General features: G+C 39.1%; 2 protein-coding genes across 6 annotated transcripts; both read left to right on the top strand.

The window, feature by feature from the left end:
* Positions 1–26,699: 26,699 nt before the first annotated feature.
* LOC109196106 (uncharacterized) lies at positions 26,700–28,112 on the top strand. The gene is made up of 3 exons (XM_019349336.2): positions 26,700–26,748; positions 26,834–27,116; positions 27,208–28,112. The coding sequence occupies exons 2-3, from the start codon at positions 26,871–26,873 to the stop codon at positions 27,853–27,855; spliced, it is 894 nt and encodes a 297-aa protein (XP_019204881.1). The 5' UTR covers positions 26,700–26,748; positions 26,834–26,870; the 3' UTR covers positions 27,856–28,112.
* Positions 28,113–37,213: 9,101 nt separating this feature from the next.
* slco4a1 (solute carrier organic anion transporter family, member 4A1) lies at positions 37,214–70,117 on the top strand. Of its 5 annotated transcripts, XM_005475536.4 has the most exons (14): positions 37,214–37,366; positions 51,144–51,191; positions 52,575–53,640; positions 55,260–55,350; positions 56,114–56,235; positions 56,393–56,504; positions 58,758–58,912; positions 61,082–61,162; positions 61,262–61,352; positions 63,051–63,201; positions 64,566–64,741; positions 65,128–65,192; positions 65,295–65,443; positions 66,302–70,117. In XM_005475536.4, exons 3-14 carry the CDS (start codon positions 52,809–52,811, stop codon positions 66,470–66,472), a joined length of 2,196 nt encoding a protein of 731 aa, XP_005475593.1. In that variant the 5' UTR covers positions 37,214–37,366; positions 51,144–51,191; positions 52,575–52,808; the 3' UTR covers positions 66,473–70,117. The 5 variants fall into 5 exon arrangements, with proteins under 5 accessions (XP_005475593.1, XP_005475591.1, XP_019205700.1 ...); XM_005475534.4 differs by having other exon boundaries at positions 61,082–61,352; XM_019350155.2 differs by lacking the exon at positions 37,214–37,366 and adding an exon at positions 43,145–43,241 and having other exon boundaries at positions 61,082–61,352.
* Positions 70,118–72,089: the final 1,972 nt, after the last annotated feature.

Below are 72,089 nucleotides of genomic sequence, written 5' to 3'. Positions count from 1 at the left end.
AACTTCATAGTCATAGTATGGAAACTAGCCAGCAAAGGCTGAATGCAGGCACAAAGGCTGACACAGACTTTCCATGTCTTACCAACTTCTTCCTCTTGATGCTACAACTGAGATTCAGTTCTTTTCTTTCTGTCAAGTATGTTGTAGCAGATGGACCAGGACACCACCAAAGTGAAGACAAGAGAAATCGATAGGGAGTTAAATTGAAGAATCTGTGCCCATTACTTTTCCTGTTTCCTCTCTTATTCTTCGTGTGTCAGTGACAACACTACTGCAGTAGTGGGCTGCACATCTGTCCCATTCACATCTATTATTTTACAGAACAACTCAGTGTGTTTGCACAAGAAACACACATTTGCACCTTCAAGGCGGAAGGTGGAGAACTTTCTGTGACATTACTGCAGCATCCCACATATAAAGATATTTATGCTTCTGGGCAAACATTATCTAATTTAACCTTTTGTGTGGAGCACCAAGGAATTTCCAAACATCGTTGGGTAAAACTGATTTGTAAAAAACACGTCCTAGACTCTAATTTATAGCACATATTCAATGCACCAGTCTGTCTATGTGCTAAGACTCTGTGGCTTTACACTTCTGGTCAGTCTGTCCTGCCTCCTCTACCCTCTGTCCACCCTGTGGCTCATACTCATTTCACACCATGCAATGGAGCACAACAATCGAAGATCACATCTATTTCAATCTGAAATAATCACCATCGTGAAATCTAATAAATTATGCAGCACTCAATAGCTCAGCACCGACCCACTCTGTTTTAATGCCACGCTAAAGACGCCAGAACATTATTCTTTAAGTCAATGTGGACCAGCTCTATGTACTTCCTGTTCACACATGATTTGGAAAAGTCTGGTGCATTTACAGACAGAAAAAGATGCTTTAAATCATTATTTTTCCCTGCTGACAACATCACTCTGAGAATGGAAAAATAACTTTTCCATTCTTAATAGGTGAATAGACTTAAAGGGCTTTGCCTTTTACTATACTATAGACACTGATCAGGCATAACATTATGCCACTGATAAATGAACTGAATAACACTGATTATCTCTTCATCATGACATCTGTTAGTGGATGGGATATATTAAGGAGTAAGGTAACATTTTGTCCTCAAAGTTAAAGAGTTAGAAGCATGAAAAATGGACAAGCATTAGGACTTGAGCAAGTTTGACAAGGGCCAAAATGACAAAATGACAGTCAACACAAGAGGTTTCACACATTTTTCATAATGGATAGGTATATTTTTTTTTATTAAAAACAATGATATTTCACACAATTTAGTGAGCAAAGTACTGAACTTAGATGACAGAAACAAAGAATCAGTCATATCGCACTAGGATTGATCCAATACTAGCACCAGCACTGGTATCCTATGAATATTTGGATTGACTGATCCACCTCTAACATGAGTATCAAAACTGGACCAGAGAACAATGTGAGATCATGTCCTGGTCTGATAAATCACTTTTTCTTTTACATCACATGAATGTGCAGGTTCTCCACTTATCTGGGGAACACTTGGCACCCTGCATACATTATTGGAAGCGTTCAAAGCGCTTTGAGTACTCAAGGAGAGTAGAAAAGCACTATATAGGAATCAGTCCATTTACCATTATGGGGAGAAGCCAAACCAATGCAAATGCTTTAGACAATGTCCGCTGAGAAACCTTGGGTCCTGCCATCCACATGAATATTACTTTGACACATAAGATCATTGTTGCAGTCCATGTTGGGGTGGCTGTAGCTCAGGAGGTAGAGAAGTCATCTACTGATTGGAAGGTTGGTGGTTCGACAATCTGCATGCCAAATGGTGAATGGCAGTGAATGTTTGAGTGCTATATATAAAGCACTATATAAGAATCAGTCCATTTACCAGATGCATCATCATGCATCATGCCACAAAGCTGAAATGATTCAGAAATGGTTTGAAGAGAGCAACAATAAGTTCTATTTGTTCATATTTCTACAGTAGAATCACTGTGGAGATCGATGGTCTCCTTCCCACATAGCAAAATTGGTATGATCCGGATCTGGCCCACACAATGTGCTTACACATGGCCCACATACCGCAAAGAATGACGGCCCTTTGGGGGCCCAGATCTGGTTTGCCAAAGGTGGCCCACACATGGGCCAGCACAAGGCCAGTTGCAGACACACTGGTGGCCCTTTGCTGGCTCATGTGTGGATTACCTCTGGCAAACCTGGTCTGGGCCGCCAAAGGGCCGTCATTCTTTGTGGTATGTGGGCCATGTGTAAGTTGTGTGCAGCCACGGGCCAGTTGCAGACACACTGCTGGCCCTGTACTGGCCCAGAACAGTTTCAGCTCTGGCCCCAAATGTCAGCCTAATGTGTACCTTAATTAAGCCATATAATAACAACATGTGCATAATAGTGCAAAAGTAACACGACAAAACTCTGTTCAGACAGTGAATGGACTGATTCTTATATAGCATTTTTCAACTCTCCCAGATTACTCAAAGTGCTCTATACAACATGCCACATTCACCCAACCACACACTTTCTCTTAACTGAGTGCTTCCTAACTACATTCATACACATTCACACTCACGACATGCAGACAGGAAGAGCCAGGGATCGAACCACTAACTTTCCGATTAATAGGTGACCTGCTCTACAACCTGAGCTACAGCCACCCACTGGCAAAGATGAGTAAATCCTCATTAGGTTTTGGATAAAGTGTAAACTCACAAACCTGTCAAACCTGCATTTGAAACGTTGGCTACCATGGCAGTATAGTATTGCAACATGGCATTTGGGTCTTCTAACTAAAATAGGAAAATAGGAACATAAATAGTGCATCATTGCCAGACCTGGCCCACATCTGGTTGACATACACTCTGCCATAACACCGGTCAGTCAGAAGTGCCAGCTTGATGCCGGATCCCGGCCAGAGCTGTTTTCTATGAGCCTGGGCCACATAAACCAAACCATAATCGGGCCAGATATGGCATGCCATCGCATAAACAGTGGTGTCATTGCCAGACCTGGCGCACATCTGGTTGACATACACTCTGCCATGGCACCAGTCAGTCAGAAGTGCCAGCTTGATGCCAGATCCGGGCCAGGCCTGTTTTTTACAACAAAAGTCGCCTCAAGGTGCTTCATAGGTACAGAGAAAACCCCAACAATCATGTGACCCCCTATGAGCAAGCACTTTGGCGAAAGAGGGAAGGAAAAACTCCCTTTTAACAGGAAGAAACCTCCGGCAGAACCAGGCTCAGGGAGGGGCGGCCATCTGCTGCTGGTTGGGGTGAGAGAAGGAAAACAGGATGAAAGACATGCTGTGGAAGAGAGACAGAGGTTAATAACAGATATGATTCAATGCAGAGGTCTATTAACACATACTAAGTGAGAAAGGTGACTGGAAAGGAAAAACTCAATGCATCATGGGAATCCCCGGCAGCCTACGTCTATTGCAGCATAACTAAGGGAGGATTCAGGGTCACCTGATCCAGCCCTAACGATATGCTTTAGCAAAAAGGAAAGTTTTAAGCCTACTCTTGAAAGTAGAGATAGTGTCTGTCTCCCGAATCCAAACTGGAAGCTGGTTCCATAGAAGAGGGGCCTGAAAACTGAAGGCTCTCCCTCCCATTCTACTTTTAAATACTCCAGGAACAACAAGTAAGCCTGCAGTGCGAGAGCGAAGTGCTCTAATAGGGTGATATGGTACTACAAGGTTATTAAGATAAGATGGGGCCTGATTATTTATTCAAAAATGACTCCAAGGTTCCTCACAGCATTACTAGAGGCCAAGGTAATCCCTTCCAGAGTAAGAATCTGGTTAGATACCATATTTCTAAGTTTTTCAGGGCCGAGTACAATAACCTCAGTTTTATCTGAATTAAGAAGCAGAAAGTTAGCGGCCATCCAGGTCTTTATGTCTTTAAGACATTCCTGCAGTTTAACTAATTGGTGTGTGTTACCTGGCTTCATGGATAGATAGAGCTGGGTGTCATCTGCATCGCAGTGAAAATTTATGCTATGTCTTCTAATGATGCTGCCTGGGGGAAGCATGTACATTGTAAACAGAATTGGTCCTAGCACCGAACCCTGTGGAACACCATAATTGACCTTAGTGTGTGAAGAGGACTCTCCATTTACATGCACAAATTGGAGTCTATTAGATAGATATGATACAAACCACTGCAGCACAGTACTTGTAATACCTACAGCGTGCTCTAATCGCTCTAATAGGATATTATGGTCAACAGTATCGAACGCTGCACTAAGGTCTAGCAGGACAAGCACAGAGATGAGTCCACTGTCAGAGGCCATAAGAAGATCATTTGTAACCTTCACTAAAGCTGTTTCTGTGCTGTGATGAGCTCTGAAACCTGACTGAAACTCTTCAAATAAGCCATTCCTCTGCAGATGATCTGTTAGATGTTTGACAACTACTCTTTCAAGGATTTTTGATATGAAAGGAAGGTTGGAGATTGGCCTATAATTAGCTAAGACTGCTGGGTCTAGAGATGGCTTTTTGAGTAAAGGTTTAACTACAGCCACCTTGAAGGCCTGTGGTACATAGCCGATTAGGTAGAGATAGAGATAGGTTGATCATATTTAAGATTGAAGCATTAATTAATGGCAGGACTTCTATGAGCAGTTTTGTAGGAATGGGGTCTAAAAGACACGTTGATGGTTTGGAGGAAGTAATTATTGAAGTTAACTCAGAAAGATCAATTTGAGAAAAAGAGTCTAACTTAACATCAATGGTACTAAAGGTAGCTGTCAATGATATTACATCTGTGGGATGATTATTGGTAATTTTTTCTCTAATGATAAGAATTTTATTTGTGAAGAAGTTCATGAAGTCATTACTAGTTAGCGTTAAAGGGATGGTTGGCTCAAAAGAGCTCTGACTTTTTGTCAGCCTGGCTACAGTGCTGAAGAGAAACCTGGGGTTGTTCTTATTTTCTTCAATCAGTGACGAATAGTAAGATGTTCTGGCTTTGCGGAGGGCTTTCTTATAAAGCAGCAAACTATTTCTCCAGGCTAAATGATGATCCTCTAAATTTGTCACACACCATTTCCTCTCCAGCTTACGAGTTATCTGCTTTAGGCTACGTGTTTGAGAATTATACCACGGAGTCAGGGACTTCTGATTTGAGACCTTAGTTTTCACCAGAGCTACAGTATCCAGAGTCATACGTAGTGAGGAGGTAAAATTATTAATTATTATTAATTTGGGGTAGCGTTCAGATAGCTGCTCTGCTCTATGTTGGTACAGGCCATTGAAGATGATAACAGTGGGTGGATTATATTCTTAAACTTAGTTACAGCACTTTTCAGAAAGACATCTACTGTGATAAAGTCTACTCCCCACTGCTGTGTAATCAATTATTGTAAATGTAAATGTTATCAGGAAATGATCAGACAGCAGAGGGTTTTCAGGAAACACTGTTAAATGTTCAGTTTCTATGCCATATGTTAAAATGAGATCTAGAGCGTGATTAAAGTGGTGGGTGGGTTCTTTTACATTTTGAGAGAAGCCAATTGAGTCTAATAACAGATTAAATGCGATGTTGAGGCTGTCATTTTTAGCATCTACATGGATGTTAAAATCACCCACAATAATTATTTTATCTGAGCTGAGCACTAAATCAGATAAAAAGTCTGAGAAATCAGAGAGAAACTCTGTGTAAGGCCCAGGTGGACGATAGATGATAACAAGTAAGACTGGTTTCTGAGTTTTACAGCTGGGGTGGACAAGGTTAAGCATCAGGCTTTCAAATGAGTTAAAAGTCTGTCTTGGTCTTTCGTTAATTAATAGGCTGGTGTGAAAAATTGCTGCCACACCACCCCCTCGGCCTGTGCTTCGAGATTTCTGGTAGTTAGAATGACTCGGGGGTGTTGATTCATTTAAACTAACATAATCATCCTGCTGCAACCAGGTTTCTGTAAGGCAGAGTAAATCGATTTGTTGATCAATTATTAAGTCATGTACCTACAGAGACTTGGAGGAGAGAGACCTAATATTTAATAATCCACATTTCACTGTTTTACTCTTTGGTTCAGATGTGGATACTGTATTGTTCTTTCTTTGTGATTTTTTATGTTTAAGTTGTTTGTTGCTGGTTTTTAGTTTGTTTTTTGTCTGTTTGGGAACTGACACAGTCTCTATGGAGATGGGTTTTTGGGGGGGTAGCAGGAGGAGAGAAGCTGCAGAGAGGCGTGTAAGACTGCAACTCTGCTTCCTGGTCCCAACTCTGGATAGTCATATTTTGGGGGGTTTAATAAATTTGTCCATATTTCTAGAAATGAGAGCTGCTCCATCCAAAGTGGGATGGATGCCGTCTCTCCTAACAAGACCAGGTTTCCTCCAGAAGGTTTGCCAATTATCTATGAAGCCCACATCGTTTCTGGGACACCACTCAGACAGCCAGCAATTTAAGGAGAACATGCGGCTAAACATGTCACTCCTGGTCAGATTGGGGAGGGGACCAGAGAAAACTACAGAGTCCGACATTGTTTTGGCAAAGTTACACACCGATTCAATATTGATTTTAGTGACCGCCGATTGGCGTAACCGGGTGTCATTACTGCCGACATGAATTATGATTTTACTGTATTTACGTTTACCCTTAGCCAGCAGTTTTAAATTTCCCTCAGTGTCGCCTGCTCTGACCCCTGGAAGACAATTGACTATGTCTCTAGCTTCACATGTCTGAGAACAGAATCACCACTTACCAGAGTTTTACCCCCGGCGGGTGTGTCGCCGAGTGGGGAAAAACGGTTAGACACATGAAGAGGTTGGTGACAGTGGGAAGGAAAAACTCCCTTTTAACAGAACAACGGTTCAGAGTACCCAGCCTTCTTGAAGTCCCTGGATGGGGTGCTTGAGGGTGCTCCACCTGGGGACTCTGTTGTCCTACTGTTAGACTTCAACACTCATGTGGGCAACAACAGTGAGACCTGGAGGGGCGTGATTGGAGCAGCAAGCCTCCCAGGTCTAACCCCCAAGCAGTGTTTTGTTATTGGACTTCTGTGCAAACCATAGTTGAACACCATGTTCATACATAAGGCTGGACCATGTTCAGCACCTCCATTGGCGAATATGCCGCACTGAGCTGCGGTTGCAAGATGGTTGGTGCTTGTCGTGGTGGTCAGGGCCGGCCCGTGGCATAGGCCGTATAGGCAAATGCTAAGGGCGCCGTCCATCAGGGGGCACCACGCCAGTGCCACAAATGTTGAAAAAAAAAAAAAAGTTGGTACTATTATTTCTAAATACAAAAAATAATCCCACGTTAATTAAAATGCAAAGTAAAGCTTATTTAATAGAAATATTATTTGTTACAACATTACGACCCCCCCCCCCCCCCCCGCACGGTGCGCCCCCTCCCTTCCCGTATCATGGTTCCTTTTGGACGTCACCACATCAAAAAATCAACACAAGATGTCAAAACGGACAAAACTGTCAGGTGCCCAGGGAAGAAAAAAGAGAAAAGAAGAGGAGGAGAAACGAGAAAAAGACAGAGGTAGGTAACGTTAGCCTACATGAAATTATTTGTCTGAATGTGATAGTAACCTAAATTTTTAGCATTAAGCTAATGTTACATGATTCGCTAATTGCTAATCAATAAATAGCTAGTTAACTGTTTTAACGTCAGTTAATATTGTGGAGGGGGCTAAATTGTTATGGAAAATAATAATGTAACGTTAGGTAATTACAGTACTCCCACCTTTCCCACCATTCCTCATTTGTATTCATCTTTTAAGCAGGTGTTTTTTGTTTACATTGTTATTGCCTTCTGGTTAGCTAACGTTTACCCTGCAGGTAATAGTCACTTTTCCACCCCTGTATATATTATAGTTGTAAGCCTAGTTGTTAAAGTGCACATCATTAATGTTAATTAAGCAATATCACATGAGAGGGAATGCTGTTTTTTAATATGAGCACTGCTGTGATTCGGTCAAAGATAATCATAACATAACATTCTCATATGATATTATACTGTTACTTTGCATTCAGCATTTCACTGTAATGATGACAATAAATTGAATCTAATCTAATTTGCATATCAGTTAACATCATACATATATCTCTTTGGTTTTTCATTTATATTATATCATTTCATTTTATTCCTGGAATCATATGTTTTTATTATTAGACTTTAATACTCAGTGGTGTCACATACTCCTCTCTTCAGATGCACTGTTGAAGTTTCTAGTTTGGAGTACTCCTCAATTTCCACAACTTACAAAAAGAAGAGCTGCTACAGCAGTGCCAAACACTGAGTACTACTCTGACCCATGACAGCCAGCCGGACATTAATGGCACAGAACTTGCAATGGAAATGCAGAATTTCCCACCATTGCCATCAAAGAACATGACAAACATGGAACTCTTGACCTTCCTGCATGAGAAGAAGCTGGCAGAAATTTACCCCAACATGTGGGTTGCTCTGAGAATCTTTGCCACTCTTCCTGTTACAGTGGCTGCTGCTGAAAGAAGCTTCTCTAAGCTCAAACTCATTAAAACCTACCTGAGATCTACTATGATGCAAGAACGTCTCAGTGGACTTTCCATCATAAGCATAAATCATGTGGTCTCAAATCAGTTGTCATATGATGATGTTGTAGATGACTTTGCTGCAAGAAAGACTAGGAGAGTAAGGCTGTAGCAGGTGATGTGAGGTTGATGAGGGGGTGGTGTACAGTAATTTGTAAGTCATTCTAGTTAATGCAGTATTAAAAAGCACAACTAGAGAACTCTGTAGGATCCCCTTTTTTGTAATATAGTTGTTAAAGTCATACTGGTTTATTTAATATCTTGTTTTGTGCAGTGCCTTATTTATATTGTATTTCTAATTTATTTTATCCAACTTGTTGACACGTTTTATTGTGTTTATGTATGTAAAATTTATTGTATTTCATATATTCATTTTTTATTTTTTGTATTCATTTATTTATTCATATATTTTTTTTATCTTGTTAATTATTCTGATTGTGAATTTGCTTTCTTTAAGTAAAAAAAAAAAAAGGTCAAAGACAAAGCTATTCGGTTTCTTGTGAGTACATACACTACACTGCTGATGTAGGGGGGCGCCTAGGGCGCCAGATTGGTTAGGGCCGGGCCTGGTGGTGGTAACCCCCAAACCGAATAGTGGACACCATAGGTGAAGGGAGCCACCAGGTTGAAGGAGGAGCCCTATTGGGCTTGATTAGCCTGCGGGACTTCCGAGGCAGCTGATGGGTACCAAAAGGTCAAGTGGAATGCGGTCCAGGCAGTGGCTGAAGCAAAAACTTGTGTGTGGGAGGAGTTCGGCGAGGCTATGGAAAAAGATTTTCGGACTGCCTCAAAGAGCTTCTGGTAAATTATCAAGCAACTCAGGAGGGGATAGGGGTGCTTTATCTGCACTGTGTATAGTGTGGGTGAAGCCCTGCTGGCTTTGACTGAGAACATTATCGGGTAGTGGAATTAATACTTCAAGGACCTCCACTGGCACGTCTTTAACCTCCTAGGACCTGGCGTCCACATATGTGGACATCACATTTTGGGTCGTCTAGAACAAAATACTAAATTGTGCTCTACAAAAAACATGAATATCCTCATATGTGGCTCTCATTTTTCTTAGAAACAAAATTCAGGTAAAAAAAAAAGAAATCTGGTGATTCCTTGTTTTTACATTCATCAGGTCCTAATATGCCCAAATATCACAGAGAAATTAAAAATGCATACCATGGACGAGTTCGGGTCTTAGGAGGTTAATGGAGGGACCAGAGTCTGGGGACGAGGGGGACGACTCATCTATCTTCAGGGGTGAGGACACTGAGGCAGTTAAACAAGTCCTTGGTGGCAGGGCACCTGGGGTGGATGAGGTTTGCCCTGAGTTCAATTCAATTCAGTTCCATTCTACTTTTAAATACTCTAGTAACAACAAGTAAGCCTGCAGTGCAAGAGCGAAGTGCTATATTGGGGTGATATGGTACTAAAAAGTCATTAAGATAAGATGGGGCCTGATTATTCTAGACCTTGTATGTGAGAAGCATTCACTTCTGGATTTAACCGGGAGCCAATGATGAGAAGCCAGTATAGGAGAATATCCTTTCTCTTTCTAGTCCCTGTCAGTAATCTTGCTGCAGCATTTTGGATTAACTGAAGTCTTTTCAGTTTTTAGGACATCCTGATAAGAATGAAATACAATAGTCCAGCCTAGAAGTAATAAATGCATGAACTAGTTTTTCAATGTCACTCTGAGACAAGATATTTCTAATTTTAGAGGCTCTGGATGCTGTGAGGCTGTCTTGGTTGACATGCATCTACAATGTTATGTGGAGATCAGGGGTGGTACCTCTGGATTGGCAGACCGGGGTGGCGGTTCCCGTCTTTAAGAAGGGGGACTGGAAGGTGTGTTCCAACTATAGGGGTATCACACTCCTCAGCCTCCCTGGGAAAGTCCATCATGCTGGAGAGGAGAGTCCATCCATTAGTTGAAACTCAAACAGTTTTTGTCCTGGTCAAGGAACAACTCTTTACAATCTCAAGGATAAGGGGGAAAGGGAGTTTACCCAACCAGTCTACATGTGTTTTGTGGACTTGGAGAAGGTATTTGACTGTGTCCCTCCAAGTGTGGGAGGTGCTTCGGGAGTATGAGGTGTTTGGCCCATTGCTACAGGCCATTCAATCCTTATGCTGCAAGAGCTTAGTCCGCATAGCCGGCAATAAGTCAGACTCTTTTCCTGTGGATGATGGACAATTTACGGGTCGATCTACACCTCTACTCTCACCTATGGTAACAAGCTGTGGTTAGCGACCGAAAGGACGAGATCATGGATTAAGCGGCGGAAATGAGCTTCCTCCGAAGGGTGGCTGGCCCTTATAGGTAGGGTGAGGAGTTCGGCCATCCAGGAGGGGCTCACACCAACACAAATCCCCAATGAGGACACACATGTCTAAGATCTTAGAATGCAAAGCTGACCGCACATAGCAAAGATGAAAACCAAACGATCGCCACAATGATTCTGCTTTAGAAAAGTGAACAGGTAGAAAGGGAAGCTGCAGAGTGATTGCTTATCTATTTATTACTGTTGAAGTTAAGGGTGTGGCTGCAGGGGTCAGCATTCACTCAGCTTTCACTCTGGGTTCTTGGCTAGCTTAGTGTTAGCATGTTGCCTTGGCAGATGCTTGCAAACAACCAAAGAAGAAAGAAGAAAGTGTTCACAGCATAATGCGTTTTTTTCTTTCCTGGATGCAGTTTTCCACTTTACCATTTATCTCGTCCTTTTGAGCAGTGCGTTGCTCTTTTCCTGCTCTGCCACTCAAACTAAACTGAACTGATTGTAGAGTGAGTGCAATAACCGATAAGTGGGATCAATAGCAGGCAGATGAACAATTAAAAAAAATTGGACTACTGGAAGCAAGTTTTCTTCAAGAACCAGTTTTCGATACCTATCTCTAGTCTTGTCAGTTTTGTGTTCAGAAATAAAGATTGTATATGTGTACTCAGTAGGGTAGATAGTTGTGTCAGTGTGCAGAGCTGTAGTCTCAGGCTTATATTGAGTAATAACCCCAACATTGAATATTAGGCAGGAGTTGCTGCGATGTTTTAGCTCAGCACTGTATATGATATCATAAACATTTAAACATGTCTTAACATGTTAACTATTCGACCACAATTATAAATAAACTATGGCTACACACTGTTAATACTTAACATGGTATATACCCAGGAGCGTAATTTCCTGGGGGTTAGGGGGTTATGACCCCCCAATAATCAGACCCAGCCAATATAACCCCCCAATAGAATTATGAATTATCTTGCATAAATAGGCTGTTGATTTTCTTTGCTCATTTCAGTTATTACAAGCAAAATAGTTGCATGTTTAATCATCTGGGAATTTACCCAGATTTATTTATTTATAAATAAATTTATTTATTTATAAATAAATCTGGGAGATCTTGACCCCCCCAATGTTCAGCACAAAGTTACGCCCATGTATATACCCTAAATGTTAGCCATTGAACCCTTGACTCTTTATACTTTATATCTTCCTCTAGTGACAATTTGGTAACATAAATGTATTAATTAAATAGGAAGCAATAAACAATAAATTATTATTGTCTTTCTTTTTTTTTTTTTTCAAAACATGCTATCTGTCTTTGTCTTTGTCTAAATATTACCTCTAGGGACAGAAATAGATATCTCTTCCATTCCTATTTTTGAGATAGTATACCTATGTCATTATCAAAACAATCTGTACGCTTGTTATACTGAAAAAAATGTTGAAAAAAAATTGGCTTCATTGGTTATCTTTTGCTGTGTATCACTTCTGTTCTACTTAAAAGCCTGTCTCTGTGACACCCAGCTATGAGTGACTAATCTGCTTCATTCTCATTCTTATCTGACCTGATGATCTAATAAAATAAAAATTCATAGCAGGATAATGTACTGAATACTGTAATAATAGCTAGTCAAGTATCTCGTTAAACTTAATTCCTGAAACTTTACATCAAGAACCAAAACAGGTCATAGGCCTACAGTGGGCGGTGGATCCCTCGATGTCATGAAAACCAATATATTTTAATGAGCCTGAGACCTGGGGCTAGACAATAATTTTCTTATTTGGGTCACGGAATGAAAAGTTGAATAACCTCTGCTATAAAATACATGGTATTTAATGGTATATTCACAGCCGACAGTCTCCACTTATCACCTTGTGGACAAAAAACGGGGATGGGGTTGAATTTTACAGACTAAGGGTCACACTGTGTAAAGACGCCAGTGGAGATACTGTTGGTGATGAGTATGGTCTATTTAAAGGTCCTCAGGGTTGGACACTATCTTTAATTCCTCAACTACCAGTTGGGCTGTTATCTGCTTTTCCACCACTGGGTGACTTTAGGTCACATAGACAAAGACAGAGTCAAGAAGCCATATAAGAACATGGTATTGGTGAATTACTCTGTGAGTTCATTTCTTTAAGTGTTTGTCAGACTGTAAGGCTGTGTACCTCACTTTGATCTTACCTTCTGTGGTCACTTATCCTTTAAACTTCTACCATGTCACTCATGATGTTTTTAGGGCTGGTTTTAGGTAAATTCCATATCACGGAGTAAGGGTGAATCTATTTCATGTACCCTATTTTTACCTATTTGATGCACTGTGAGACCAAATTGTTTTTAAAAGACTTTATTTAAAAGGTACCATATTATACTTCCTGAAACTATATTTGTTTTGTAACCTAAGATGCAACATAACCTTACCCTAAGTAGCTGGTCATTCATTGGATGTTAAGAGGTGAACAATAAACAACTAAGAAGAGGAAAACGGCTGTCTTTAGATGAACAGATGTCTGTCTATAGTTTCCTGCCCTTTGTCTTCAAGTGTTTAACAAGTGTGTTTTGGCATAGGGAAATGTTGCAAATAATTCAGGGAGGCAAAATGAGTCATTCCAAGGCCTTTCTGAAACATTATTTACAGTGCCTCCCTGTTTGGTACTATAGATCACAATGCAAAACAACCATTTTGTTTTGCAACATTCCACATGATTTGCTAAGCATGCTGCAAAGCAATCGCAATAAAATCATCTGCATGTCTTTGAGGGACGATGAAGTCTTAACTTAATTTTTGTGCATAGTCTAATGTGTGCAAATCACAGCCAAGAAAGTGAGGAGAGACAGGCCCAGCACGTGTGTGAGTGTATATGTGGGTCTGTGTGATGACAGGGAAATGAACCAGAGAAGACAAAGCAGTATGAGGGGAAAAAAGCAGTAGCTGGTTTCTAATCTTGGAAATACTTAAAGAGTCAAACGATTTGGATGGGGTCCACATCGCTTTCTCATCAGTCCCTCTCTTCTTTCTCTATTTGGATTCTGTACATTTGTGAAAGACAGCTTTACAGCTTTCCTTTTAACCTCTTTATCACCCTCTTTGTCATGGTTCAGTCAGTTTATGGGTCAAAACAATGAACCAGTTCCATAATTGAAGAAAATAAGACTACCTTACACAAAACATACAGCTAGATGGTTGTTTTGCTTATTTGATGGGCACTGAATCAGCTATTGGCTCTCTCAGCAGAGGTGTTGTCTGTAGTAAAAATGTACACAGTGATTGGACGATGGGTGGACCCGAAGAAAATTAATTGCTTCATTGCAAAATTTAACATGAGTGCTTGCTTTTCAGTGGTGGAATATACGTTTTGATGTTAAACTTTTTAAAGAAATAAAAAGTGAACGAACAGCTTCAAGTGATTTAAGAAGGATATTTTGCAGGGGTATTTTCACAATATAGGAGAAATTTGGCAAGAAGGCCATATTAGCTTGAAATCTTGACTCGTTTTTTGAAGCTTCTGGTAGGAAGCTTCCTACCAGAGTGTAAACTTATTATTTAATTATTTAAAATCATATTATTTAAATATTTTTAAAAAATCAGAAATATTAAAACATGGCCAAACCAACAGATTCTACACAATTATGCAAAAAGTCTGTTTACAGATATTGGCCTACAATGAACAAGTCAGAGTTTATGGTATGCAAGTGAGACTGAGAAATGAGACACCCAAGAGCTGAAGGTGGTGGGTAAAGATGGTGAGTAAAGATAATTTTTTATGGCCTTGCGAATCCGTCTGCGTACACATCTACATGTGTGGGGGCGGGGTTCTCCAAGATTCTGACTGCATATTGCTGGAAGCAGACGATGTAACCATCTGCCAAATGTTGATTGGTTAACAAGTGATTTGGAATAGATAAGAGACCAACAGCAAATTTCATCATGAACAGCTTTTTTTTTTCAAATACAGTATGAATTTAAAAAGTATGAAAATACAGTATGGGATTTAATGTACAATATTTTTGCCCTTTTGTACATCTAGTTGAGTGATTGATTGATAAAAATGAGCTTTTTATGTATCTGTGAAACTACCAAATAGTCAAAGCTGCTGGATAAACATTTGAAAATAAGAAGAACCTTTAATCACATGATATGTATTGAACTGGTATGCTCATCCTATAGTATGATTCAATCACAGGTGGCCCGCATCAAACTGTCATTGAATTCAGACGATGATCAGTGAAAAGTACAAAGCAGAGGGACGATTGGTTTAAACATTCATTATTTTCACTCTAGTTGAGGTCAAGATTAAAAATCTCAAAGAAAGCTCCCTTAGAATTCAAATTTCTGTGTTGACAGTTGAGAACTGCATTTCATTATAGTGGAGGGGTCAGGACTGTACAGTAAACTGAAACCCTGAGTGCATCAGAGGAAGCTGTAGAAATTACTCTAGGAAGCACGCGATGCTGAGACAGACGGTATTGGAGTCCTCTGAGATGCTACAGTCTGGAACAGTGGCTGCTTTCTGTAATTGAGTTCAATAGCAGAGTGAACTGAGGAGGGTATGTGGGAGGAGAAGATGCAATACAATACAGTATATCCAGTATATTTGGGCATGCACTGCTACACAGAGCTGGGCCACAGGAGTCATCTAGGGTCCCTTTATAATACAGATGGCCTTTTTTTAAATTAGTAATGACATTTAGTAACTAAATAAGTCTAAAATAAGAAATGTTTTATGTTGTATAAACATTAAAAAATCAACATAAAAATAATATGAGTCAATATATTACAATCCTGAGACTTGTGCTATGAAGCAGGATTTTGTCTTATCCAGTTAGCTTTGGAATTAACCCTGGCTTTTCTCGTAATTTGCTTTATACAGTACATCGCCGTGGGAAGAAACAAATGTAATGTCAATCCTCGCTATTAACAAGGGCTTAAAAAGTTATAAGTGTCCGCAGCTCGGACACAAACATTTCACTTGTACTCTGTATGTGACAAATAAAATATGTATTTATTTACTTATAAAAAAACATATGCAATTATGGAGAATACTAAAATATACAATTCATACTAAATATAGTGTAATTTAGTATGCTCCAATGAGCCAAATTTTTTTTTTACTTTGCCCTAAAGTTGTGAAACTGTTACTTCCAGGTGGGAAATTAAACAAATAGACACTGGCTAAAGGGCCTAAAGAAAATATCTCCTTTCCATTTACATAAGAATATTATTTAAAACTATCATTATGAGGGGCATTTAATGTGCAATGTCCTGTGAATGTGTAAGCTTAGATAGCTGACAAATTGAAAATGTAATCATTAATGTCTGACTGCACACATGGGCAAGTCTGGTTGTGCTGTGTAGGAGTTATTTACTGATCATTACATTTAAAAACAAATAATAAAACAGCCTCTGGGCTTGAATAATGAAGCCAGCGTGAAGCACCCACCTGTCACTCAAAGCAGCCACACCCTCGACAAGGCAATTTAAACCAATTTGGGTGATTGGACGAGTTATTTAAATGTTTACCTCTGTACAGTAATAATTAATGGGGAAATTAGCTAAGAGTATCAGTGGACATTTCCATCTGTTTCCTTTGTAAATTTGTGTATATTTATACAGCAATTTCTGACATTTTTTCATGTTTACACCTGGGTTTTTCAAGTGTAGACTGAAAAACCAAGTGGACAGAAACACACCTTTCCTCAGCTTTCATGTACAGCAGCATCTACAAAATATGCAGACGCACCCAGTCTGATGAGAATCTCAGCATTGGTAGTTTAAATATGACACCGGCATAAATGAATATGAAGGGATGAAATAGGATTAGCCTCTTTGTTATTGATTAGCTGGCCGTGTAATAATTAAAGCAGACTGAACCGCAGGGCTACTGCAGCGTATGTGTGTGAGTGTGTGATGAATGCCAAGGTCCCCAAACTCAAGATCGTTCTACTCAGCACAACCACAACCACCTCTCCTCCTGCCAGCACCGCTACAGAGCAACCACCGCATGGTCACACACGAGTGGGTTTGCTGTGTTTGTGTGTGTGTCAGAGTGTGTTTGAGAGATGTTGTAACAAAGTGAGCCTACTGAGAACCTTTTTATGCCAGTATATTTTCTACTTTTAAACACATTGGTCGCTTTTTAAAAAAAAATTAAATAGCTTAATTTAAGCATAAAACTGAATACTAATATTACTTAGAGTGTACACGCATGCATAGACCTACATCACAGAGAATGTGTGTATTGGTGTGTGTACACCACTGAGCACTTAGTCCTCTATCTCCCTGCAGCGTAATCTCTTGATTTGTGGGATTGACCCCTCTTAATTCAATGGAAGAGAATCGCTGTGACAGCAACACTGAATGGATTTTCAATGGACTGCACCTGCTCTATAAGTTTAAGGATAACCTCCTCCTTTCTACCACACATACACACACAGAGGACCAGACCGAGCAGGGTGTTGACAGATCTTACGCGCAGATATTGTACAAACTGAATGAAGTCATCAGATTGAATCAACCGACTGAATTCCTCCATTCTTTCCTCTTGCGTTCCCAGTCTCCGTAAATGTCTGTCTTCAGTCTGGTGGTTCTGATCAATGTCCTCTCTATGAGCTCTGTCTCAGTGGGCTCATCCCAGGACGTCTTCATTAGGAGTCTGTTGCCAGATCTCACTCGCACTGCTCTGCCAATAAAGCCTGTTAAACCTCTGATCCACCAGTCTGATACGTGGCTTACGTTTTACATTTAAGAAAGTTGGCAGATACTCTTATCTGCAATCAGAAAGAGTGTTTTACTTATGAAGAGTGCTTCAGAATTGCTCCTGATGTGGTTGTGTGAAGATCAAACCTACAACCTTTTCTCTTTCACCTGGTCTCTGTGAGAATCACGGCTCCAGCCAAGCGCAACTGACCCTGTGCAGCATGTGCTGTGTGACTGGGAGGTCAAGGAGAGTGTCACCTCTACAATGGACCGAACAGAAAGGAGGTGAAGGAAGAATGAAGGAGAGTGACTTGGCTAACGTGCCTGGCTGTACAGATTTTGAAACATACCATTTCTGCACAGTTTTTAGCACTCTGAACTCCAAAACACAGCAGTATAAAGTAAGTTATGTTTGGTTCAATACATGGAAAACACACAAAATCGGTAAAGTGTCATGTAAGACAGGACTTTTGTCATTTTTTTTTCTTTTTTTGCAATAAAAGAAACTAACTTAAATAATCTTTAATAACTTTTGAGAAGCCATGAACATATTAGAAGAGTGTTTGAAATCAAGAGCATAATAATGGGAACAAAAAGTTCTAACACCTTACCTGCTGTTCACAAAATATGGTCATGAGATCTGTGCTACATGTGTCTTTGAAGCTACTTGCAAATGTCTATTTTGGACTTTTGTTCTGAGCGTGATAGCAATTGCTGCACCCTCATAAAAACACACCCACTTCAAGGGGATTAAAAATATGGAATTGTTTTGGTCACACCAATACAATCATCATTGAGCATACTCTATCCCAAAAGAAGTCAACAATTTGACTTAGGCCCCAGTCATTCAGGCCTACTAATCAGTAGTTTGTGACCCCTGGGAAACACTGGTTAGAGAAGGAAATGTCTTCCCTGACCAATTGTGAGTGGTTGCAGGAGGTTGCTGATGTACCTTGGTGAAGAGGTCATAAAGAGACATACCCCGCTGCGCTGAAAACCACCTTCTGGTTGCTTCTGTCCCTAACACAGTTGCCAATAGTTTGCATGGAGACAGGTTTGTTTGCAAACACTTTCCAACTACTTGCTGAGCAGTGGTGAAACTGTGATGAGTATGACGCAAATAGGACTCTTTACCATGAAAGTAAAAGTTGTGGCTTTGGAAATTTTTGAATTCAAGGGTAAGGCACAACTTTTACTCTGAAGGCAAACTCTCTCCACATCAGTTTGCATCACTTTGCAAACTGATGCAAACAATTACACTGGTGGTTACTTGGTGACTATTTGCAAACAAGTTGGTCTCTTGCATGCAAGCTACACAACACAGTACCAATTGTGTCGTTGGTACCAAGTTGATTCCTAGTCCTGTCCACAAAAATGCATATTTTTTAAATAGTAGTAATTATTTACTGTAGTTTTATCCAACACCTTTAAGCATTTATTTAATTCTGGTATTTTGATAAACAGGGAAAATAAAAACAGATATGTAATACCAGCAAGCAAATAAAAATGATTTTTATCTTTGAACTTCCCTTCTCGTTTTATAGGTCTTTTGTGCTTTTTCGTTCTTCTTTTTCATTTCTGCTACTTTTATTTTGAAAGGTGGTGAATAAAACTAAACAATAAAACAAAGCACTTTTTTTTCAAGCAAGGATCCCCATGCTTTGTACAACAAGCTCAGCTAAGGCACAACAAGCTCGGCTAATTGTCTTCAGCTCCCTTCTGCATTTACAGTTCTATTGCTGTTATCTGTCACCAAGATCAATGTAAAAGCAATAATACCTAGTTAACAGTCAGGAAATATAGCAAAGATATAAACAGCCTGCATAAATACATACTGCAGGTTGAGTAATAGGCTTTTAATTACTAGGAACAGGGAGAAATTGTTGGCAATTTTCAGATGGACAACTAATATGTCATACTGGTGGTTTCAAGATGAGGAGAACACAGCAGAGAGAGATGAGTGGGCCCTCTAGTGCTCAACATGGAGAAGTACCTGAACCTGAACTTCCTGTGATACCTCCGCTAATCAAAGTGAAAGATGCCCACACATCGAATGCAATCAGGACCAAGAGGACAAGTCAACCTGTAAAAATGACTTCAACTACTTTGCCTCTAAAAAAATTGCTCTTTACTTTTAATTCTGTATATATTATTACGGTGGTCTACTGTACCAACAGCTGCCCAATAAAGCAGATGGATGCCGGGACTGATCGAGACTGGGATATTCATCAACACTGAACAGGATTATTTGTGGAGCATTGCATCACTCAACTGTAGGTAATCCTTCACTTTTACACGGCACATTATCCACGCCATGTAATGCACATGAGTGCCTGCTCCTCATAAAGAAATATTGTAAAGTTTTCTCCAGCTTGCTCTTCTTTATACAGCGTAATAACCTGAATGGACTTCCAATTGTTACAATAAAGCCTAAGCTGTAAAGAGAGCTGCAGTCAGTGTTGAATCCAGGATGTGATGACTGATTATTACTGATTACAGTGTGTGTGTGTGTGTGTGTGTGTGTGTGTGTGTGTGTGTGTGTGTGTCTGTGTATGCTGTTGACTGGAAAGATGGAAAATGTATTCATATCCTGACCTTGAAAAAAACAAATATAAAAAGTAAAAAATCTCTACACTTTCTTTTCCCTTGAGCACCAATATGAGTATTACCACAAATAAAGTAATATTGTGTATGTGTATTTTTATGCTGTGTTGTTTGGACCACTTGAGGGCGACATAACCATCCTTTTAAGATGATACAGTGAAATTGCACACTTATCAACACTGGCATGCATTCACATTCCAGTTATTGTAACAGTTATCGCCAAACTAAGCACAGGTGCAGACAAAGCATTCCTCTCCATGGAAACAAGTAGCACAATGTGCCCCACCATACCATAATGGATACTCAATGACAGCTTGAGGAACCTGACATGTGGCTGTAAAATTTTAACCAGCCTAATGATGATCTAGATGAGATGAAATCCCACAAGACCCAAAAGTCAACATACTGGTGCCAGATACCACAGGACACACCCACAGATCCAGTGTCTATACTCAAATGGATCAAATCTGTTTTGTTTGCTCAAAGGCACCGATGGCTCACAGTAGAAAACTCCTGGGTTCAAATTTCTTTCCCGGTGGAGTTTGCATGTATTCCCTCTGTCTGCACAGGCTCCCTCGGTGCACTCCAGCTTCCCCTCGAAACATATGAATACAGTTAGAATAACAGGCAATTCTAAATTTGCCAGTGATTGGTCCAGGGTGTACCCTGCCTCTCACCCTATGACACCCCATGACAACAGAGAAATTGAATCAACAAACTGAATTGATCACAAAATAAAAACTACATACATAAGATTGGCTTCCAAGTCTGAAAAGAAAAGACAGTGTAGAAGTTCCTTTCGTGTATTCAGAAAAGTTCAGCTATAGGGAAGTCTGGAAAATCAGGTGTCCACTTTACTGATGAACTTGGTGTAACTAGTTAGTTTGAGATCTAAAAGAATACAACATGAAGTTCAGCTTGTAAATCAGTCCCCACTGGAGTCAAACAACAGTACAAAGAAGGGAAGGCCTAGTTTGAGTGTCTCTGCAAACCAAATTTGTGCAGAGACAGCAAACCTTGAAGAAGTTTATATATCCCACTGAACACCAAGAGCATATGCTATAGCAAAAAAAAACCAAACAAGCAAAAAAACTAAGTGTAAAAAAAAAGAAAGAATCAAAATGAAATCTAAAACGATCCCAAACATATAGCCAAAGAAATGCTTTTGTCTTGTTACTATATAGTAATAGCATGGTGCCTCTTATGCGCATTTCTATTGGCCAGTTGTTGTTGTTGCTCTATATCTGTGTTATGTGGCTGAGTGTTTGGCACGTTCTTTTGCTAGAGGGGCTTTTTTTAAGTCCCTTTTTTGTGTTTGAGCAGCCTCCTGCTACTCTGTATCTTTTGTCTGGCCTTTATAATGTCGTCTAAGTCCCTGGCACTACATCACCATCTCCTCCGTTGTTAGGCCACTGTTGGGATGGAAGTCAACAGATCTCTATGGCCATGAAAAGCCCTCTCATTAATTCTGCAGAGAAAGACTCGATTACCGAGCTCCGGACACCTTACTGCTGAGAACAGCCTTTCCCCGCATGCATTGATTTCTCAGCCTTCACCCCCCCTCTCTCTGTCCAGGCCAGCTCAGTATACACATTCGCCACACCCAACCACCTACCCACACAACCACAAACACACACACTCCTCCACACTGAATCATCTGAATATCATCAGACAATTCATGATGAATGCTAACTAGACAGCAGCTCCAGCTTTGATTAATGAAGATACCGTGCTGGTTCACAACAGTAGATCTGGCGCCTCACAGCCCAAACCGCAGATAACTGTTCAGTGGGTATTAATCATGGTTAACCAGGCAGCAGTTTCTTACTGGACAAATGAAGTAACTTACTCTGGACATTCTGCATAGCTGCATACTTGCATTCACATGGCAATGACACTCCATAATGCACAAGGTGAGCTTTTGATCTGAATTTAATTACACTTACACCCTCCACATCTTCTCTGAGCCCTTGATACTTCTCCAGCTTCTCATGTTCCTTCCTCCGGATGTTGCTATAATTCAGTATTGATATATACATATATATATATAGTATACAGTATGCATATATAGTATACAGTATACAGAAAAAGAAATAGTATACAGAAACATCTGTGCTGAATACCAGCTGGAAGTCCCGAGGTTAAAATGGGAGACGCCCCCTAGGGTGGTGGAGAATGACCGAGCTAAGATCCTGTGGGACTTCCAGATACAGACGGACAAAATGGTGGTGGCTAACCAACTGGACATAGTGGTGATAGACAAACAGAAGAAGACGGCCGTAGTGACAGCAGGAAGAAGGAATATGAGAAGCTCGAGAAATACCAAGGGCTCAGAGAAGAGCAGTAGCAGTACTAAAAAAGCCCAGACAACTGAGCAGAATCACAAAGAAATGGCTGAAGATGAGGTGGATAATGGGAAAAAACTGTTTCCAATCAGTGAATTCTCACTGGTTTTCATTCAGGTTTTCATTGGTCACTTGGGTATATGTGAACCATGGAATGGTCTACATGGGACACTACAAACAAGCACAACAAAAGCCACCAAACAACATTTTTGCAAATATGAAAATGAATGGCATCTTCATAAAGTGTGAATGAATTGTTGGCATAAATCCAAAAATCATTAAGATATTACTGTAAAATAAGAATGTCAAGAACAAGTTTTACAAAAACAATTTACAAAGGGAATAAATAAATGTAGTAGAAACAAGTTAACAGACTAAATAACCAAAAAAAAATGTATAGAGAAGGGGGTTTTTTTTTCTTTCTTTTTTTAATCATTAAATAAATTTTCAAAAGTTCATTTTGTTATGTATATTTGAGAAACAGCCCTTCGAAGTGAAGCCAAATGCTGACTTCTGTACACCATCCTGACATAACAGAGGTACGGTTAGATGCCAAATGCTGGAGAACATCGCACTCTAGTGGTCATAAAGAGTCAGTCAATGCAGTACTGCATGCAGATGACCTCTCCAGGGTGTACAACGTCTCTCACCCGGGCTCCAGCCTTCCTGCGACCCTGATAATGACAAACAAATGAGAATGTATAGATTCACAATGCAGTCAGACAAGAACAATTCTCCTAGCAACTGCTGAACCCAGACTCATGCATCAGTTTTCCAGACAGAAAAGTGTGTTTCATCTTTCTAGAGAAGATGCCTCCACTGCTGGAGTCCCAAGGTCGTGTGTGTTACATCACTGATAATGATAATGTGCAATGGAACTTGATTTTATATACCTGTGGCCATGGAAGTGATCAGAATACCTGAATTGAATGATTTGGATGGGTGGGTGTAAATATATATTATACCTCTGCTTTTTCATCCCAACATTCTTTATTTATCTTCTGTACTTCTCTGGCCTTTTCAGTCAGGCTTTTCAAAATAAGGCTGGTCTATCAAATTTAATTTCTTTCAAAGCAGCCATAATACACTGTGGACACTTAGTGGGTGTTCACACCACATCTGTAATACACTATCAGAAAGAATGTCCGCAGAGAAGTTTCACTTCATCAGACAAACCAAAACAAGCCAGAAAGCTGGTACTATGACGCACATGTTTTTGAGAATCTGACTGATTTTACAGTAAGTGACAATAACGCTATGTGTCATCTTTAAAAATGCAAAGGCTACTCCCCATTTATGACTCATTCAGGGGTGAGTCATTGAAATATCGTTATTACAGTTTTTTCTGATGGCTTGAGCACATTTTTTGTAACTATTGGCTATTTTTGCAAAACTCTACACACAAATAAGAAAACCCTTCACCCAATCAGCAAAACATTGTCGTTTTCTTGTAAAAGCAAATAACCCTTGCTTAACTCTCCACACCTTTGTAAAAATGGTATTTTTGTATCCAACAGTTAACACAAGCCATCACATTAATAAGCACACAATGCACCAACTACACACTGATGGTATGGATAAAAACACATCTGGCTTTTGCTTTCTCTGTGCACAAGGTAGGCTCTGTCAGATTGAGGTCATACTTTTGTCATAGATCCGTAAGCATAGAGGGATCCAAACTTCAAGTACTAGTGTTTATTCACACACATCAAAACAAACACAAGTGTTTATTTCCAAGTATAGGATTATTTGCAATCGCCATGTTGACTATGTGGGTTTCTTGGTCTGGAGTGAACATGCTTCCTCTGCTCCCAGCATCTGGTCGTCTAGCAATTCTGTAAAGTAACAATTTCAGTATTTTTACATCTATGGTATTGTTGTGTTTCTCATTAGCATATGGCAGTGCTAGAAATCTTAGTGCAAAGTGACTGTACTAACCGATTCTCATTTCAAAATGTCCTTATGATGCTTGCTACAGTGTAGCGACTCGAGTTAGGCTGAACCCGTTGGCCTCCTCTGCCTCCTCTAATTCTCACTCTTCTCACTCTTCCTGCTCCTTCCATTGTACTCCACACGGACAGCTTACCTGTATTATAGTGCTTAGGCTGATTGCAAAGTGAACTAATTCTCTAAAACAGTTTTCACATGTGACAGTGTGCCAGACAGTTGGCAAAATAGTGTAAATAATGGGCATAAATATGTATAGTTTTGCTAGGAGTGCGTTGATCATTTGGAAATTGAGTGTAAAGCAGTGAGTTGTGTTCACAGTTCTGCAAAAAGAGTGCTGTGCAGTGAATTGTAACTACAGGTTTGCAAAGTGTGTGTTACAAAATGGCAAACTGAGTGCAAAGCAGTGTTTGTGCTTTTAGTTTTGCAAACTCAGTCAGTGGTTTTGCTATAAGTTTAAATAGTTTTAGAAATTGTGCTATAAGAATCACAGTTAGGGTTTAAGCATTCAGAAAAAACTGTAAGCATTCAGAAAAAAACTGTATTCCATCACATAGTTACTGTGAAAAAGGGAGTGTTATTTTGTATGGGTTTTTAAAACAAAGGCAATTGATAAGACTACCTAAGGTCAGACAAAAGAGAATGCTGTCATTTGTAACGCTTATAAACCCATATTAGATATTAATATTTTATTTGTTATTATCATATTTTATTATAATATATCAAATGTTAAAACATTTTACTACTTCAGGAAGAATATTAGCTTAGTTTAAATTAGATGGCAGCAAAAAGTCTCAAAAAAGAAAAGGAGGTATTACAGTTTTTCTGAATTGCTAAAACACTAAATCCAATTGTAAAATTAAACTGTCAACTATGAAAACTCTTTCATCAAATCAATCCCACAGGTGCCAAAATCTTAAACACTATTTATCTGGTCAGGACACCATTTGCAAATCTGAATCGCCCATTTGCCAAAACTCTAAACACATTCTCAAACACAAAACACATTTAGGAGTGTGGTGCACTTGTACCCAGAATGGTGCACACAGGCCACGGACGTTAAACACAACTAACACACTGTTTCCATCATTAACACACTACACACTCAAAATTGAAAACACATGTTGCAAACTCTTCTTCTGCTTTTTGCTAGATTCAATACAGCTTCATCCACAAAGATGTATTCATGAGGCCTAACCATTGAGTCAAGCTCAAAGATTCTCTGTACACAACAAACTGATTTTAGTTCTGTAAATGAAATAGTATGATGTATACATGTGCTATGTATACAAGTATACTTATAACTACAGTTTTTCCCAATTGTTTACACGCATTTCCTGAAAGCATCTCTCATATTGTCAGAACCCTACACACAAATCCAAAAACACACACACACAATGGGCAAAACCTTTCAATTCTCCTGCAAAATGAAACTCTACATTCAAAATAACGTAATTTCTTGTCAAAATTGTGTTTTGTTTTCAAATGACACACACAAACCATCACATGAATAGACATTTATAAGAACCAGTTAAACACTGATTTGCTTAATGTAAAACACTATGACCACTTCTTCTCCAGTCATCATAATGACTTACAGTTTTTTCTGAATGCTTAAACCCTAACTGTGATTCTTATAGCACAATTTCTAAAACTATTAATACTTATAGCAAAACCACTGACTGAGTTTGCAAAACTAAAAGCACAAACACTGCTTTGCACTCAGTTTGCCATTTTGTAACACACACTTTGCAAACCTGTAGTTACAATTCACTGCACAACACTCTTTTTGCAGAACTGTAAACACAACTCACTGCTTACACTCAATTACCAAATTTCCAACACACTCCTAGCAAAATTATACACATGTATGGCTATCATTAACACTATTTTGCCAACTGTCTGGCACACTTTCACATGTGAAAACTGTTTTAGATAATTAGTCCACTTTGCAATCAGCCTAAGCACTATAAACAGGCCACAGGTAAGCTGTCTATGTGGAGTACAATGGAAGGAGCAGCAAGAGTGAGAAGAGTGAGAATCAGAGGAGGCCGAGGGAGAGGACGTGGAGGTGAAGAAGTTGGAGGAAGAGGACGTGGAGGTGAAGAAGTTGGAGGAAGAGGACGTGGAGGAGCAAGAAGAGGACGAGGAGGGGAAAGGGGAAGGGTAAGAAGAGTAAGAAACAGAATAACTGATGACATCAGAGCTACAAAAGTGGACCATGTCATCAACCATGGGATGACCCTGAGGGAAGCTGGCCAACGGGTTCAGCCTAAACTGAGCCGCTACACTGTAGCAGGCATCATAAGGACATTTCGAAATGAGAATCGGTAAGTACTTTGTAGCACTGCCATACTCTAATGAGAAACACAACAGTACCATACATGCAAAAATACTGAAATTTTTACTTTACAGAATTGCTAGACGTCCAGATGTTGGGGGCAGAGGCAGAATGTTCACTCCAGAGCAAGAGACCCATATAGTGAACATGGTGATTGCCAATAATGCAATAAGACTGCGTGAAATACAGCAGCGCATAATTGATAATGACACCATCTTTCAAAATATACACAGTGCAAGCATTTCTGCACTAAGTCGTGTACTTGCGCACCACAGAATAAGAATGAAGCAAATTTACAGAGTTCCTTTCGAGAGAAACACAGAACGTGAAAAACAACTGCGATATGACTATGTGCAGGTAAGCTAGTGTCATTGGTTCTGAATTTGGAAGTGCATACTGTAGTGCTGTGCATGGGCCTGATGTGTTGCATTTGTTGTGTCTTGTTCAGAGAGTGATGGAACTAGAAGCAGATGCAATGGGACATGAGCTACTTTTTGTGGATGAGGCCGGTTTTAACCTCAGTAAAACCAGGAGACGTGGCAGGAACATTATTGGACACCGTGCCATCATCAATGTCCCAGGACAACGTGGTGGTAACATAACCATGTGTGCAGCTATAAGCCAAAATGGTGTTGTTCACCATCATGCAACCATAGGCCCATACAACACTGCACACATTATTGCATTCCTGGACACCTTGCATGACATGCTCACTGTTCAGAGACCAGAGCAGACCCGATATGTCATCATATGGGACAATGTTGGTTTCCATAGGGCTGCTTTGGTCCGCAACTGGTTTACAGACCACCCATCCTTCTTGGCACTCAACCTCCCTCCATACTCTCCATTCTTAAATCCCATCGAGGAGTTCTTCTCTGCCTGGCGCTGGAAAGTGTACGACCGTCATCCTCATCAACAGGTAGCCCTTTTACAGGCAATGGAGGAGGCATGTGGAGATATTGACCAGGCATCATGCCAGGCCTGGATACGGCATTCAAGGAGATATTTTCCCCGGTGCCTTGGACTGGAGGATATCGCATGCGATGTGGACGAAATTTTGTGGCCGGACCCAGAAAGACGACATGATGTAGGCTGATAGTCTTTTTTTCCCCTTTTTTTTGTGAAATTCCTATTTTGTGTTCTGACTTTGTCTTGGTTTTGATGAGTGTGAATAAACACCAATACTTGAAGTTTGGATCCTTGTATGTTTACATGACACTATGACAAAAATGTGACCTCAAATTGACATCTGTACACAGAGAAAGCAAAGGCCAGATGTGTTTTGTATTCATACCATCAGTGTGCAGTTGGCGCATTGTGTGCTTAGTAGATGATGGCTTGTGTGTACTGTTTGATACGAAAACACCATTTTTACGAAGGTGTGAAGAGTTAATCTAGCTGTGTTCGCTTTTGCAAGAGAACTACAATGTTTTGATAATTGGGTGACAGGTTTTCTTATTTGTGTGTAGAGTTTTGCAAAAATAGCCAATAGTTACAAAAAATGTGCTTAAGCAATCAGAAAAAACTGTAATGTAAACCTTTTTTGTTCAGTGTTACACTTACTACAAACAGTACATAGGCCTACATAAGTGCATTGTAAAAGTTTTCAGAATGTTTCTATGCAAAACACACAAATACATGGTACCAAATATATTTCACTGTATTTTTCCCACAAAAACAATGTACACAGTCTTCATCCCAACCAACACAAAGTTGCACATAACATGGTCTACATATACAAACAACAGAAGAAAAAAACGGTGATGTTGCATCCTCTCTTCTGTTTCCATCTGGCCACAGCACCTCATCCACATCACAAGCAATGTTTTCCCTGGCTGATCAGCAGGGCAAATATCGCCTAGCATGGCGAATCCAGCCATGAATAGTATCAACTGCTATATCTCCACATGCATAGCCTGGAGAAGGGGTATACATGCGTGTGGATTTCGGTCATACACTTTCCATCTCCAGGCAGAAAAAACACACTTTTTAGTTGTTTATCTCCCTCCATATTCTCCATTCCCCAATCCTATTGAGGTGGACTGTGAACCAGTTACAGACTCTGAAACACACATGATACGTAATACAGACTTGGAGTGGTCACTATTGTGAAACATGATCAGAGTATGATTACTGTACAGTACTGTAATTTATACAGTGTTGAGTATGCAACAATTGTAGGATTGTATGGGACTTACTTACTTTACCAATGTGATGAGTTAGTATGCAAAGTAGGGCAACTGAGTTTATAATTTTGAATGACAGTGTGTTTATTGTGCAAACAAGAGATTTTCTTCATAAAATTGTGCCAAATGCAGAGAATTGTATGTAGTGTTTTGAAAAAAGCGTTTTAAAACTGCTATTTGAGTGTAAAGCAGGAATTGTGCTTGTAGTTTAGAAGAATTGCTTCAGGAGGTTAGTGCATCAGTTACATGTTGTAGTCATTGTGTCTGAAGTACAAGTAATTGTGTGTAAACAATTGGGAAAAACTGTAAATGGTGTTTTGCTTGGAATTGAAAGACGGCCACATGAGGGTGGAAGAACACGCGTGTGCTCACAACACCAGGAGACACTTATGGTGGATATGATCCGTTAGAATAATTCAATTCAATTCAATTCAATTCAATTTTATTTATATAGCGCCAAATCACAACAAAAGTCGCCTCAAGGCGCTTTATATTGTACAGTAGATAGCACAATAATAAATACAGAGAAAAACCCAACAATCATTTGACCCCCTATGAGCAACTCAATAATGCAACTCAACTGCATGAAATACAGCAGTGGATTATAGAAGACAACATACATCTTGAATCTAGCAAAAAGAAGAAGAAATGGTCACAATGCTGTTATTGAACTGCCTGGCCAGCGTGGTGGAAATGTAACTAGTAGAGAGATTGAGTAGTGAGATCGCGAGCAGGCAGAGCATCCCATATCATTTGGGACAATGTGAGCTTTCACTGTGGTCCAAGAATATGCAATTGGTTTCACAATGAGCAACATTTTATCAATGTGTTTCTTCCACCATACTTTTTGAACCCTATTGAGGAGTTTTTCTCAGCATGGAGATGTAAAGTATACAACCGAAACCCTTACACACAGGAAAATCTACTTCAAGCATTGAATGGAGCATGTTGTAAGATAGAAGTGGAATCTTGCCAGGGCTGGATTCGGCATGCTAAATGATTCTTTCCTCATTGCCTGGCAAGGGAGACCATAGCATGTGATGTGGATGAAGTCCTGTGGCCTGACCCAGCACAAAGGCATGATGCTGAGGCAGAATAAATTACCTGAATATGTTGTAAAAATATATGATTTTTTTTAATGTATATATAACTTTTTTGCTGCAGTTCTTTTTTTGTTAAAATGTGAGTACAAGAATAAATGAATGAATAGATAAATATTATTTTCCAGCTATCCCACAGTGTTTTGTATTTATTTCTGTAGTGTGTAATCGTTGCTAAGTTGTGTTTACACATTGGCTGGTTTTGTGTGGCTTTTGACAGTAGTGGTTGATTTTGAGTAAAGTTTGGGGTCAAATGTTTGGTTTTGCAAGACAAGTTAAAGGTTATGTGAGTGTAGCTTGAATTTTACAGTTTGTGTTTAGTGTTTTGACACACAGAGATGAGATTTTAGGAAATGTGTTTTAGCAATTCAGGAAAAACTGTAGGGAAAAAAAGCTGGAGGAATAGTTTGCAGCTAAGTAGGTTAATTTGCAACAGGTGAGTAACACGATGCAGTATACAGTTGTATGCAAAAGTTTGGGCACCCCTGATAATTTTCATGGTTTTTCTTTATAAATCATTGGTTGTTAAATTTCATTTAAATATACCATATAGCAGACAAACACAATGATATTTGAGAAGTGAAATAAAGTTTATAGGATTTACAGAAAACGTGCAATAGTTACTTAAACTAAATTAGGGAGGTGCATAAATTTGGGCACCCCAACAGAAAAATTACATCAATATTTAGGAGATCCTCCTTTTGCAGAAATAATAGGCTCTAAACCCTTCCTATAGCTTCCAATGAGAGTCTGGATTCTGGTTGAAGGTGTTTTGGATCATTAGGGGAGACCGGGGATAGTTGTAACGTGGGTCAGTTGTAACACTTCCAATTTCTCCAATCAGGGCTAAGTTTAAAATGATGTGATTCATCCTGTGCATGCCCAATTCAGTTCTGCTATCACATCTGAAAAATCAGCACATTTTGTCAAACACAGACAATTTAACACGAAAAAAAGTAATTTGTATGCCAAAAAGTAAGTTTTTCTACTTTATTTCAATTTCTAATAGCATTATCTGCTTTGCAGTTAACATAATTTAAGTTTGATGAGTTTATTTGTATGTCTATGGGGATATATTCTGTGTAGGTCTTTAGTGCTAATGTTTTAGCCGTTGGCTGTAATCTTAGCTAGTTCATGGCTATAGGAGTCTGGGTCAGTTGTAACAGCAACAGTCTGGGTTAGTTGTAACAATAATGCATATGTTACAACTTACCACACTATTACTTTAACTTATATTAAACAAGTTGGGGCAACGACATCAGCAGAGAGAGTTTCACTGGTCGCCTTTGTATATGCGGTTAATGCCATTGGCAACACAATTCCTCCACTGTTTGTGTTCCCACACATACATTATGCAGACCACTGTGTCAGAGATGGACCAGTAGGAAGTATTGGTAGTGGAAATAAATCAGGATGGGTGCAAGAAACAGATTTCCTCATCTTTCTGAAGCACTTTGCAAACCACACCAAGGTAAGCCATGATAAAAAGTAATGGAATTGCGATGCTGGTGCACAACTACATTTTTTCAGCTTCATTGTTATGTTCAAAAGTTGGTGCAAGAGTTGTAGGTTATAATGCCCACTGAGCCAATGAGGCCAAACTCAAGGAAGACCAACCAAAATTAATGAAATATTCAGTTGCAGAAAATTCCATCATTTGTCTTTTTTGGGGGGTTGGAATATGTTCAAAAGCTAGATTTCTGCATTCTGTCACACACAGAGCTACATAAATGGCTCTATGTGCATTCATGTGTTGAATAAAAAAGATTACATGTTAATGTTTTGTCAGTACCCTTATTTCATTGTGTTACATTTCACCCCAGGATATGTTACAACTAACCCAGACTATGGGGTTAATTGTAACATTTCACTCTTTGTGTTTGAGACCATACCATGCAATGGGTAATTGTGCTGCAGAGAAAATAGCTGCACTATTTAATAGCAGAGACATGTAAATACTTTGCATTACATTTTCAAACCACTACCTTAAAAGAGCTCCAATTTACAGACAGAAATGTCAAAAATGTTACAACTATCCCCGGTCTCCCCTACTATACGATCACTTTACGAAACATCTCCAGTTCAGTCAGGTTTGATGGTGTCTGAGCATGGAGAGCCCGCTTTAAGTCACACCATAGATTTTCAATACTATTCAGGTCTGAGGACTGAGATGGCCATTCCAGAACATTGTACTTGTTCCTCTGCATGGATGCCTAAGTAGATGTTGAGCAGTGTTTAGTGTCGTTGTCTTGTTGAAAAATCCAGCCCCAGCGCAACTTCAACTTTGTGACTGATCCTTGAATATTGTTCTCAAGAATCTGCTGATATTGACTGGAAACCATGCAACCCTCAACTTTAACAAGATTGCCAGTACCTGCACTGGCCACACAGCCCCACAGCTTGATGAAACCGCCACCAAATTCTACTGTGGGTAGCAAGTCTTTCTCTTGGACTGCTATGTTCTGTTTCCGCCATCCATACTGCCTCCCCTATGTCCAAATAACTCAATTTTAGTTTCATCAGTCCACAGCATATCATTGTGTTCATCTGCTATATGATATATTTAAATGAAATTGCTGATCCAAACAACCAATGATTTATAAAGAAAAACCATGAAAATTATCAGGGGTGCCCAAACCTTTGCATACCACTGTATTGCACAATATACATGTAAACCAAAATAAAACCTATTACAATATGAGAAATTACCACTTTTGATGCTGGTAAAGAACAACAACAACGTGGCACTTTTAAAGGCCTGCAGACTGATTGCTAAGTGAAGATTTGTGTGAAGGAGTGTCAAACAGGTGCTCATTGATTTCATACTCATCTAGGTAATTTCTAATAGTTAGAAATAAGTGTGTGTTAACTGTTTTGCAAAAAGGTGGGGAAATGTGTCAATCCAGTGAGAAAGGGTTAATACATTTCCAAGATGTGTCTTTTGCTCTGATAAAGAAAACTAAGTGGATTCCAGTTTCTTTAAGCAGTTCAAAGCAATCAAGAAAAACTGTAATGCTAATTTAAAAACACTTTATTTGAACAGGTTTGTACAAGGCTTAAATGAACATAAAGGAGTCAGTATTTATGTAATTGCCCATAATTAGAGAGCTGCAGGAGTGCTGCTCTATTTTTTCTCCTTTTTCGTTTTTCTAGTTAAAATAAAACAGGGACATCCTAAATAGTATGCTTTTTTAATTTATTGTTTTTATGCTCATTTGACTCCAAACTATTAGAGCTTACTTTGCTTTTTCAACAATTCACACTAACCAGCTACAGTTCCCAATGGTTCCCCAAATGGTCTAAATGTCTTTACAGTCACACCTATTTGAATTTTTTCCACCGTTCCTGTCAGGGGCTGGGTCTGTGACCCTGAATTTTGAGTTCATCGTGTGTCTTTTGGAGTTCTTATATTATATTGATTAAATGCTTGGTTTTTGTGTTGCCATTATTAGGAATTAGTTGAGTTTTATTCTAGTTTAGGTTCTATGTCCCCTTCTGTGAGTCTGTTCTTGTCTTCTGTTTTAGTTGTCATGTCTGTCTCATCATGTTCACTGTTTATTTTGAAAGTCTTGTTTCCATGTTCCATGTGTTTTGTTTTCCTTCCCCTGTGTGTTATGATGTTCATTTGTGCCAGCTGTTTCCTCATCTGTTTCCACTTCCCCTGATCACCTCCTGTGTGTATTTAGTCTGTCTGTTTTCATCCTGTCGTTGTCTGGTCGTCTGTGTATATTCCCTCCACGTCACATCAGGTTTATGGATTTTCATGATTCTGCTCAGGTCATGAGCATGTACCTGGTCAGGATTATGTTCATGTCACGTTAGTCAGAATCGTCGCAGTTATCACAGTTAGTTTTTTCAGTCTAGGTTTTAGTTTTAGTTTACTCATTCATGTTCACCTTGCTTTATTTCTCCATTCTTGTTCTCAGTCCTAATAAAGGCTCACCCTTAGTTTAAAGTTCAGTCTGCTCCTGTGTTCTGCTTTTGGGTCTATCCCACTAATTCAACGGCGTACCCCACCATGACAGTTCCAGTCATTTTTCAAATATAAAATACTGATTTTTGTGTTGTGCAATTGATTTCTGACACAAATTAAACTATAAACTAACTAAAAAAAGAACAATGGATTTACTGACCCAAATGAAAAGAGAGAGATTGAGTAGAGAGATCGCGAGTAGGCAGAGCATCCCATATCATTTGGGACAATGTGAGCTTTCACCATTGTCCAAGAAAATCCCATTGGTTTCACAATGAGCAACATTTTATCAATGTGTTTCTTCCACCATACTTTTTGAACACTATTGAGGAGTTTTTCTCAGCATGGAGAAAAACCCCTCATAAAGTATCCTCGTAAAGTATACGACCGAAACCCTTACACACAGGAAAATCTACTTCAAGCATTGAAGTAGATTTTCACTTACACTTTAGGGCAACTGAGTTGCAACTGAGTCAAATATGTGTTACACAAATTGGACTCAGTTGAAACATGATGAACTTTTTTAAGGTCATGGTAAACCCGCAGACCATTCATCACTCGTTTTGGTAGGTTGTCTGAAGACTGCTGGTTCAGCCTGACTACTCAGCACAAGATTGGTCAAGAATTGATAGCACCACAAGCCTTGAACACCATTGGACAAGAGAATTCTCTGTAGAAAAAGTACTCACGTATGGGAGGTGATAAGTGCCAAACACAAGCAGAAAGAAAAAGCAAATATTGGAAATAGTATCATCTATCATTTGAATCAAAAATATGTGTATGTATACATGTATTAAAAGGATTTCCATAATATATACTATCCACCAACTGTAACTCCAAACTCAGGGTTAAATTTAGTGATTTGTTTATTTATTTTTTTAATCTAGCAAAAACTGCTAACACTGACAAAAATGTAAAGCTGTTATGTTCAATGTAAAGAATTCTATTTGTTTCTATGCGTTTGTAACACATTTAACTCCATATGAAGGGCCTTAAAGGGAGCGTGTTTCAAACAGTTGATGAACTGCAGTGGTTTAACAAGACCCAGTGCAAAATAAAATGTCATTACACACAAAGAGTGACTGCAGTAAGATGAGACAGGGCGTTGGTGAATTCCCAGATATCCTAGGAAACCCAAATGTACACCAGTGAGTCAGCTCCTCTTTTAAACTTTCATTTTGATTCACTTTTACTTTCACTTTTACACATGTTTAGAACAAACTACTTTATTAGAAATCAAAGTGTGATTTACTTTCATATGTGTATAGAAAAAAAAGTTTACTTTTCCTTGCTTTTTATCCCAATATAACATTTAAAAGCGCTACATGTATATGCAGCACATATGTTTCATATTTCACATAGTATATGTGTATCCAAAAAGTTAAAAGAGCACACATTTGTTTGTTACTGCAATACGAAGTGTTCATTTAAGCTGACAAAAAAAAAATAAACAAATACATCTGCAAACTTCAACAAAAAAAGATGACTCAGCAACCATCCTCTGATACTGGAGGGGAATGTTTTCCTCTAATACTCTGACACATGATTCAGTTGTTCTTTACACTGTGTGGGATTTTAACAATGGGCTTTCCTGTCACTGGTAAAATGAATGTCACTGTGGTGTGAATAAGGCACGGCGGGACCACAGATCATCATTTAGAGCCATTTTATTCAAATCACATCACATCACAGCACAACACACACCAACCCCTGAATCCCCGTGTTTTTATCTCGGCGGGCGTGATTAAGGATGCCGTGCAGATGCGTCCGCCCTCCCTGCACGGCACCGCAGACCACGCCCCACAGGCGGCTGGGCAGATGTCCGGCGTGCACTGGCCTCTGGTGGCGGTGAGGCCGGTCTGGCGAGCATGCCGATCTCAAGCATGGCGTACGCCTCGATGGCCATCTCCAATCAAGCAGGTTCCCCTGGCACGGGGACCTCTGTCTCCTCGTGCAGCTCCTCCATCACCGCCGCCGTTCCCGGCTGGAGCAGCCCATCGCATGGCTCCTCTGTCACCACCGCCACCGCCGCCGCCGCTCCCGGCTCGAGAAGCCCCTCGCGCGGCTCCTCCGTCACCACCACCCCTGCTCCCGGCTCAAGCAGCCCCTCGCGCGGCTCCACCGCCACCGCCGCCGCCGCTCCCGGCGCGAGCGGCCCCTAGCGCGGCTCCTCTTCCTCCGGCCGGCGCAGACCCTCGCATGCCTCGTCCGCCGCCCCCGGTTGGAGCGGCTCCTCCACTGCTCCCGGCAGGAGCAGCCCTTCACCCGGCTGTTCCCCCTCCTCCAGCAGGCGCAGATCCCTGCGCGCCTCGTCTGCCACCTCGGGCTGCTGAAGTGCCTCACGCGGCTCCTCCACCTCTCCACTGCCTTCGGGACACACCTGTGGGGGTGGTGCCCAGGCCCAGAGCAGCGCCGCCAGCTCCCCAATCCTTTCCAGGTGGCGCTCGGTCTGGTCCCGCAGCTCTTCCTGCTGGCGATGCACCTGCGCCTGCTGCTCCCTCTGGGCCAGCTCCTCCCTTCCCTGGCTCCGGTAAGGACCCGCTGTGCCCCCTCCTGGGTTTCGGCACCAGTGTGGTGTGAATAAAGCACGGCGAGACCACAGATCATCATTTAGAGCCATTTTATTCAAATCACATCACACCACAACACACACCAACCCCTGAGTCCCCGTGGTTTTAACTCGGCGGGCATGATTAAGGATGCCGTGCAGGTACGTCCGCCCTCCCTGCACCGCAGACCACGCCCCACCACAGTCACTCATTAGTTGTCTGAATTGTTGACTTTGTTTCCCTTTAAATGCAATTAACATTAATTTGTGTAAATGGAAGAAAGCGAGACACAAACTCCTGTGAGACTGTAACGATTATGGCTTTGTCACCCACACAAAACTTTAATGATTTGCCTTGTTTGTCTGATGAGCACTGTAAATATAAAAACCAGTAGAAGATCATTGCTGTATCCAAGTGTGCTTCTTCCACCACTTACAGTCGCTGGTATTGGCAGACACATTTACAGCTGTAGAATATTTTATTCAGACTAGCACATTTAATACTAAAAGGAAGAAGACAAGAAATGAATAAACACGCATGCATACTCGTAATATATTCTTTTTTTTTTTGCTCATTTATTAATTAATTAATTTGATTGTATTTCTTATGGCGGCACTAATCATCCTCCATACTAAAAGTGACCACACCGCGATTAAATCCCGCTGCCTCCATAAAAGAGGAGCGCTAAGCAGCAGCATTGCAGATAGTGCACCACATCTGCAGCTAGTTTTTCTCCACACGAGACTGTAGACAGAAGATTATATGGGAAGAAGTGGACTAATAAGCGCTGCTTTACAAGGTAAGCGTGCTCATTTTCATACACCGGTGTCGACTCTATGGCGGGGACTGCCGCTCAGCATCAGTAGCAGTGATATCCCTGTAACCACATGTCCGAAGGTAAAATGATGGCCAGAAATGCATTTAGTTTGCAATCTACAACATGTTCATATAGCAGTACGCGAGTATTTCACACATTGTCTGTTTTGGGGTTTTTTTGAGCAATCTATAGACTAAAATGAACAAATGGCTTTTTAATCAGTCGCATTTGGTCTCATGAATCCTTAACATGCTCTGTCACTGAATTCCGCACTGTAGCATAGCCTACTGTAATATATAGATGCGCTTTCAATGTCCACAGAGCCAATAATTCAAAAGAAATCAGCAATTCATTCATGCAGATACATTTTTGTATTGTCACACATGAAAAATCATTCCCCTCACATATACTGTCGCTCCCACGTGTCTTTCATTTAATGAAAAATGCGCCGAATTGGCTGATTATTGCAAGACAAGGATCTTCCGGTGGGTTTGTTTGCCTTGGGTGCCTTTCTTAGAAGCATGTGTAGACAGTGTGAACTGCCATTTATAGTTCTGTGTATTCGCAGCCCACGCTTTGTTTCCTGTGAGGCTACAAGATCTGCTTTAGCCAGACATCCGAACGCACACGCACGCACACTCACACACACACGCACACACACACACACACACACACACACACATGCGGTACACGCGGAAAGAGTGCGTTTCACGAGCTAGTGTGATGCAGACATGCAAAGGTCCGTAGGGAGAATATATATTCAAGGCTTACTTAGGCAATCACAGCATAGAATTTCCATAAGTTTAAGTTACCATCTCAGTTGGACTTTTCATTTCATTTAAAGCCATTTATCCATGCATCTGTTAGTGTTGGCCAGGAAGGGATTGATATGATCAGCAGCGATTCTCAGGTAGGTTGTGACCTTTAAATGATCCCCTAAATGATCCCCACAATTAACCACATAGACCTTATTGGAAGCTGTCAGTCTGGTTGGTCAATAGACTGTTACTGACACACTGTCTCAAGAAGTGTGTAGCACATTATCTGTCATGTTCCTAGTACAGTCACCAGAGTCATTTCTTTTAATTTTGACTTGATAATGTGGTGATTCTAGGAATCAGCAGATAAATAAGAGCTAACAGCAATAACTTAGTAGAACTGTCAAAGTTTTAATGTGAGAAATTCCCTCTTGACCTTGTGATAATTAAAGTGCTACCTGCTTGTCATCAAGATGACAAAAGGTCCATCCACTGAGAAAGCCAATGATATATGTTAAAGATGTCTTGAAAACTAGTGTTTGCTTGTCTAACTTTCCAAATCTTGGAAAGGTTTTGTAGACAATTTCTTGAGTAACTTCACATTTAGTTGTTGGAAAAGAATTAAAACCCGATCTGCTGAGATTCTTGTAAAACATTGATTAGACTTTTCAAGGACCACCACTGATACAGGGCACAGCTTCAAGAAAAGAAAGAAGAGAAATCTCTTTTGGTATTTATAGGATTTCTTCATTGAGGAGTTATGATTTAGCGTTTCACATAACAGATTCACATTCTTTTTAAACATAATGAGACAGAAATAGTCCAATTTTTCAGTTTTTATTAAATGTTTTTGAGTAGTTGCTCACAGTGCAATTGCCAAAAAGTATAGCATTTAATTTAGTAACTTGCAGCAGCCTCCATCACACATCTTCTTTAGCTCTTTATAAGACTTCCGAAGTGACAAGGTTGAAATTTGGATCATTGCTTCAAAAAATGGTTTTCAGTTCATCAATATTTCTGTTTTGATTGAACAGCTCTCCTTAGGGTACACCACAGATTCTCAACTGGGTTAGGACGTGTTCTAGGTCACTGTATTTTCACTAAGGTCTTGAACTCCTGTCCTGACATGCTTTTGTAAAAATTCATGAAACTTTATAGAATTTATTCTTCCTGTGCAAAGTGTCAAGACCCTGAGGTAAAAAAATAATGCCAAAACACAATGCTCCCGCAACCAGAAATCACAGCTAAAATGAACTTTGGTTGTTGGTAATGATATATTACTATGTAGTAAGTTAGAGTTTGCTGAGACAGACACTTGATATAAAGACTAAACTAAAGTAAGCTTACTAAGTCTCTCCTTATTGGCCCAGTATACTATAAATAAGGAGTACAATGAACTGAATCATGTGTTTCTGGGTATCCAGTAGAGTCTTAGAATTAAAACATGGAGCTGAAAATGAGCATACTAGGTCACATAATATAATGGTTAAGAATATTTAGGAAAGCATATTCCCTAAAATATCAAGGCTTTTACTATAAGTGTCTTAATGCTGCAACATGAAGGTTTTTCTCTTCATTACAGGACAGCATATCTGTGATGTGGAATCCTTTTTCTGCATATTGCCTGGTTAATATCCAGCTGACAGAAAGAGTGTTATGAAGTCACTGGCACTGTGTGTAGGAAAGTATGAATGTGCTTTTATACACAGTTCCAGTATTAGATCACTTGTTGTCAAGTTAATAATCCTTGGCACATGCTTTAAGATGTTCCTCCTTTCAGTTTCACTTTGATAGTTGATCATAACACTGCACACTTCAGGGAGCATTTTTAGTTGAGTTTGGAGATTTGTATCACAGTACTCATTATTTTCTTGTGGACACTGTTGTGCACATTTTAAAACATTGCATTCTAGTTCAGATCTTATCAGAAGTCATAGTGTTCCTGTGTGTCTAGGCTTTGCTGACTTAGTTTCTGCCAAACCACAACAGACCTATAAGCACTTCTTATCAAAGCTTGCACCTTCTCTGCACGTCTGTTTTTTACACCTTAGCATAGGACTGTTCGATATAACGATATATATCGGATGACGATATAAAAACGTCTATCGTTTCATTTTATGCTATCGTTTGTTTCATGGTGTCGCAAAATAAACTGTTTACGGCAATATTTTTTCATTATTTTGATGGTCACTGTAGTGGCTATATTAATTTCCTAAAGTTCTCTCTTTCTCTTATATTTAATATAACCACACTACAGACGGACAAGCGCTTGTTTTTATGCGTTGTCGTTAGCAACAACGACGGTAAAACCACCTCGTGTCCGCTTGTTTATTTTCCACATAAACCTTTCACAATAAAGCTCAAGATCCTGTTGAGACTTTTCAAAATAAACTGAATCACGTGAAAGATGCAGAGTATTTACGGATGAGAAGCAAAAAAGAGCCGTCAGGTGCTAAAAAATAAACCTTAGACTCAAACGTTAGAACAGGCTTTTCCCCGCAGCACGCCGTGTAATAAATACTCACAAAGAAAACGGCGGCCCTTACAACCTATGTCTAAAAATGTATCGTTTCATGCATCAGTTAAAACACTTGACTCCAGGTACGCCACGCCCAGCTGGAAACACTTCACGCAAGTCGAGCTGCCCGACATTCAGAGAATTTACAGAAAACGTTACATTTTTGTGATTTATATCGTTATCGGACGATAGATGTCTTAATATCGGGATATGAGATTTTGTTCATATCGCACAGCCCTACCTTAGCACAACAGAAACAAGCTGTTCACTGATGCCTCATGTTAGTTATTTAATCTGTTAACACAGCTGTTTTATAGTGCAGTTTGAATTATGTACAATGTCAAGTCACAGAGTGTACCAAATGTGGAACATGGCATTTTGCTTAATAACACCACAGTGGTTTCACAGGGAGTTCAGCCTCTGTCCTGATGAGCGTGTTGCAGAACTAATGCAGCTTAATTTAACAAGATTGTCCGACCCAGTTCACAGAAACAGATGGGGCCAGATCAGGACCTTAATCCTAACCCCGTGATAAAATGTCAAACTTTTGTTATTTTTGTTCTCCAAAGTGTTGGCTATTATGAGGCAAGAAAAGTAATTATTGTAACTAACACATACATTTTTTTGCGTATGTATTTAAGCACTTTTTGCTTGTATTCCACACATATTGACAGAGCAAGTGTTCAGAGCTTGGGTTGGGGTCATCACAGATGATAGTTTAGACCTCAGAGGATTAATTACCATGTCTATTTCTGGCTCTTCTTGCCTCTCAGTGGTCTTACTTTTATCACACCCCCTTCACTGTATTTGCTTTCTAGTTTCTTTGAAAAAACTAATTATAATATAGATATTAGTATTAGTAGCATAGTATATGAATGTATTTGTCCAAAACAATAATCGTATCACAAAACTGCAGTTTTTAACTGATACATCCTAATAGGGCCTAGCATGTACACATCTGCGTATGTAGAATGTAACATATGTACCAGTTAGTAGTTCATTGCTAGATCCACACTAAGCAGAACTAAGAAAGACAAAAAAGAAAAGAAAGAAAGAAAACCCATGAAAATGTTATAACTTTGAATTGAGAAGCAGGTAACTTCATAATGCTACCCACATTATTTCTTAACAGAAAATAATGAGTCAGTGGTAAACAGTAGTTTAGTACTGAGAAATGGTGTGAGAGAGAAATTCCTGGAAAAATGCCTGATTTATTGATATTTTCCCCAAATACATATTTCAAATGTGGCCTACAGGTAAACCATTTCAGAGTTTTTGATTGCACCACTGTTCTTCTACTGTTTCTTTATTTTATTTTCCTTTAACCTCCTAAGTCGTTTTTAGTGGTTGACTGACTGTCTTTCTGTTGGGGGTCCCATGGTTGCCAAGTGATTGGATAATTAAAGTTCTCTAATCTCCATTCTCTATCTGGCATATAAGTGCCTAAGAGTTGGTAATTAGGTTTATGTGCGGCATGTTTGTTTCTTTAGTTTTCTTTTCATCCTTTCTTGTGGTTCACAGTACAAATGCGGTACTTTCCCTCCTGTTCCCTCCATCGTTTCTTGAAAGGTTTAGCTAAGGTCAAAAGTCCAACTCCAAAGCAGTGCAGACATTTAAACAGGATTTGGTGGCAGCTTCTTAGTTGCCTTTTATACCCAGTATTGACTTTCTCTCCAGGTCACTTCTTCCAGTTGATTCACCACCAACAGGAGGCAGTAAGGTCACGTATGCTAGTATGACTGTGAGATCTGGGGCAGGAGGTTGACGCATGCATGATAACTGTGTGTGTCTATGTCTGCAGGCGGATGCTTTTTACATCAAACAAGCATGCCACAGTTGGCATTAATGAATGGATCAAATTTATGTTACAGCTAATATAAATATGTTGCTTACTGTGTTCCCCTTACAGTAATTAAATAGCTGAAGTGAAATAGAGGTGGTTTTATCAGGTATGGGAAGTAAAGCTGTTAAAGGAGAATGCATTTATACAAGTCAGTTGTCAGAGAACCAATCAGAATCAGTGAAAACACAAATAAGGAAATGCTTCATTTACAAATGTGACTGTCACAACAGTGTCACAACACTAAGACGGAGATCTGGGCAAAATGGATGTGTATAGGTTTAAGAATGGTTGTGTAGTATATAAATATACATATCCTTCTTTTATGATAACTGTGACTTGGAATAAAAGCTCGACTGCTGCTTTGCTGGATGTCATCAGGTTCCTATTTTCTCTGAAATATTACGATCAGCACTCTGTGTTCTGGTGTACTGCATGGACTTACTTCCCTCTAAATTTCCCCTAAATTTATTCAAACCATGCGTATATGGATGGAAATCAATAGAGGATAATTTGCATATCATGCAAATATTCTTCCACCTTCAGTTTAGGTAGAGGTAGAGCTGGTGTACCTGCACTTTTACTAGTTGTATATTTGTTCTCAATAATTGTAATCATAACCTGACTATGGAGTTAAAAAGGCGAGGAAGAGAAGGAGGCGAACAGGAGAGCAGACAGTAATGATGCTACTATTGGTGTTTTTGCTTTTGAAGTTGCAGCCAAGCAGAAGGGCATTATCAGGTCAGTGCTGTCCCATTGCATTAATTCCCCACAGTGACAGTGAGATTCCACAGAGTTAGATTACCCTGCCTACTGTAAAATGAGCAACTACTGTACCACTTACCGACTAGAAGATAAGAGTTTGCTGGGCTATTAACATATACACTAATTTTAGATGCATTCATTGCGGACATCTCAGTTAGGGGTGGGCGGTATAAATGGTATACGGTAGAAACGATATAAATTTGGCCAACGGTAGAGATTTTGACTGTACCGCTCTACCGCGATAGCGCATGTTGATGGTGTCATCAAGCTACGCCTGTTTTGGTCAAAAGCATCGCAGCGGCTGCAAACAACATCTGCTGTGTCCCAAAACGTAGGCTGCATCCTTCGAAGGACCCGGTCTTTGCGGTCTATGTGGGCCGGGTCCTTCGAAGACCGAGAAGGCCGGAAGTGGGAGGCTGTGAAATGGGACGGTCTAGCCTTCAGATTTGCGTCACCGCTGTGTCGGTGGAGTTTAATAAACTCAGCCGTCTGCTCCTTGCTATCTAAAATATAACAGGACACTGCCATAAATTCTCAACTGTCTCACACTTCTGTTTAATCAGTTTTCTGTTTGACGTTTATTCAGCTGTGTGAAAATCCCGGAGGAACCCGGGAATGGATTAATAAAGTTTTATTTAATCTAATAATCTAATAACTTTGATCTCAGCCAAACCAATTTGCTCCGGAACAAATAAAACACCGAACAAAGCCAAACAATTAAATTTTTAAGTTACCCGAGTGACTTATATATCACTCGTCTTTCGCTACCTGAGCAGCGAAAGACAGCGGGGTCTGAAAACAATGAAGCCGGGAGTCCACTGCTCTCGCCGGCTCGAGTGACCATTGAACCCCCCGGCTAGCTATCGAGCGGGTGGGTAACATACGTCTCCAAAAACGTCGGCGCACTTTTGCAAATATGCGATGTCTTGATAAACCAAGCAGATATTTGAAATTTACACAGCTACTTTCTTGCCTGAAAACGTGTTAAAAGTTTATTTTGTGACCTAGAAAGATTAATAAGAGTAATTTTAAAACTTAGTAGCGGCCGCCATTGTTGGAAACTGAAATTGGCTGGGCCGCGCTATGAATTCTGGGATATGGTGGGCCACGAAGGACACACCCGACCCATCCTTCAAATTCGGGGAAATGAAGGACGCATTTGAAGGAGTCGACGAATTGGGACAGCCTTCGTCGCCTGGCTGTGACGTAATCGGCCTTCAAATGCGGCCTCCGGAGGATGCAGCCGACGTTTTGGGACACAGCTATCATCTGCAAATTATGCCAGGCGACAGTAATAGCAAAGAGATGAAGCACTTTTGGAATATGGGGAAAGCCAAAAACTGCGCTTCCTCAACTTCCCTACCATTGATTCATTTATGCTGAATTCCCTAAAGACTGCTCTATTCCCATTTTGTTGCAGTATATTAATGACTAACCTCGTATTGTGGGTGGATTATCTCAGTTGTTCTCCTGACTGAAGTTTGGTCCGTTTACAGGATCCTGCCATGCAATTGCATTTGTCCCTAACCACCAGAAACCCTCACGTTAACTTTTATCGAGTGGAATAATCGATAAAAGGGTCCTAAATCTGGAGTTTAGGGCCCAGATTACTCCGCAAGGCTCCTGACTACGGCAGCCGTAATGCTCCGACAATCCATCAAGCGGTGCAGCTTCCAAGCTTGCCAAAGTCGTACGAAAACATTTTTGACAGATTTTTGAGCGCCGTGTACCACATAAAATCGGTGCGAGGTCAGTAAACATAACCAGAATTCATACATAAGGCACACTGTCGATTTTTGAGAAAATTAAAGGATTTTAAGTGCGCCTTATAGTGTGTAAAATACGTTATACAGAAGAAAAGAATATATCTCGATATTAAGGGTGCAACGATACACAAAATTCACAGTTCGGTTCGGTTCGATACTTTGGTGTCATGGTTCGATATTTTTTCGATACAAAAAAAATGTTCATGCCTTTTTAATTTGTCAATTATTAATATTATAAATATATATTTTAACTCAAAAGTACAGTTTTTAAATTTAATGTTGCTGAAACAACAAAATAATTAAAAAAATAAATCTATCTGATCGAGAAATCACTCATCTTTGGAAAACAGAGTTTATTACAGAGAAATGGCTCTTTCCAAAATAAAAGCTATACTATACCCTTCTTCTGGGGTATATTCTCAGCAGCATATTAAACATATCAGGTCCCCATAAGGAGAATCATGTGCTGACGGCTGTCTAAATGACGCGGGTAAAGTTTGGTACCGAACCAAAAGCACTGTATCGAACGGTTCAATATCGATACGAGTACTGTTGCACCCCTACGCGATATATATCGTTACCACACATGCTTCAAATTATACCGTGATATGGATTTTAGGCCATATCGCCCAGCCCTAATCTCAGTTGATTTTATAGACTCTGCAGTCTGTTTCATTTTCAGTGGAAATATTAAGACCAAAAACAATTATTTTAGGTTATAGAAAATGAGAAGTAGTGTCTGCTTTGAAAACACTAACACACAGCAGTCAAAAAACTTTCAGCCCAAAGTTTTACAACAGAACGTGCCTAACCAATAAATGACAGCAATAGCAATTACCTGAGGTCAGAGATCTGGCGCAAATGGGATTCTCCAGCAAGGCTGAGCTAGGCCCACATAGGGTGTGATAAGCGAAATCATCATTTAAAAGCTATGTTTTATATGTTATATTTCTAATATCTAATCTAATAAATAAACAAACTTCAAATAATTATCTATGCAATAATACAAAAATATGGTTAATGATTTTAAACATGTTAATGTGATAAATATCCCAAAAATATAAGAACTCATGAATGGGGGAAATCACTATATTCAATATATCAGTTTGAATTTAATCAGAATTACTATTTTCATGATACAATTTTCAAATCATTTAGTTTATAAAAGTTTGCAGCAAAAAGTATGTGTGCCTGTTAACAGTGTTAACATGTAACTCATGTAACTGAGTGGCAGTGACAATGAGCCAGCATGTCCAATAGCAGTGCCCCAGAATCAGATCACATGAATAGCATGCAGTAAGTTTCACTGTTCTCAGTTACACTTGTGCACCTCTACTATTCTGCCTGTACCAAACCAGTATATCTGCCGTGACGAGGTTGATATCACTTGCTGGTAAGTACCAAATATTTTACAAGGAAATAATTAACACCAACAGTGTAAATACAACAATAAGAATGAGTTGTAAATAGCTTTTGATGCTTTCCAGTTACAAAGACAACTTTCTCTGTTTCCTGATTGCCAAAGCCCTTGTAGAACAGTCAACGATAAAATCTGACAAAACTAAACTTATGATTTTCTCAAACTCTGAAATCTGAATCACTGAATGTTTTATGTATTAGTAGAGTCCAGGGCTCTGAGAGGAGTAGTTATTAGCTCAACATAAGTGCTCACAATTTACAATTAATGTCTCACATTTAGCAACTGGTGAAAAAATTGTCTGTGCTTGATTGTGGTGATTGTGGTGATATGATTAATATGCTTACACATGTACGCTGGATTCTGTCTATCATGGAGCACTGAGATTTATTACAAATTTTAAAGATCTTACTCACTATGGTACATTGTATGCTCAGGTTGGATGATTTGCTTTGTTATGCTATAGACATAACTACTGTTATATTCTTATTTTTAAGGCTATTCTTGGTTTATGTCCATCTTATTTACTGGCTTCTTCCTCCTGAAATCAGCTGCAGAATCAACTAAAGTTTCAGGACCTGGTCTCAATTAGTGAATTTAAGATGATTTTAAATGACTTAGATACAGTTACTTCATGCTGTAAATGTTTTGCATTGATATTATTAACATTTATTAACATTTATTCTGGCATTAGTTAATTACTTTTACTAACCGTTTCTATATTTTATTTTTATTGCCTGTATTTTAGTGTACTTAGAGTTGTGTTTAGATTAACGTTAGTACCATCAATGGAGTTGCATAAAGCCTACTGGTTTATGCAACTTCATTATTGGTACTGCTGTCAGTCTTGGCCAGAATGGTATTGGGAAAGAGTTTTCTAAGAGTTTTTAAATGTGGAATCTTTTTTTTCCTTTTTTTTCCCTTTTTTTCTTCCTTTTTTTCCTGTGTAAATAAAGGTTAAGGTCATCAGACAATGATGTCAGGATAAATTTATGGTTTTACTGCTTTCTTAGAACTATTCTTTCTCAGAGTCTTTATGCTTCAAACGTGGGTCCTCTATGAGAGGCCTATGAGCTTGAGGGTCCTGCACAGTATCTTTGCTGTTCCTGGGACTGGACTCTTCTGGACAGAGATCTCTGATGCCCTTCCTGGGAACTGCTGGATCCACCTACCCTTCTGGGGTTACTGCCCCGAGTGCTTCAATTATCACGGGGACCACTGTTGCCTTCACCCTCCACATCTTCTCGACTTCCTCTCTCAGTCCTTAATACTGCTCCAGCTTCTTGTGTTCCTTCTTCTTGATGTTGCTATCACCTTTGTATAGCTACATTTATCACCTTTGGTTAATTACCACTACTATCCCCAGTTAGTCAGTTATCTGTATCTGGAAGTCCATGGGATCTTAGCTGTGTTATTCTCCACCACCCTAGTGGGTGTATCCAATTTTGACCTCGGCTTTTCAGGTCATACTCACCACAGATGTTCCTGTATATTATGACAGCCACTTGGCTGTGGCGTTCCATGTATGCCCTGCCTGCAAGCATTTTGCACTCTGCTGTTATGTGCTAGATTGTCTCAGGAGCATCTTTGCAAGGCCTATACCTGGGGTCTTGCCTGGTGTCATAGACCCCAGCCTCTATTGATCCTGTGCTGCTATGATTAGTACCTCTGTGCTGTATTTCAGTTCAACTTTTTCCAGCCATTGGTAGGATTTCTCGATATCAGCCCCTTCCATCTGGGAGCAATGGACCTTTAAGATAGGAACTTGGCTAAGCTGGAACAAAACCAAGAATTCTTGGGTTGTTATCGCCCACAAAAGATGTATGTAACATTAGCCTGACATGCAAAAGTTCAACAAGGCCAAATGCACAATGCTGCTGTAGCTCAGTTTGCTGTAACTCAATGCTTTTCCACTTCAAGATTCAAAGAGCAATTCCTGGAATTACATCATCAGTGGGTTCAAACAGGGTTACTTATTCTCAAAGCTGACACAGTGAGTCTCACAGTTTGTTCTCTGCTTCCAGTTTTACCAGACCAACGACCTGCTTAAGTTTCTATTGTTTCTTTTGTAGTGAGATATTACAACAGTGCATACAAACACCGGTGGTGTTTCCGTGTGAGATTGACAGTTTAGGCTTCATCTAAGACTGTTATAATAACCACATGAGAGACTTCCTCTTGATACTTCAAAAGCCTTTGTGTATCACAGAGGAGGAAAGTCTTCCCATTCCAAAATAAATAAGTTTCTACTGTGAAGATAAAGGACCCATTAGGTAAGGCAGAGCTTGTTGGTTATTAATATTGCAGCTCCCCACTCTGATCTTGCTTTGAAAACAGAAATGAAAAGGCGTGATGGAGAATTGGATCGAAATTACACGAGAAAAAAAAAACCCATTGAGAACTATTCCATTTCTGGCTTCAGACAAACAAACAGTGAGACAGGAAAGTGTTACCTCACTGTAAGTGCATTGTTAACAGTGTGGCCTGGTTCAACTTTCAAAACACTCCCACCTCTGGTCGTCTCATCATCACCTGATAGTGGCCCACCTCCTTGCCTCTCCTGATAGCTTTTAACCTCTTAACAACCATTGGATCGTGGGAATAGCACGTTGGGTTAGGCGTAAGGTTTGAATTAGATCAGTGCTGGGCAATTAATTTTCCTAAGTGGCCAAAGCTGAACTCAGTTCTGCTCAATATTAATTTATTTCTGTTTATAAGCATATTGGTGCAGCCCTCCACAATGGTCCTAGTTTCTCATGTGGCCCCTTGGAAAAATGAATTGCCCACCCCAAGTTATATTAATGGATGGCCACCGCTTTTTATAGCATTTTCACAATTTGAAAAAAAACCAAATGTAAATAAATAAATAAATGAACAAAAACATGTACAGTGAAAATAAATGCATGCAAGTTCATACCCCTGTATTACAGAGGCATTGATCCTGAGGGATTAAGTGATAATTGGGGACATCCCCAATCTAAACCCTAATCCTAAACAGGACATTAATAAAAAAAAACAAAAAAAACCAATTAGTAACAAAAAACTTAAACACATCATTCTGATAGCTCAGTTCAACACTAATGATAATTTAGACATCAAAGTTAAAACTCACAATCTATAAACTCAAATTCTTCTGCTTATGAGGAATTCAGCTCCACCTCATTGGGGAAATAAGCTCTAGTTTCATTTAGACATAATAATGAATGAATAATGAATGTGTGTGAATGTTAGCTAGGAAGCACTGAAAAGCATAGAGGAAAGTGCTTGTGTGGTCTTTTATGTATAAAGTGCTTTGAGTGTTCCGGGAGAGTAGAAAAGTGCTATATAAGAATCAGTCCATTTACCATTTTACTAAAGGTTAAGATGTTTGGCCCGATACTAGTGTCCATATATGCTATATGGTATGTGTATGAGGTCCCATACTTGGTTTAGCCCTTTGCCCAGGCAGAGCGACCTGTTACCTGTGGGGTAGCCTACATCAGCATGTTCAGTCTCTTAATCCTCCATGTGCGCCAAACCATTTGTTATTCAGTGCTTTTGCCCTACTTAAGTTAACTATTTTATTTACAACATCAACAATGTGGTTAATTTTTAGCTCCGGTCATTTTATCTCATTTCAGTCCAAGCCTTTTCAAGCATGCGGACATAACACTCCTTGTCGTAGTGCCGTTCATTCAGCACTGTTCTACCATATACAAACAAGAGACTGGGCTGTGTTGAGGAAAGCTCTTGTCTAGAGGCAAAGAGAAAATGTCAAATGTCAATCCTTAAACACATCAACCTGCTCTCTACAAACTAATCGCACAGCTTTATCTCTGACTTCAGTAAATAAATACATAGAAGTCCATGTTTTGTTAAAAAGCACTACGTTCTGCATCAGCCTTTCTTTTTTTAATATTAACTAACATTTTCCAGGGGTAGCAAATTCACATCTCTCATAAACATTGGCTCCAGTGATTAAGTTATTAAAGTGATTTAATTTGTAATTTAAAAAAATAGCAGTTGGTTTAAAAATATAATCAACTAAGTTGTATTGTGATAAAATCCAAAAATGGTAAACCATTCTGTGATGGGGAGTTTATCAAAATGTTTCATGGCTGAAATAAGACAAATTGCCTGGTAGCAGGTGAGGCAGCGGAGCCCCTCTGCCTCTGATTCAGCATTCGTCGTCAGCTCCAATAGGTCTTAAAAACCTGGGTCTCTCCACCATTTAGTCTTAGAACTGAAGAAGCTTCTTGGACAACAAGTGAACCGTCTTCAAGAAACTTAAACAAGTCCAGTCACTTTTCTAATCTCCTAAGATTACCATGATCTGAATGACTAAGAACCTACATAGACATAAAGCGAATAATAGCTTTGTGCACTTGTTAAAAAGCACAAAAACTTGTTAACCAACATTCAAATATTATCCAGATTTGAAATTACTGTTTCTATATTTCTCCTTGCTTACAATTTTGTAATTCAAAGGTGGACTATGTGGGCTGGTGACACTTCCCTCCCTTCCTCCCTGCAGGCTGCAGGACTCCACTGATTGGGGGGGGGCGTTGTTGTGTGGGAATTTGCTGATGTAGTCCTTCAGTTATAAGAGGCTTTGAGAAATGGGCTTAGGACTTAGCATGGATATACCTCTCTGTAACTGTTCATCTTTATTTGCCGCTTTCATATCATCTCTATCTAATGTTTTCATTTTTCCAGATTAACAACTGTTAGCAGACCTGTTGGCTGTTATATGAAGGAATAGAGGTAGGAGGCTAAATATATTCTATTTATAATTTTATTTATTTTATATTTTAACTGCTTTATGTGTGATACGTTGTAACTATTATAAAGATTAAAAAGTGTTGTGGGGTGTTTTTTGTTTTTTTTAAAGATTTTTAGCAAGTATTTTAGAGATTTTTACACTATTGGCATAGAGGGAAGTGTTCTCTTTTACATTTTTTGCACAGTTACATAACTGTATGTGGAAGTTTATGAACAAGTTGTTTTTGAACATTGCAACTATTTTGAGTGTCCTTTTATTGTTGAATCAAATTTAGATGTAAAGAGTTATCTTTCTATAAATCTTTTCACAACTTGAACAAAATGGCTTTTCACCATTCACTTTTTACCTGGTGTTACGTTTTACGATCCACAAAAGTGACAAGATAATGACAACTCAGAAAGGTGGAGTAAACTTGTTGATGTGCTACTAAACCAACTTTCAGAGGTTAGCATCATCGGTTCACACTCAGAAGCTATTCCTGCATTCAGTTAATCTCAGTGTTCAGATGTTTCTAAGCTCCCACTCCAAAACGTATGATGGGTAAATGTTGGAGTATTGCATGTATTTAATATGTTGACCGAACTGTTTTATTGCATGGCGCCTTTTTTTATTTCTCAATAAATCTCTTCTGTTTTGTTAATGCATCCAATTAAGCTCTATCACTGTCACTGTCAAATATGCAGCCTTACTGACCCCCTGAAGGTCAGTAAGGCTTTTGTGTTGTGAGAAGTGGAAGACATTGAGCTTCCACTTCAAAATGAAAGAAAACAATATAAATAAATATATTACATCAGTTATAACAAGCTTTCAGATTGTAATAATGGATCAAATACACACTTGTGTTGTTGTGTTGTGTATTGTACTTTGGATCTGTAATATTTTTACTGGTGGAGCTTGTTGTTATGCAACAAATAGACCTGCGCAGTGTTTTCATGATGGTGATTATGAAAGCTCTATTTGTGATTACTAGAGCAAAGTAAGAATGCTTATGGTTCATTAGCAGTGTGCACTTTGAGGTTTTATTGGTTCCCTGTATGTGTGTAAGACTGTGAGATTGGGTGCAATGTTTTTAATAATGCCTCAGTCGACTCACAGTTAGAGCAGTTTTGTACCAGCATGATGTTAAAAGGCAAAACTGTTCTTTAAACAACACAGTGGTGATGTCAGGAATCATTTAATGCCCATGGAGAGATGTGTATGTATTTGATTTTTATACAATTGGTAAAATATGAAGCATTAGTCAAGATCACAGTATCTGTGGCCTGTCCATCAAAATTCTAACGATGACTTCTTTATGTGTTAAATCTTTACAAAAGTGGTTGTTTCTTTATTTGATGTATTTCATGTTTCTTTTCTCTCCTCAGGATGCTATGTGCAAATAAAAAGGAGCACACGAAGAGCAGTGGACACATGAGGTGCAAACTACAAAGCAAGAGTATATAGTTTCCAAGAAGAACCTGGCAGAGTCCTTACCACAATATCTTCTTGACCCTTTGTTACTTCAAATTTCCTTTTTTGGTTGAGGTAACAGATTGATTTATCGCCTGAGTTCATAGAATCCACTTCACAGGATCCTCACAGTGCCCCTCAGAGGGGCGATGCCCGTCTTGCTAAATGCCGACGCCTCTTTTAGCTCCAAACAGGAGCTCCTGGACCTGCAGGATTGTCCTCTCAGCAGGGGGCCCTCTTTGGACACCGCTAGTCCTGTGGATTCCCAGACAGGCAGCCCCATAGGCTCTGCTCCCAGAAACCCTGAGAGTCCCATAACTAATGAGCCACTTATTTTTACCAGGGCGTCGACACTCCCTGGGCCAATATATGGGGGGGAAATAAGACCTAATGCAGAGATTGGGCTAAAGTTAATCAATACTAACACAGATCAGCTGTGCGGCTGGGGAGCTCTGACCCCCAAAAGCATCCAAGTTTTCAACACTCCTCGGTGGGTGTTGTTCTTCCTTTGTGTGGCCTCTTTCCTCCAGGGGATGATAATAAATGGCTTCATTAACACGGTGATCACCTCAATCGAGCGACGCTTTGATCTGCGCAGCTACCAGGCTGGCCTCATCGCCAGTTCCTATGACATTGCTGCATGTGTCTGCCTGGCCTTCGTCAGTTATTTCGGCGGTACAGGTCACAAGCCCCGTTGGCTGGGATGGGGAGTACTTATAATGGCACTGGGTTCTCTGATGTTTGCCTTGCCTCACTTTACTACACCTCCCTACCAGGTCAGTTTACCCGAGCAAACAGGAATGTGCTCTGCTAACCGTACCAGCCCGTGCCAGAACAAAGAGGCAGGAGGACTGTCCAGCTATCGCTTTGTGTTCATGCTTGGTCAGTTTCTGCATGGTATGGGTGCTACGCCTCTCTACACATTAGGGGTCACATACCTGGATGAGAATGTCAACTCCAACTATGCGCCAGTTTATATAGGTGAGTCCTACTAGAACCAGTCACCAGAAATAGCAGCAAGCTGACTGTTCTTCTTTATCTGTTTCCTTTTTTGAGGTGGTTACTTAATATAATCCTGTTCATTTATTTGTGATTGACTATAATTTATGCCAAAATATGTATATATTGTTAATACAGTCTCATCTCTCTCATCCCATGCCAACTATTTGGCATTATAGCCCCAAAGTACAATATGTAATTCTAAATCTTTAACAAGACAGTCAAGATTTCTGTAATCAATATTTGTCCACAATTAGAACCATTTTGAACAATTTTTGAAAGAACCTAAAAAAAGGAAATGGGATTAGGATTTAGTAGTATTCCAAACTTTCTAATGAAAGGCTGGTCAGTGAGGGGTACATTTGCTAATTTAGCATTCTGATGAGTTTTAAATAACTGTATGGCAGTATAAAGTAGAAATCTATGAAAAATGCCAAAATGACTGCCAAGACTTAATTCTAGGTCATTTTAGAAATATAGGACTGAAACTGTGATAATAAATTTATTATTTAATAGATATATGAAACCATCAAAATTTGAAAATTCATCAAATATCAAACCACTCCTCTTATTGAAAAATTATTTGAATAATTTATTAGTTTATTAACTGATTGGTTTTGATTTTCTTTTGTTCATAAATGAATCAACTGGATTATACATCAAATCTCAAAGATATATGTTCCACCTGTTGTGCAGCTCTATGTTGATCTTCCATCACCTTGACTAATGAATCTTTGTTAAATTCCCCCATTGTACAGTTTTGTATTGTCTGCTGAACAGATTCAACTTTTGGAGTGATACTTGAATCTTTTTTTTAGATCAAGGTTTGTCATAGTTGTGCTCATTCATGTGTTGCTCAGCTCATTTTGTCAGCTGGACAGTGATTACTCTCTTTGAAGATTAATTATTTTAACACAGCTTTGATTACACAGAATAATGAGAATGCATATGCAAACAGCAGGCACTGAACACAATCCCAGCTGCATCTGCATCTTTTAGCAATAATTCTTTTGCAGGTGCAGGGTCAAATATATCTGTTGTTTACCTCAATGTAAATGTAGACTTTTGTTTGAGCATTACATGCTAATGCAGGTGCATGAACAGACATATATCTGACTGTTACAGCATGACTTCTTTCACCAGCTGTCTACCTTCTTTTATCACTCTCTGTCCCTCTTCTACAGAATAATTTAATTACCAGCAACCATCCAGTATAATCTCTATTAAGAAGGAACTGGATATAGATAAAAGGGCTTGTTTGGTAAAAGCAGCTAATGTGCCTCAAATGTACATACTGAGCACTGTCATTGCCTGATGCCATCTAGTGCCAGTCCTGTAAATCTGACCCTCTAGGCTCCTGTCATGACCCCTTTTCAGCATTTAGCTATCATTCTATTTCAAATAACAGCAGAGCACATTGCTTTTTTGAAAACACACAAACACAACAGGAAACTTTCTAGATGCAGAGCCCATATAAAGAACAATGGCCCTTTTAACCTGTAGGACAGGAAGAGGTAAGTAGGAAACAGGAGGTAGATGCTGGAGTCATTGTACTGACACACCCTTGCTCTGTGTCTATGGTCTTTCCCCCCTCCCCTTAGGGATCTTCTACACAGCAGCCATTGTGGGTCCAGCAGCCGGTTACCTGCTGGGAGGTTACTTCCTCAACATGTACACTGAGATCTATCTAACGTGAGTCTGCTTTGGTTGGTACCATGGACAAGGATAACTGACTCAAAAAGAAATGAGATCAGTATAATAGAATAGAACTGAGTCAGGGCACTGCTATGGCTTACCTCACATACCAAAAGCCTGCAAGGGCCTGGGTTCCAGTCTGCAGGGCAAGAACCCAGGAGGGAGAGTGTCCCTTATCCTCTCACCTATTTACCTTAATGTCATTTCCAATACATAAATAAAGGGTAAAATGGCACTGTAGAATAAAAAAAATACACAATAGAACAAAACTGTCTTATTTTCAAGATGCTTTAGAGATCTGCCTCTTTAAAGGTCAAGTGGTTCATTCCTGCCTGTGGCTATCTCTCGTAGAACTCCTCCAACTAATGCACAAGTGCGCACTGCAAAAGTTGTCCACCTTTATTGCAGATCGTCTACAGAGAAAATAAGAAATGTTTTACAGTTTGATAAGAGAGGCACCTCAATGTCAACCATATGTATTTCATTTGTGTTATATACTGGGAAATTTATGTTTAGCTATTTGTATATATAACAGCTATTTTGTTATATTTTGTAACTTTGTAATATATTGTATTATTTAATTTAGCTTAGTCACCTACTGTTCTTACTGTCTTGGAGCAACTGTGGTATGGTCACAGTTGCTCCAAGACAGTAAGAACTGTCTTGGAGTCATAATCCCTGAGCAAATCTCAGGGATTATGACAGTATTCTGATTCTGATTCTAAACATTTGTTTAATCATATATGCATTGTTGTTCCAGGCCTGAGATGACGCCAGAGAACCCTCACTGGGTCGGGGCTTGGTGGATTGGCTTTTTAGCAGGAGGAGCAGCCGCTCTGCTGATAGCATTCCCCATCCTGGGCTACCCACGCCAACTACCAGGTGCCAACAAAGGCCATGCCCAGTGTTCTTTAAAACAGACAGGGCATTAAAAAACATTTTAATAACACTGACTAATACATTAGGTGGTACTCTGGTACGTAAAATACCATATGTTTTCTAAACAGCCTCATTCTTACTTTTCTTTGTCTTCCTGCAGGCTCTCAGGAGTATGTGGCCATGCGTGTGTCTGAGGCCCACCAGCTTAAGGATGGAAGCCACACCACTGCCTCAGACCCTCAGTTTGGCAAATCAGTTAAAGACATGCCAAGGTATTTCTTTGCACAGTTTGCTTTATTGTTTTGTGTTTTTTATCTTTTATGGTGAGCACATTGAGTTTATGTGTAATGAAATATGCTGTATAAATAATTGCCATTGCCATGTTTCATGCTGGTGAATCTGCTGTATGCATATTACTGGATTTCACTGGTGCATTTGATGCACTGAACTCCAAGATTTTACTTGCCTCATAATCTGGAGTAATGTATTGGTATTTTAAAGTACTACCCTGGGCTGGTACTTTTCCATCACTATTGGTAACTACTCTTCCAATACTGCCTCACTGACCCTGTGACATGCTATACCTCTGGGTCCACTTCTGCATTATGGCTTCCCACTTTTACACTGATGATGCCCAAATATACTAACCGCTTAAACTGTACACCAATTCCTCTGTCAGTTCCTTAACCTGTTGTATACTGTGTGGTTGACACTGAAATCTGCCATTATATTTAGCTTTAATGTTTTCAGAAATCTTTTTTTTTTTTTAAATAAATAACAACTGTTCAGGACTAAATACTTCTACCAAGGCTAAAACCTCTGTCCTCACAGTGCTGTGATTAAGCAGCAGGATCCTGAAGGATATCTGTATCTTGATTAGTTTGTGACAGTGTCTAATTTTTCACAACCCTTAGGAATACTTTCAGTTAGGAATACACTGATCAACACTAAAGTTAGCCATTTCTAAGCCAACTGGTACAGAAAAAAGAATATTGCAAATACATCCATAACCTCTAGCTTAATCTTCCTGATAAACAAACTAATCCCTTCTGGAAATGGTAGTTCTAGATGGCTAATAGTAATAATGGCTAATAATAACTAATAACTAGACTGTTAAAAGGATTAATGTAAAATCTGTTTTGTTGCTGCAAGGAGCCTCCACTTTTCTCTGATGTGTACTACTGTTTGCATCTCCTTGTTTCTTTACATGAAAATTGGCTAGTTAGCTTAACAAAAGAACCATATGTTAGATGAATCAGAAACATAATTATTTCTTTAGAGAATACAGATGAATTGGTTTAATTTTTAGTCCGTTACATGCAGCAATTATTACTTTTAATGAGGCCTGCAGTGCTTTTAACCTAAACCCTAATGTTGCTGGTCTGGGACACAGTCATCTTGAACCACATGTGGGCTCTCTTACCATTAGTGCTGGTTTTACTGCTGTTTCTCATTGGCATTATGTAGCTCAGGTTTATTAGTGTGCGGTATGCAAGGATTATTTCACCATGCAAATTCCCTTCTAAAAAGTCACAGAAAACCTTAATGTTAATAAGTTTACTGTCATCCTAAAGCAACGACAGGCAGCTCTGAATGCAGAACAGTACAAATATTACCTTTTAGTAATATCTGGAAATCGGCCATGAAGCTAGTGAAACATCTCTTTATATCTAGTTGAATTCATTTGACTAAATCCACAGACCAGTGACTATGGAAATTGCAGCACAGGTCAGCTGATCACAGTCTGCACACCCTTTTGTCAGTGCCACCGTTTCACTATTGCTGCTATCCTTCAGTCACAAATCCACCCTGATACTCATCTCCACCTACTCCACACTGCTTGCACTTTCCTTTTCACTTCTCTTTTCCACTGCTGGTTGCTTTGGTTGGTTGACCCCAGACATTTAAAATTCATCTATGTACTTCTGCTCGCTGCTATTCATTGATCATCATCAGCATTACTATAGTTCTGCACATCACCAGCTCTGCACATTGTTCCTGAAAACAGGTACTCGCCCACTTCTTCTTCACTTTTCAGGCATCCTCTCACTCTCCAGGATTGCATTAAACAATCTGATTAAAAATTCCACTGCTTTCTCTCCTTCATATCTCCATACCTCCACGGGTATGTCATCTGTATCAACTGCCTTTCCACTCTTCATCCTCTTCATAGCTGCCCTCACTTCCTCTTTACTAATCCCGGGCGGTGAATGCTTATCATCAATCAGTCTTCCTCGACAACAAGCAGCACAACATGACCAGCACAAATGAGTGACAGTTTGACTATGAGCTTACTGTGATCTCATCTATTACTCTGTCTCTGTGGAGATTACAGAGAGTTACATGATACGTTATGTAACATGATTATATGTCTTTGGATTTATCTGCTCTATATTAAGAACATCTTGAGATTAGAGCAGGGTGCATTAATGAAAAAGGAAGCTCAGGTTTATTCAGTCACAGTGGTTGCACACATCACTGCCCCCTGACTCTCACCCCCTCTCTCTCTTACTGTGTATTTCCAGATCTGTGCTGCTTCTCTTAAAAAACCCCACCTTCCTGTTCCTGTGTTTGGCTGGGGCTACTGAGGCCACCCTCATTGCTGGCATGTCCACTTTTGGTCCAAAATTCTTGGAATCACAGTTCAGTCTCAGTGCATCAGAGGCTGCCACATGGTTTGGTGAGTGACAAGTAAAGAGGCTCATCACATAGGCAACTTTTGCTATGCATTTGACTAATTTTATTACTTTATTTTATTAATTTACCTCAGAAAATGAGATCTTCACAACAGCTTGTGAAATAACACTGATCTAAAAAAGAGGATCTATTTTTTGTGAAATTTGAAGGTTTAGGTGCTTTTGTTCAATCATATACTCTTTCCTTAGTACCTCTCATTTGTTCCCAGCAAAAACAGCTAGTAACACTAGATAATGATAGTCTAGAAGATCAGCAAATGCAGCACAACCTCTACATGAATACAAAAAAATCCAAAATATCATATAGGTCAGATAGTAGTTTTTGCTAGTAACAATGTTAAAGAGCAACGAGGAACAAGACTATTTTATTGAATGCAATATGCTGGGCTAAAAAGCAATTTGACTATAAACTACTGTCACCTGCTGTAGAATATGTAAATCATGGAGGGATCATTTGGTTTTGGCGATCAAATCCAATCTTACCTCTGGAAAATGTTAGCTAACACTAGCGCCTCTGCTGAAACTATAACTGCAAGTTTCTCACAAAGTAAAATACTGTATTTAGTATCCAAGGCCAGCTATTAATTCTAGAGTTAATCTCATAATTTAATAAGCCATTTGTAATTACTTTGAGTATCATTGTTCGCAAATTCATATCTGTATATAAAAGCTGCATATTTTTCATTTTACTTTTAAATTACTGCACTATGTGAATAAGAATATTAATCAGATAATATAAAATGGTATTGATACTGTAGTAAGGTGTATGATTCACGAGTAAAAATGTATAACACTTACTGTCTATAGTAACCAAACGGCAATATATGGGAGTTAGCCAACTAGTTATAAGTTACCTAGTAAACCTGTGTCAGCATTGGTAGCTTTCAAACATTCAAGTCAACTGTATTGTCAGGGTTTAAAGTACGTAGGTCAGAATGATCCAGAAGGGCATTCCAGCATCATTTTTAATTGCCAGGTAATTACAAATACAACTATCCAAATGTCACCAAACACATAAATTGTTTTTGTGCAGTTTGTCACAAAATGTGACTTGAAGGTAACTTTATAGTTTTTGTATCTCCCAGGTAGAAATAAAAATGTTTTCCTGAAAGGTCACACTCACCAAATTGAAGTATATGATTTTGTGTTATTCAAAGGTGCATGAAAATACCAGAAAAACTAATGAGGCTAGACTGATTACTGTCAAAGTTTACAGTGATGCACTGTGTTGGACTGGTTTCATCTAGGTTGTTGTCGCTGGCTGACATCAAGGTTAGAAGACATCAATTTCTGTTTAAGGTGATGATGCTGATTTGATTCACTTACCATTTCTACCTTTTAGTAATATCTGGAAATCGGCCATAAAGCTAGTGAAACATCTCTTTATATCTAGTTGAATTCAGTTGACTAAATCCACAGACCAGTGACTATGGAAATTGCAGCACAGGTCAGCTGATCACAGTCTGCACACCCTTTTGTCAGTGCCACCGTTTCACTATTGCTGCTATCCTTCAGTCACAAATCCACCCTGATACTCATCTCCACCTACTCCACACTGCTTGCACTTTCCTTTTCACTTCTCTTTTCCACTGCTGGTTGCTTTGGTTGGTTGACCCCAGACATTTAAATTCATCTATGTACTTCTGCTCACTGCTATTCATTGATCATCATCAGCATTACTATAGTTCTGCACATCACCAGCTCTGCACATTGTTCCTGAAAACAGGTACTCGCCCACTTCTTCTTCACTTTTCAGGCATCCTCTCACTCTCCAGGATTGCATTAAACAATCTGATTAAAAATTCCACTGCTTTCTCTCCTTCATATCTCCATACCTCCACGGGTATGTCATCTGTATCAACTGCCTTTCCACTCTTCATCCTCTTCATAGCTGCCCTCACTTCCTCTTTACTAATCCCGGGTGGTGAATGCTTATCATCAATCAGTCTTCCTCGACAACAAGCAGCACAACATGACCAAATTTCTCTCTGCTACCCCAAAAAACTACAGATGACATAAATATTACATAGTTCATGGTTTGGGATAGATTTATGTCTCTTTAAGTCCGGATGTCTTGCTCCTCTGTTGGACCGATGGGAATCTTTCATATATCAACAAATTGATCCGTTATGCTTTTATTCCTTTTCTCTCAGGATATATGGTGGTACCAGCAGGAGGTGGGGGCACCTTCTTGGGTGGCTACATTGTAAAGAAGTTGAACCTGCGGTGTCGAGGTATCATCCGCTTCTGCATGATGTGTGCTATGGTCAGTCTGCTCGCCATCTTCATCTTTGTCATCCACTGCCCCAATGTGCCCATGGCTGGTGTCACAGTGCCTTACCAGTCTGGTCTGAAGACTAAACAGCAGCTGGACCTGTACAAAAACTTGAATGACAGCCCAAGTAAACTGTACCTCAGAAACAGGTAGGCTGTGTATGGAACTCGTTATTTTAGTTATGATTTAATTTAGTTAAATTGGTTTTGACTGTTGTTAGTTTTACTCTACAAGAGGTTAATGTGCCTGCCTGTCAGATCTGACCAGGTAAGTTTTACATTCACCTCACAGTCTCTGTGCTAGGTAATGTTTTCTCTGAAGTTCCTCGCTGGTGGTTCCTCTTTACTGCTGCCATGTGAACACAAGTCAGCCCATACCAAATTAATTATTTGGCCAGAAATTACTTTGGACTTGAAGTCACACTTGAAGTATCAGTGCACTGTGGTAAATTGCGTTCACTGTCATGGTATGGCTTCAGATGAGAAGAAGAGTTTTATATCAGTGTAAATGTAAACAAGGTCTTTGTCTGTGTTGAGCTGCAGGGCAGTGGAATAAGGCAGCTACCCAGATTTAAGGAGGAAACAAACATTGCTACCTTAAAATAAAAGGCTGTTATATAGTATTACTGCTTTTATTAAATATTAACAAAAGCATTTAATATAATATTAAATGTTACGATAAATCTATAAAACTCCCTCCTCTCACCCCTAACCAGTGATGACAGATGGTTGCCCCTGATGGAGGTTTCTTCCTGTTAAAAGGCAGTTTTTCCTTCCTGCTTAGTCGAGTGCTTGCTCGTAGGGCGTTGCCTGATGGGGTTTCCTCTCTTTTTTTGCAGGGATTCACCTTCCTTGAGGCAACTGTTGCTACGATTTGCAACTATATAAATAAAATTGAATTGAAATTGAATTAAATAGAAATCTAATCGTATTGTATTTGGATATCTTCTACCACAATGTTTCTCAGTGCCATACCATCCAGCCATACCAGAGATTATTTTAGATGTTCTTGCTGCCTACTCACCCAGTGAAGTTACCTTTGCAAATCATTGGGACATTGTCCACAGAAATTCTGATAGGCCTTTAAAAAAATCCAATTCCAACCATTATAATCACTGATCTGAATGAGAGGGATGTCAGGCAGATACGTTAGAATGATTATCTTCTTAGTCCCTTGATTGCTAAGACTTAGGAGAACAGTTTAATCAAAACTAAAATTACATTTTCTGATTGCAAAGCATTCTTAGGTTAAGGTTAACGCCAATGATGACTCTGAACTTATTCAGTTAATTAGACTGGGGATTTGTGCTTTAGCACTTATGATGTATTGTACTCTGCAGATGGACACAAGGCCAAAACTAATGTACCCTGAGCATGTGTGCAGCTTTGGTACATGCAGAAACGCTAGTTGTAGCAGTTTGTAACAGTTTCTTTTTACTTAATCTCCACAACCCATTTATTAATGGGCACATTGCTCTTTGCCTGTAAGCGAACTTTCTTCTCACTGGCCTTTACAAACAGAATGTTTGATCAGCAGATTGGTGGTCTTCTGTGCTTGCAGACTGTATGTATGACATCCTCTTACATAGAACAAAAAGTAGAACAACAATCTGAAACAAAGAGTTTAGAAAATGTTTAGACTTAATGGCTTGCTCTTTTGGCTCAGTGTAAGGAAAAACTTTGTAATTTAACTTGCTTTGTTTATTGTGAGCATCAATCACTGGAACAGTAATCAGTGGTCCATTCTAATACTGAGCTCTAGTGATGTGTCCTCATCAGTTCTATCCCGCTTTCCCCTCACTTGTTTCCTCTCATTTCTGTCCTTCTTTCTCTCCCTCCTAACTGCAGCTCTTCCTTAGAGGTGGGCTGTAATGCAGGCTGTAGTTGTGTCAGAGAGCTCTACAACCCTGTGTGTGGGGCAGACGGTGTGATGTATTATTCCCCTTGCCATGCTGGCTGCACCTCCATTAACCACACCCAACTCTCAACTGGCAAACAGGTATCGCTCACACTCTGCTCACAGGGGAAATTACACCTTATTTTTTAGACAGATTGGGAAATAGCAGAAAGCCTGAGCATATACAGGGTATGGCTTTGTGATACACACATGTCTCTGATAAGCTAAAATCTTTTCTTTTGCAGAAATGATGCAATCTGACTGTTTTGAAATATTGAGTTATTTTACAATTATTTCAAACTCAGGAGCAGAAAAAAGCACGATCCTCTGTGGCTCACTTTCATTTATACATTTTAGAATAAAAGCTGAATTTTGCAGCAGAGCCACTTACTGGAGTGCAAAAAGTGCATTTTATTGACAGATGCAAAAAAATGATTGTTTTGCATATACAAAATTATGTACAATGTTTGGGATTATATCATATCTTAGAAGAGACTTAAAAGAGAATAACTGCATACTGATTACATGGGTAGATACAAGATTTGATATACTTCATTATATATTATGAATGATTAGTCTGATTTTTATGATGAAAATTCTCTGCTGTCTTGTCAAATCCACTGGTGTCCCAGAGATATGCACAAGATGCTCCTTAGTGTTCCTGTGATGCAACAGTTAAAAGGGTTCCAACTTGTCATATTTTTACCCAAACCACAATCTTTCTCTGAACTAGCCAAAGTAACTTTGGTGCCTAAGCCTAACCAATATCCACCTGCCTACAAAAAGAACCTAAACATCATACTTTACCTAACCTTGATTTGTGTGCTATCAGCAGTTAGATAGGTGTCTGATACAGTAAATATAAGGTTTTGTTTACCTAAAGTAATACAACAGAAGATATCCCAAAAAGAAAGAGAAGAGGGCCAGCTGTTGATAGAAGCGAAGATTGTCCTGTTCCTACCAGGGACCTGCAAGACAACACAGAGGGGACACACAAAGATAATAACAATACAGATAAAGTTAACCAAAAATTGTCCAGTGAATTTGATTAAATATTGTTTTATTAGCAAAAACAGAAAGGCACAAAATCACACCTGAGCAATGCATGTGACCAGTTTCTCCATACAGGAGGTGTCTTAAAGCCATCATTACCAACAAAGGCTTATGTCTGAAGTATTAAATACATTTCAGTAAGCATGTTCAATACTTTTCCCCTGTGTCTATTCTCATTATTACACATATATTAATTTATGGACATCTATATGTTTTGATTTCTTGCATGTGTAATTTGGTTGGTTTGTTATCAACATTTGAGGAGAATTTCATGTCAATACCACGTTTAGAAATTAACTTAGAAAACTGGCAACGTGTTCAATAACTACATAGCCCACTATATGTAGAGACTGAAGTCTGTTTCAGCAGTTATACATTATACATTTATATCTGGCTTATGTTTTTGCCTCTAGGTGTACTCTGGATGTAGCTGTGTGGTGGGTAATGTGTCATGGGGTGAGGAAGGCTTCGCTCTGGCAGGGAAGTGTGGCAGCTCCTGCCATCACATGCCAGCCTTCCTCTCCTTGCTCTTCATCATTATCAGTTTCACCTTCCTTTGTAGCATCCCAGCACTCACTGCCACACTCAGGTAGGTGGCCACAGTTGAACCTCTGAATGTACACTCTGAATCACACTCTGTTTCATTTATTAATGTCATTCATTTAAACACTAAGCTTCATGATATTTCTTAAACTGACTATCTTCAACAATTTTCTAGTATAATTAGAATCGGAGAAGTAAAATAAAGCAATAGATTTTTAATAATACATTTAAAAACCTTGAGGCAGCCTTTGCTGTGATTTGACACTCTGTAAATAAAACTGAATTGAATTATTAAATTATTGTATTATTTAATTTAGTTCAGCGTGCTACTGTTCTTATTGTCTCGGAGCAACTCTAACCACAAAATTTCCTCAGGATTAATAAAGTATTGTTTCTGATTCTAATATGTCTGGCTAACCCTGCCCTCCATAGGTGTGTACCTGACAGTCAGAGATCCTTCGGACTTGGCATCCAGTGGATTGTAGTGCGCACACTTGGTAGGCCTACTGCATTCTTTATTAGATTAACTTCTACCCAAATGCCCACGCAAAATCAAAATGCTTTATGTTCTGCCATTTTGTCTCTTTTTTTTCTCGCAGGTGGTATTCCAGGACCCATAGCCTTTGGCTCAGTGATTGACCTATCCTGCTTAATGTGGCAGGATAAGTGTGGCGAGCAGGGATCCTGCTACCTCTATCACAACTCAGCCATGAGCCAGTACACACTAGTAGCTGGAATCCTCTATAAGGTATTAATGATTCACAGGCTAACAGGTTTTTTGCCAGGGATTTTTTTTACCCCCAAATGTCTGTTAACTGTTTATGATTTTATAGTATTTTTTTTATAAAATATAAAACATTAAACATTAAAAATTAAATTACTCATGAAAGTTTGATCCACATTTCAGGTTACCTACATCTGCCAGGAAGGGTTACTAATATGTTCCCAGATAACCAAGTAGCTACGTTTAAAACAATCATATTTTGCATGAAATACTATTCATAACATTTTCTATTTTTAAAAAAGAGAAAATATCATCTCTAGTCAATCAAAATCACTAACAGAATATTAATAGGCCTTGGCCTTGTCAAGTTCAAATACATTGTAAGCAACACCTACTGAGTGATTTAAGTGAATGTATGTATATATATTCCACTCAATTCCTGTTTTTTAAAGTCATTAAATATGTATGCTGCAAAATCATTCCACTCTTAAATAAAGAAAAAAAAACAGTTTAAAGAAATCATTAGAAGGCCAAATTTTCCATGACATTGATAGCCATGAGCGTATATAAACCTCTGACTATACCAACATTAGCATTTCAGTGTTCTCAGTTTTATTTTTGTTTGTTTTTTAGTTTAATTAATATTCTTAATTTTTTGCTTTGTCCACTCATTTTATTGGCGTAGAGGAGTCATAGCAGACAATTCTTTAGTGATTAATGTAATATTTTGTTAAACATCTTCAATTAAAATGATATCGCTTTACTATGCTATAGTTAATTTTTTGACATTCCACCACGGCTGTATGTCAGTAACTTTGAATTAGTTATGCAAATTTGTCATATTTTCATCTTTTTCACATCTTTCTTCCTTCTCTGTTTCAGGTTTTGGGGACCATCTTTTTCCTGTTAGCCAGCATCCTGTACCAGCCTCCCCCAGAGTCACCACAAAGCAGCTGCGAGAACACAGACCATAGCATGGAACACGTGAGCGACCTTCCTGTCAAAGATCTCCCTGAGGACGGCTTTATTGTCAACCTGCATGCCAGGCTATGATGGCAGGGATCATCTTGTGTATGTGTATGTGACAAACACCCCAGAATGCCTTCATGCACACACAAAAAAACACCATGACTTACAATGGCACGTGATGACGTCTAACATGCTGCTATCTTGACAGAAAACCCTGCTTTGAAAGCGTGGGTGTGAGTGTTTCGGAGCAGGGCCAAGCCACACAGGTTTTTATGTACTTTTTTATGTACTAAAATTCTCCAGACCTCTATAATCAGTTCAATTGACTCCTTACAGTGTGACGTTCATGACGTTTGTGTTTCATAATTCAATAATCCTCAAGAACTAATGAAACACCTCAGACCTTTGTGGTATACGAAGCATTTACAGTGTGAACAAAAAAAAGCATTTATACCTGTTGTCTGTTATTTTCCACATTACTGGAAGTAAATTACATATTTTGACAAAGCAATGGCATGTTATACTCCACGAGATCCCACAGCCAGTATTAATAAAACCAAATTAACTTCTTATCACGTGTGTCATTTTAAGCCAAAAGTCGTAAAAGGCTCATACCTACACTTATGCACACTTTTTAGACATTCAAAAGGGAAATATTGCCTTATTTTTCTCATCAATCTTCACTCAGTATTCCACATTAACAAATGCACAACAGGTTTTTGATGTTTTGAAATGTAAGACTATTTAGAACCTTAATTCTGTACTTTAATGAACTTCTTAAAGATTAAATAAAGCCTCCAGTCTTCTTAGGTAAATCTCTACTGGTTTTGGATACTTGGATTTGGACAGTTATTGGTAAATCATTTTAAGATATGTCACAGCAGATAGAAAGATCTGTGCAATGCTATCACCACAGTTATCCACAGGTCTTGTCCTAAAGGGTTTCCAGCATTGTGGTCTGCATGTCAGTAACTAACCTTAGCTTCATGACTTTGCTGAAATTACTCTATGCTTGATTTTTTTCCCCTTCACTCCATTAGCTACTGTACAATAAACGGTAGAGTAATAAAATGCTGCTTCACTGGGCGTGTCCTCAGAGATGCTTTATCATCCTCCATCCTCACTTACAGTGATCATTGTCACCTTGCTGTCCAAGGCACTTTCTGTTTACTCTCTCAGTTTGAGTCTTTGGAAGAGTTTTGGTTGTTTTAAACTTTTTTCTATTCACGGAAATTAAGGCTACTGTGGTCATGTTCAGAGTGCTAAAAATAGTTTAATGCCCTTGTCACCAGAGAGTTACATACACTGATGCCGGTCTCTGCCTTTCTAAAATCTGTCAGGCAAAATCAGTTGACTGGAGGCAGTTTATTTACTCTTGGCTACAACTTAAGAGCAAATAAAGGAAACAAGATCATCACAATTTGAAGGGCCATAGCAACAATCCAAATGCTCTTTTTAAGTGATATATTCTAATTACTGGTGGTAAATTCTAAAACAACATTATGTCAGTGTAGGTTACTGAGGGTAACTTGATGGTTAATGCAACTTAAATGTTCAGATTTATTGCAAAACACAATAAATTGTCTAAAAAGCTGAAGGTGCAGTATACTATCAGGATATTATATATATTAATAGAACCACCCCAGTACAGCAGCACAAATGTATTTTCCATTAGAAAAGCACATGCATATCTGTATAGTTACTTGGACATGCATAAAGAAGACTTGCACCAGTTATGATCTCATAATAAAGATTAGTTTAAAATAAAACAAGAAAGACAAAACTAGAAGATGAAATAGAGAGTTCTGTATAGAGATTATTGCTCTGTTTGCCAGTTAATGAATATTTTTTAATGCTTCTTGTCCATGGAAATTGCTTGGCTGCCCATTTAAAACAAATGAAACTGTGTGTTAACGGCAGCATTTAAAATCTGTAACCTATTCAGACATGATGAACTTTGCCACAAGAATTTGTGCCATGACCAACAAACCTTTGTCACAAAAACCTGTTGACTTGTCTCGGCACAAAAAGCACAATTGAGTCATTAATAATGGCTTAGTTCCATCATCCCTGTAAAACATGAAAGCTAGAAACCTAAATCAAAGGCAGTTATTAGTTATTAAAATCCTTTGTTTTTACCGGCAAGTCTACTACAACTATGCACAATCATTTGAAAGAAGAGTGGGGCGGGCAGTCGTCAATGAATCATTAAAAGGATACCAGTAAATATGAAGTTCTATTTTTGATGTAAATGCCCATCCCTGCTAATAATTTAAAGTTAAATTTAAATTTAAGTTAAATTTAAAGTTTAAAGCATAAAAGTCATTATTGTGATCATATGAAGATCAGGGCAGAGAAGAACCCTTTTCCCCACAGATTTCTAGTCTTATTTTTGCAACCACATGAGTCACCCCCTGGTGATAATTAAAAATAATGCAGCTACATCCACATTGGATGTACTTTTTTGACCTGTAAACTACATTAATCGTTAATATGTAGTCTGTGGATCAAACTATGTTTACAATACTGACTTCTAATACCATATATACATTTAGAAATCAAAGCATCTAAACTCAAAGCCAAACGTTCCAATAAAGAGGTTCTGCAGATTTACCTGATTGAAGTGACTTTGGCATCATGATTTTTTTAAGATATTTAATAAAAAAAGAATATTTAATTCTTAAATAATCACTGAGATAAATAATAATAATGGATTGGATTTCATATAGCGCTTTTCAAGGCACCCAAAGCACTTTACAATGCCACTATTCATTCAGTCTCACATTCACACACTGGTGGAGGCAAGCTACTGTTGTAGCCACAGCTGCCCTGGGGCAGACTGACAGAGAAATATACACATAGATACTGAGTATGCTATTTTTTTTTTATATTCTTTAAATTACTTATCAAGTAAAAACAAGCCAGCTAGACAATAACAGCTGGTTACAAGCTAACCTCATGCTCGCTAATGTTAGGCTCAAATGTCTTAAAAATCACACTTTCCATCTGATCAGCAGTTTGATTACAATTTCCTGCAATCTACTGACATCTAGTGGTGATATTTTTCACACTCGACCTTTATGTAGATGTAGAAATTCACTGGTTGAGGAACTAGAACCACCCATGTTCTGTGGAGACTCTTTACTCCCACATTTGGCTGTTTTAAATGCTGGTGTGACAGAACCTTTTACAGGGTAAGTTGAACACTGGGCTGTTGAGGGTGATGCTCAATTAGCACAACATGCAATATTTAAAAAAATGTCCTTGATTTGAATCTAATGATCACAATACTGTCTGTAAATGTGCCAAAGCAGCTTTGCATAAAAACTCTTGTATTTAATTTTTATTCACTGACAATAAATTCATTATTTATTTATAGTATGTCAGCACTCATATTTTAATTTTTGCATTAATTTTGCAATGAATAATAAGAATGCTGCCCTTTCTACACAAACAAACCCTTCTTTCTGTGTCTTTTCTCTGATAGCATTGTTGTTATGTACTCTGCTGATGTTGAGGAGTGTGGTTTTCATGTAAATGTATATATGCAATCCTCCTTGTTGTGCTCTTTAGTCAGTTCTCAAGCTTTGACAACTTTGTAAATTTATATTGTCTTTTTTTTTCTTTTGGTACTGTTTTTTTTTCTTCTTTCTTTTATAATAATCTTTTTATGGACTGATTCAAAGATGTCATTTTTTTTTCTAATTACAAAAGATGAACAGCTGATTATTTTATGTGTCAGGTATTTTGTGTGTGTGTGAGAGAGAGATTCAATGCAGGTCAATTAAATGTTATTTATATAGTGCCAAATCACATTAACAGTCACATCATCTTTATATTGTGAGGTAAAAACTCTACAATAACACACATTAACTAAGGTTTGGAAACAGTATCTCCTCTAGTTTTAATTCAATTCACTTTTCTTTATATAGTGTCAAATCACAACAACAGTCGCCTCAAGGCGCTTTATATTGTAAGGTAGACCCTATAATAATAGGTACAGAGAAAAACCCAACAATCATATGACCCCCTATGAGCAAGCACTTTGGCAACAATGGGAAAGAAAAACTCCCTTTTAACAGGAAGAAACCTCCGGCAGAGGGAGGGGCGGCCATCTGCTGCGACCACTTGGGGAGAGAGAATACTGATAAAAATAACTCATAAAATTAAAAAAGGTGCCATAGCACAAGTTTTGATTGCTTAAAAAACACATTTTGCTTGTTTTTTAGTTTAGTTTAGTTTAGTTTAGGTTTGTGGAAGGAAGGTCTGATCCTTTCTCTCATTCTAGTCCTAAAACATCCAGAGGTGTGTTTTGGTTCACTTCTCTGCAGAAGAACAAACAATAGTTACACAAATCTATGTAGCATGACGTATCAGTGCAGGATGTTGTGATAACCAGGTTGAATAAAGTCAGGATAAATCATAAACTGTATCACCATCACAGGGTTTCTTTGTGCGTTAGTGAGAACCACATACACAGAGAACCATCTGCTCATTTACTCCATGTGTCACAAAGACAGGGCAGACCAAAGTGTGGATTTCCACTGGACTGCCTGCTTATTTTTCTTTCTCAGTAGTCCTTTCTCCACAGCAGTTGTACTTTGAATTAGAAAATAAAACCAGATAAATACTACTTTTCCATAAGACAACTGGTTGCCTTGTCTTAAGACTTACCGGTAAACACCAACCCACATCAGTCAGAATCGCTACATTCAAAATAGAACTGTAATCTAATCTAATGAAGTAGTCTAAATTTGTTCTGCCTTGGGACTGCTCTTAGAGCACAAACATATTGATTATTCAGTTGATTTCATATATAAAAAATAAATAATTTGTTTTTTAGCAGCAGACTATATTAAATACCTGGAATTTGTTCCATGTTTCATTCATTCAGTTCACTTAGAACTCAGAGTGCATGTAATGCTTGAGAAAGTCATTTTGGTAGCTGTGTAATGTGCACTGGGCGACAGCCCACAGATACTTATTGACAGGAGTGCAAAAACATCTCCTGGAGATGTGGCTCAGAGCCTGTCTTTGCTTAGATCATGTGAGGTCTAAGCAAAGACAATGAAATGGAGATGTGACATCAAAGCTGGTGCTAGAAGTGTAGCTTTTAGTGGAAAAGGCTTTTTAAAACCATATTTTGGGGCAAAATCATAAAAACATTTTTAAGCATTATTTTGGTTTTGCTTTGCTTTTTTTTCACATTTGCGTGATTTGACTCCACACATGCAGTTTTTATCCCTGTCACTATTAAAATGAAAGTTAATTTATGCTAACTGCCCAAAAAGGACACAGAGACAAACTCTGGGTCTAAATCACCACTAACGATGAGCAGTAACCTTGCAGTGCTTGCTCATACCTGTTATTAATCTCGGTCTACAGAGAAAAACCCAACAATCATATGACCCCCTATGAGCAAGCACTTTGGTGACAGTGGGAAGGAAAAACTCCCTTTTAACAGGAAGAAACCTCCGGCAGAACCAGGCTCAGGGAGGGGCGGGGCCATCTGCTGCGACTGGTTGGGGTGAGAGAAGGAAAACAAGATAAAGACATGCTGTGGAAGAGAGACAGAGGTTAATAACAGATATGATTCAATGCAGAGAGGTCTATTAACACATAGTGAGTGAGAAAGGTGACTGGAAAGGAAAAACTCAATGCATCATGGGAATCCCCAGCAGCCTATGTCTATTGCAGCATA

The sequence above is a fragment of the Oreochromis niloticus genome, linkage group LG20 (assembly GCF_001858045.2).
Source record: "Oreochromis niloticus isolate F11D_XX linkage group LG20, O_niloticus_UMD_NMBU, whole genome shotgun sequence".
NCBI lineage: Eukaryota > Metazoa > Chordata > Actinopteri > Cichliformes > Cichlidae > Oreochromis > Oreochromis niloticus.
This window is presented reverse-complemented; position numbering and strand designations above follow the sequence as displayed.

Excerpts from the sequence above, each read along its gene's own strand:
- slco4a1 (XM_005475534.4), top strand. The coding sequence starts at position 52,809 with ATGCCCGTCTTGCTAAATGCCGACGCCTCTTTTAGCTCCAAACAGGAG. Across the intron at positions 56,236-56,392 it reads CTACCCACGCCAACTACCAG|GCTCTCAGGAGTATGTGGCC; the intron begins GTGCCAACAAAG and ends GTCTTCCTGCAG. Across the intron at positions 65,193-65,294 it reads GATTGTAGTGCGCACACTTG|GTGGTATTCCAGGACCCATA; the intron begins GTAGGCCTACTG and ends TTTTTCTCGCAG.
- LOC109196106 (XM_019349336.2), top strand. The coding sequence starts at position 26,871 with ATGTTCACTCCAGAGCAAGAGACCCATATAGTGAACATGGTGATTGCC. Across the intron at positions 27,117-27,207 it reads TGCGATATGACTATGTGCAG|AGAGTGATGGAACTAGAAGC; the intron begins GTAAGCTAGTGT and ends TGTCTTGTTCAG.